This window comes from Sphaeramia orbicularis, chromosome 4 (assembly GCF_902148855.1).
Source record: "Sphaeramia orbicularis chromosome 4, fSphaOr1.1, whole genome shotgun sequence".
NCBI classification, from domain to species: Eukaryota; Metazoa; Chordata; class Actinopteri; order Kurtiformes; family Apogonidae; genus Sphaeramia; species Sphaeramia orbicularis.
Window position 1 is genome coordinate 57,195,100 of NC_043960.1, and position 72,089 is coordinate 57,267,188.

Below are 72,089 nucleotides of genomic sequence, written 5' to 3' on the forward strand. Positions count from 1 at the left end.
AAGACCCAAACATCCACCTCTAACCCTTGAAGACCCTTAAAGATCCAAATGTCCACCTTTAACCCTTAAAGACCCAAACATCCACCTTTAATCCTTGAAGACCCTTAAAGACCCAAACGTCCACCTTTAACCCTTGAAGACCCTTAAAGATCCAAATGTCCACCTTTAACCCTTAAAGACCCAAACATCCACCTTTAATCCTTGAAGACCCTTAAAGACCCAAACGTCCACCTTTAACCCTTAAAGACCCAAACGTCCACCTTTAACCCTTAAAGACCCAAACATCCACCTTTAACCCTTAAAGACCCAAACATCCACCTCTAACCCTTAAAACAGAGGGGACATATGTGTTTTCCACGTGACTATCTGTAAACAGGTGTTCTCTCGTGTCCTCACCTTTCTATGATCTGTGGTCAGATTTTTCATCTTAGACTGAACATCAGTTTATAAGTGACACCATAAACATCACAGTGGTGTTCTCTTTTTTCCTTACAGTGGATCATTTTTTGGGCTGTTGCACCTCTGGGCCACTGCAATAAATGAAGGAGATGTCAAAGAGTTTTCACCTGATTCTAAAATACATGTTAGATGGAGATTATATTACAGGACAGGGCAGCACATCACGGGAAAGTTGTAATGAGGACAAAGATGAAAATGTGCCACGTGTTCCTGATACAACTCAGGCTCAAGTCAGGAACTGTCAGGGACGTCAACAAGCCTTCATGTAAAAATGTGCAAACCTTTCACAGTTTAATGATACAATGAAGAATGTTTGCAGAAATATACAAACACACACTGGATGGAGAAAAACAGACCCCAAACTATCATCACTCAGTAGTTTTTAAGGCCCATTATCTAATCGTCCTGCATAACTGATGCCAATCCCACTTATGACATGAATGACCTGTTTTTGTGCCGCGTGTTTATCTTGTGACAAAAGCAGTGTCAAAAACCACTGATGGCCTTTACTGATGCAATAACCTCTGGACAGTTGAGCAATAATGTGAAATAATGACGGTATGAAGTCATCAGTGCAGTGTGATTTGAGTTAAAGTGTCAGATTACTGCTGAAAACCTCTGTGTGAGTGACAACAGGACTGTCTTTACAGATTTGTGGTCATTAGTACGAGGCCCATACGTTGTGTGTATTTCTGTTAGTGTTCAGCACAGGAGTACAGTGTAAGCATACATGACATTTTTGACATTGTTTTGAAATAGGATTACCAATAGTATAAGGAAGAATTACACCTTAAAAGCTACAGATGTAACTGAGTGAATTTAGATAAGCTTTAAGAGCAGGTCTCAGAAATGAAACAACAGAGATACAGTTCCTTAGTTTGGACATGTGTTCTGTCCTGACGTCCAAACTGTCTGTACTGGCTGAACCTTGAACTGAGAGTGGCAGCTGGACAACACAGTATAAAGCTTAACAAGGGAAATGATGAACTATGAAGGAAATCAAACAAGAACAAAGAAAAATCACAGCTTTTCCTGGTTGAATTTAATGATGATCCAGATATATTTAGTGTTGATTTATTAATTAAGGTATTTTATCACTTAGACTGCAGTTGCTCTTTATTTTTATTTATTTATTTATTTATTTGCATGTAATAAAAACAGCAAAAGAAAAACAACAACATTCAAACAAGTAACAAGATTCTACAGGAGAGGTTAGAAGCCAAAAAAAAAAGGCTTATATGAATACCTCCCCCAAAATGAACAATACACAACAAATAATTAAAAATACAATATAACTGAATTAATAAACTAAAGTAAAAACAATAAAAATGCAATCCACATTACAAATCATCAAGTACAAATCAGATGATATACAGCCTTACATTTTTTCATGAATTAAAGTCCTTTTCAGATGCTTTTTAAACAGTGATAAAGTAGATGTTGATTGAAGTTCAGGCCTTAGATTATTCCACAGATTTGGTCCACGATATTTCAGAGAATACTGACAGACAGAAATTTGGCAGTACGGAAGAGAAATTTGCTTGAATATCGTGTAGAATAGTTGTGAATAACAGAAGACAACATAAAGAAATGAGAATTTTTTTTATTCAGATTCTAATTTTGCTGGCAAATTTGCAGAGATTATTTGTTTTTAGTATCACAAGATGAAAACATAGAAGGAGGTTTAGTTTTAAACAGCAAAGGGTTTGGACTAATATGAAGCAAATGTGTGTTTGTGTTGTGGGTGTCAGGGTGTGGAATTCTTTGGCAGTGGAAGAGAAGAGCTGGACAAATATTTTTCAGTTTAAGAGGTTGTATAAGGACAGAATAGAGAAGCTTTATAAAAGCATGTAATGGAATAATTTGATTTATGGATTTTGGATTTGTTTTATTTTCACTGACTATTATGTAAACTGTTTTTTCTGTAATAGCTGTAACAGTAACGTATCTGATGGAAGCAGATGTTTGAAGAAAGGGGCAGGTATTAGAAGTGTTCTTCATCCTGCTATTTCCAATCTTTTAGATTAGAATGAATAATAAATAAAATGAAATAATTATAAAAAATATAAAAAATAATATAGATATAAAAATCTATCTATCTATCTATCTATCTATCTATCTATCTATCTATCTATCTATCTATCTATCTATCTATCTATCTATCTATCTATCTATCTATCTATCTAAATTTTACCCACATACCCAGGATGCACTGCGCTCTTGCCATCTTGTCAGTGGTTTAGTTGCTGGTTGAGGTAGAAGAGCGGCAGGCAGGAGTGAGCTCTGTTAGCTCACAGTTAGCCCATTGCCGCTGTGGTAAAGTATTATCTGTCAGCTAGCTGCTAGTAGCAGCTGCCAAAAGTGAGCTGTTCACAAAGCAGGAGACGAAACTTCAGTGACTTTGAGACTTTTTCCTGTGCCTACTGCTGGATTATACATTTATTGTGGAACTCTCAGGGGTTTGTTTACATCATGAAGTCGCAGATGCTGGTACCAAGGTAGGGGAAGTGGCTAACGTTAGCTACACAGCTACTGGTTGAGAACCACATCCATAGCTGAGTGTGTTGAGACCGGCTCTGCCTCAGACTAAAGTACCGGTGGAAGCTGCTCTACACGGACTGGAACCGGGGCCTGTTTCCGACAGGCCGACCAGTGGTGGAGGAGGCCGGTGGAGGGGAGCGCTTTTCGTCTGGTGTGGGTTGTGACTACACCACGGAACATTTGTGGAGTTTCGGAGGGTCTGGCCTCGGTGGGGACTCTTTAGTCCGCTAAGATGAACAGGAACTGTGTGGAAATGACCTCTGACGGGACGTGTCTGTGTCACATCCGTCAGTTGTGAATTACTGTGAAGTTTCATAGTTTCACCAGGACATAGACAGACCCTACTTTCATGCTGTGAACATGTCGAAAATGCCTGCGAAGAAGAAAAGTTGTTTCCAGATCACGAGTGTGACCCAAGCTCAGGTGGCGGCCAGTAGCATCACAGACGACACCGAGAGTCTGGAGGACCCGGATGAGTCCCGGACGGAGGACGTGTCTTCAGAAATATTTGACGTTTCCCGAGCCGACCAGGGTGTGTGTGAGCGGAGTTCATCTGAGGAGACTTTAAACACCGGGGTAGAGCAGCAGGAGGTCCAGGCGGCCCCCACAGGTCCCACCAACGGGGGACCTGCATCTAAAAGTACAGGCACTGGTCGGACCACCCCACATAGTTTAGGAGGAAATGTGCCTGTCCCAGGTCCAGCCTTTGTCCCCAGTCCAGTCCCCACTCTGTCCAGTAGTGTCTGTCCCACAGCTCCAGTCAGCAGCAGTTGTAGTTCCCGTTTCAGGGTGATTAAGCTTGACCATGGCACTGGAGAACCCTTCAGACGGGGCCGATGGACATGTACTGATTTTTACGAGAGAGATTCAGATTCAAGTAGAACTGTGGACAGCATTAAACCAAATGTAAGTCATGATCCCACTGTGGATGGGGACAGTGGGCTGGGGACCACCTGTAACTCTGTGGTTACTTCTAGTGCTTTTTCTGCACAGGCTGTGGACAACACTGTAGAAAGTGGACACTTAGTCACACAGCCCAACCCTTCAGAGCCTCTGCAACAAAGCTACAGGTTGATTCCTCAAATAGGGAGTGTAACAAGTGCCTTCCAGCCAACAGGGTATGCAACGACAGCATCACAGAAACCACAGGCCAACATAAAGCAGCCTGTTGCTCCTCAGACTTTTATGTCCAACAGTCTCAATGGTGTCCAACAAGGTGCCGTGCAGCAGAAGTCTCCTGTTGTGCCTCCTGCCACACAGGCTCAGGAGTATGCCTACTCTACTCATACTATTGGTTTGTCATCTGGCCAGCATTTTGGTTCAAGCACTCAGAACTTTCCTGTGACATCTGTTTCTGTGGGGCCCCCGACCAGCCAGGGACCCTCCCCTCTAGTCACCTCTGCTGGTCCTGGAGGCCAAGGACGGGGCATTTCTGCTCAGGTCGGGGATGGAGCCTTAGCACCAGGTCTCCACTTGCAAGTGACCAATCCCCCAGTTTTAGCCCCCATCCTACCAGGAAGTGGCCAACAGCAGCCTGCCAGCCAGACCCAACCCTTAGGAGGCTTAAGTGTTGCTCCTGTACCTTGTGTCACCACCACCCACAGCAGTGTCCAGAATGTGCCTGCCACAGTGCCCAGTACCAACAACATCCCCATGGGTTTGCCAAGTCTGATGCCTGGTACGGTAGGACTTGTCCGGCCCCAGGGGGCCCACAGTGGGGCCACAACAGGTCATCCCAGCGTCAGTAACCAGACAGAAGATAGAGGGCAGAAGTCTGATCTCCTACCTCAGTCCAGTGCTGGTGTGGTGCCAGGGAAAGACAGTGTAAAGCCTTTCATCACTGAGCGTCTCACTCTGCCTGCTCCTGCTGTCAACACCCTGTTTGGCATTCCCATTAGCATGGATGGAGATGACGACAGGTAAGAGAGCAGATACATGGGATGAGTCAGTAGTAATAGTAATTAAATATTTGTCACCACTTCTTATTTCACTGTGGGCTTTTTGTCTGCATGAATCCTGGATGAAAAGAAACTGTAGTACACTGAAGAATTTACTTGGTGTGTTTTTGTGGAGTTTGCCCTCATTCTACAGCAGTGCAGCCAGATGATTTGTATTAAACGAACAATAAAACACAAATAGTAGCTACCGTTTTGGAGCCCTGTTTGACCAAAGTTGTACACTCTGATGTTTTAAGGATAAGTAGAATAAGGAAACAGCAAAAACTTTGCCCTTTCTTGACCATAAATAAGCAGCCTACAGAAGAGTGAATTTCAGGAGGTCCCTTTAAACATCTGAAGCTCTGTGTGTTAAGCCTCCTTTAAACCACCGAGCCTTTTTGGGTTGGGGGGGGGTATTAGGCACTAGGTTAAGTTCCACAGCAGCAGTAGCTCTGTATTGCAGCCGAGAAGGGAGTAAGTTCCCAAACAGAGGTGTCAGTTTTTCTTCTCATGTCCAGAATGCACCCCTGGGCAGTGGTCTGAACCCACAGTATGAACTGGTATATGAATATAAGTGTTCAGAGTTCAAACTCTTTACTGACCTGCAGTAGCCTTGTCATGTTCACACTAGCTGCACTGCTGTAGGACTGTTGGATGGCCTGTGAACAGCTGAGCCCCCACTCTACTGTTCTAAGCAGGACCGATAGAGAGGTGATCTTTACAGAGGATGATGCAGAGGATGAGTTCACATACACATGCATGGGCCTCGTCTTCGCCTAATCCTCATTGTTTATTAGTGTCAACCATTCTACAGTTTTTATTATGAGTGTTACAGCCAGAGGTGGAGGGAGAGCTGTGTAGTGACCAGACTTTTATCAGCAGATAATTTTGGAGTTAAATCACTGTTTACTATGAGAGAGAGCGAGAGAGAGAGAATGAGAAAGAGAGAGAGAATGAGAAAGACAGAGACACACAGAATGAGAAAGACAGAGAGAGAGAGAGAGAGACAGACAGAGAGACACAGAGACAGACAGAATGAGAGACAGACAGAGAGACAGAGAGAGAGAGAGACAGAATGAGAGAGAGAGAAAGACAGAGACAGAATGAGAGACACAGAGAGATACACACACAGAATGAGAGAGAGAGAGAGAGACACACACACACACACACACAAAATGACAGAATAGACGAGGTGACATCATTCTGTGTATCTGTGGTGATTGTGCCAGTGATGGAGGACAGACACACCTTTGGTTATGACAGTGTGGACAGAAGCCTGTGTCTGTGATGTCCCTTACATGTCCACACTATATCACCACTACTGTGTGTGCCGTCTGTTTGTTCATATAGGTACAACCTGCCTTTTGACCTGTCCACATCCATGTTGACTCTACAACTGGACTGAGTGTTTTATGTTGACCTGTTAGGAACACTGTTGGGCAAATTACTCTAAAAAAAAAAAGTAATTAGTTATAATTACTAGTTACTTTCCCAAAAACGTAGTTGAATTAGTAACTGAATTACTCCTTCATAAATGTAATTAGTTGCATTACTTTTTTGAAAACCCTTCAAATATGTAAAAGAAAACTGATTTTTGAGTGTGTTTCAGGGGTCAGTTACACAGAGTAGAACAGTGTAGACGGTACTTCATTTAACTACATATTTATTAGAGTGTGAACAAAATTAAAGACATTATCCCTGAAATAATGAAGCAGTGTCATCCTTGGTGGGGTCTAGTGCCTCTCCTTCTGATCCTTTGGCAAATTTGAGTTAATGACAACAAGTGATCGAACTTTTGTGTCTTGAGGGGACTTCTGTCTGATAATATTAGTCCTGTCTCAGAGGAAATACTCATTCAGATGGAACTCATGTTCCCACTAAACGGAACTTCTTAACCATGACTTTGGTAAGGCTGGGGTCCACCAGGGCCCAGCTTTTCCACCCCATAAGGGGATCTGCATTTATGGAAGAAGATGCTCCTTCAGTTAATCCAGCATCTGCACTTTTTTCAGTCATTCCTCCCTGATACAGCGGTAAATGTCTTCAGTCCAGTCAGTCAGACTCACTGATAACTCCTCACCTAAATTAGCTGACAACCCCTCCCCATAAGTTAGCTGATAACCCCTCCCCATAAATTAGCTGATAACCCCCTCCCCTCCCCCCCCCCCCCCCCCAAGTTAGCTGCATTCAGGTGAATGTGGTGTGCTGTTGACAACTCAAACTCGTAGATGTCATTAGTCGTTCAGGTGAAGGCAGCGTGGACAACTCAGACTCATGGGCACACAGGTGACACATGAAGGCAGTGTGGGCAATTTGAATATAAGAACAACTCACTAACGAACCAGTTCTTATCATTCACTGAAAAGAGCTGTGCCTAAGACTCGACTCATTTGAGAATGTCAGACCTCTAGTGCCTGGCTGAGCCAGGACAGATAACAGCTTATAGATATGAGTGCAAAGTAACACACCACATTTCAGTAATGGTAACAGTGTTGTAACGTTTCAAATAGTAATTAATTAGATTACCTGTTACTGGAAAACAATAACGGCATTAGTAACGCTGTTATTTTTAATCCTGTTATTCCCAACACTGGTTTGGAATGTTGGAAACTCCTCCTTCATCATTGTTAGAACAGGGATATAGAAGGGATACAGCTCATACTAGGGCTATGGGATTAATCAATTTAAAATCAAAGTTGGATTTTTTAATTAGGATGATTTTTGAAAAAGGGAAATCTGTTTGACTCTGGGCTACCGTAGGCTCCTCCTCCTAACTGTGAGAGCGGTCTTTCATGGAAGTCCGTGTAATGACCACAGACCTTAAATGGGCCTTTGAGTGCTATATCATACACTGTATTTTTAAATGACAGGGTCAGATCAAAGTCAACATCAGTGTCCAAAATTAAAGTTTCTCTTATCATTTCTCAAAGAGGTTCATTTTTTAGCTCAAGAGCTCTATTTTATGGAACTGTTTACAAATTTCAGTATCAGTTGTATTGTACATGGGCCCATGTCCTGTTCAATAGTGTCTGTTTAAACTAAACTTCTGTCCATGTTTAATACATGTATGAACAGGTCTCAGTCAGGGATGTGACAGTACTCAGGAAAACTGTTACATATTTGAGTCCTTTTTAGATTTCATTTTATAATGATTATATCTTTGTCTTTCTTTCTACAAGTGATACTAAAATTTTGTAAACAGTTCCTTAAAATACAGTTCTTAAGTCAAGTCTGCCCCAGGACAACTGTGGTTACAGATGTATTTTACCACCACCAGAGGGGGAATGTGAGAGCAAATGAATAATGGGTCAAGAATGTAAAGCGCTTTGGGTGCCTAGAAAAGCACTGTAGAAACCTAATCCATTATTATTATTATTATTAATATTTTTATTATTATTATTATTATTATTATTATTATTATTATAATAATAATAATAATAATAATAATAATAATAATAAATGAGTCTCTTTGATAAATGATAGGTGGAACTTTAATGTATGACACTGATGTTGACTTTGGTTGGATCTGGTCCTCACAGTTTCATAAAAGTATTGCTCCTGTCAGAGGTATATTGTTCCATACACATGCTAAGCTTTTCAGTAGAATCTTTTCTAACTATCATTGTTACCTCCGCCAAGGAGGTTATGTTTTTGCCAGGGTTTGTTTGTTTGTTTGTTTGTTTGTTTGTTTGTCTGTCCGTTAGTGTGTAACATAACTCAAAAAGTTATGGACAGATTTGGATGAAATTTTCAGGGTTTGTTGGAAATGGGATAAGGAAGAAATGATTAAATTTTGGTAGTGATTGGGGGTGGGGGGGCCCACGTTTGTCTGTCCGTTAGTGTGCAACATAACTCAAAAAGTTACGGACAGATTTGGATGAAATTTTCAGGGTTTGTTGGAAATGGGATAAGGAAGAAATGATTAAATTTTGGTGGTGATCGGGGGTGGGGGGGCCCACGGGGGGGCCCACTGATCAGCCTTGGCGGAGGTCTGCGCTCTCCGAGTGCTTCTAGTTTGGTTCTGTTTTGAATGCATTGTGGGGGTGGGGTTTGAAGATGAGAATGATTTTCTCTCAGCTTGGAATGGTTAACATCTCTGCTCAGCATGTAGCATCTCCGCCAAAGTGAAGATGCCCTTGGGTCAAATAGCTTTCCTTCAATAGAAGCACTTAATCATTCACTCAGTTCCTTTTCCCAGGACACACTAACCTCCTCTTGCACTGTCAACTCTACATTTGGAATATTAATCATAAGCAATCAATACAACTTTGTCAAGCAGCAGCAGTGAACATACTGTATGTGTGTGTATATATATATATATATATATATATATTAATAACATTAATATGATTAATGTAAATGCATAAAGGTGATTCATGCCAGAAGTCATATGAACACTGCTATATCTTCTGCTGTATATGTTGAGTCAAACTGCCCTTTTGATTTGAGGGAAATTTTTGATGTTTAGTTATGCTAGAGAAAGGTGCACTCAGAGCAGAAGAGCCTTTTAGAGGAAGGGCTTATGATAGTTGATAGGCTGCACATTGGTGTATAATTTCATCACCTTTATATACATATATTTGTGTAGTATAAATGTGCCCATTTTGGTGACCTTACAGTCACCTTTTGTGGATGAACTTGTTTTTTCTCTTCCACCGTTTGGCTGCTGTTTTACTCCACACGCCTTCAGTTGTGTGTGGTTACAGTAAAGGCATTTGACTTCTGTCCTGAGCTAAAGAAAGATGCCTCCAAATAGCACTGGAGACAGATGAATTACAGTTTAGTAATAGTTATTATCAATACACATTAGTATTTGGCACCTGCATACCCCCATTAGTTACATCATGGTAGTCACAGTCATCTCTGCTGTAAAAGAATGCAAAGGTAAAGGTTATTATTCCCAGTTAGTGCAGTGATTTAAACCAAAAGCCTTCTAGTCTAAAGTATGATTTTATAAACTTTACTTTCCCATTTCCAAAACTCAGGCCAAACAAAAAATGTGTGTGTGGAAAATAATATACTAATAGAAATATGAGTACAAGTTTTCTAAGAAGGAAAGCAAACACTGTGTTTGACTGTTTTTTGTCATTTGTCAGGTTTGATAGCTCTAACTGTTGACATTTTGAAAGTTGAGAGGTTAAGTATTTTACAGGACTATCACTGTGTTTTTGAGCTTTTCACATAAACACGCGTGGAGACTTGCATGTTTTCCGAAGGAAATCTCCATCTATTCCCTCGTATTGTTAGTCATGCTTGTTTCACTACCTGCTAAAAGTATTTGCACTGTAGCTCCTCCTGTTTTACCCCTCAGCATTTTAACACATAAAGGGAGGGCGTAGGAATATGTGATGATGGGAAATTCAGTTTGGGGTTGGCTGTGTGTGTGTGTGTGTGTGTGTGTGTGTGTGGTGAGAATTGTCATTTGGTTGCTATAGTGCAGTGTTTTTTGACCTTGGGGCTGGTACCCCACATGGGGTCTCCTGAAATTTCTAGTAATAAAAAATATATGATGGGTTGAGAGAGACAATCCTAATACATAAAAAACATGACAAACTCTGAAGCTGAAACTGAAGCACTGTGGTACTGTTTATCTTTCAAATGTTCATTGTGGTCAGTTTCAGATGCTGCAGCTCTTTCATAATTCATAGTTCGAGTTACTGTTTATTCAGTATAAATTGTCAGCCTTGTAAATACAACCTGGACTGACTGTACATATCCTGACTAAGGAAAATCCAATTCTTACTTAGTGCAGTAATCTACACCTGGCTTTTCTGCCTCCGTCCATAATAACATACATTACATAGCCTAAATGTTGTCTAAAATTAACATTTATTTGCAACATAGTATACATACTAACCCTTACATGATTAAAAACACATTAATTTCAGCAAAAAAAAAAATTGTCTCCGTTTTGAAAGTCTGGGGTCGCCAGAAATTTGTGATGTTAAAATGGGGTCGTGAACCAAAAACGTTGGGAACCACTGCTGTAGTGACTGATAGCTGATCTTCCTGAACTTCAGGGGGCACACTGTGGGGTTCAGAATGGCTGTAGTTGTGGAAGGGGCTGGGTCTACCGCCCATGCACACAGGTCTACACCAGCTCTGCCTTTGGGCTGGACCACTGGCCTCTGTCCACTCTGTCCACTCTGTCTCAGTCCAAATGGCTGTCTTTGGCTTTGTCTCTCACCTTTTTAACACACCGTCTGCCTACCATTTATTGCTTGGCATTCAAACATCATCTTTTTTTGCTTATTACTGCTGCCGTCTTCTTTTTTTGTGGTTGTTGAATAGAGATGTGAATCTGAACCAGCCTCATGATTCAAATGGTTTATTTTTCACTCGTCAGTGTGACCATATATCTGTGATGCATCTTTATGGTTCCATTTGTGACACTTTCTCATGTATGATATAGACTATGATGCATTGAAACGGTCTATGTTGGTCTGCCATGGTCTTACAATGAACTAGAAATGCTGTGGAGAGCAGAGTCCTAATCATGTAGCTAACAATATAAAATCTAGAGGTGCTCTGTGTGTTTTTATCCCAATGACAGAAACTGGTCCATGATTACTATGATTCCACTCAGACTCTCACTGTAGTAGTGTAACTCTCGCCCTGATCGTTCATCTTATACGGAAAATAGTAACTTCACAGCTGAGAACTTAGTTCTAGCAAAAAGGAAGATATTGACAGAATATAATACATCCATGAGATGAAGCAGAAGGTCAAAACAGAACACGTATGAAGGTAGATTTGTTTTTTTATTATTTAATCAAAAGGAAAGTTGCCTGAACCAAAAAGAATATTTTCAATCAAAAAAAACTTCAGTTTGATCAAAAAAATCTTTTCAAAGAAAAAACGTTTGAATGCAAAAAAAATTGAAATCTGAAAAATTGCATTTGAACACGTTTTTCTTTGATTAAAAAGGGTTTTTTTTTTTGATTGAAGTGAATTTTTTTTTTAATTGAAATTTTTTTTTGGTTAAGGCAACTTTCCTTTCAATTAAATAATAAAGAAACAAATCTACGTTCATAACACGCAGACATTTGAAATAGAAGTACCACCATAACAGGGACACCTTGGCTGCCTATTACTGTGCTTTTGTAAAATTATGAATGCCTCAGTAATAAATGTTATAATATCATATAGTACTAAACTAAAATGAAATCACATGGTATTGTGGTGGTGTGCAGCTGTAAAGCTAGCTGTTTGCATAAAATGACTTTGCGATGGGAATGTCCACCGTGGCTCAACAGATGGTGAAACCCTGGTTTTCAAATGATCAAATAAATCCTTTGCTCTGAAGACGTCAACAGACACAGGCCTGAGTGTCTTAAAAGCCTTGGAGCCAGTGTATTAGGCAGAAGTGGAGGAACAGGGTGTGTCAGACAGCAGGGGGCATAGTCTGTCTGACATCCTGGATAAAACAGATGACAAGACACATCACAGGAACATCACATGACCCTTCTGAGGAAGGCTACAGGTGTTTTTTAATCTGACAGTAAAACAAACAAGAAATCATTAAGTAAGTAAGTAAATTTTATTTATAGAGCACTTTTCACAGACAGAGTCACAAAGTGCTTTATCAATTCAAATCAGAATCAAATTAATTATATTAACACATTATATTCTCAGTAGACAGTGTGAACCTGATCAGAGAGTGTTACCTTTGTGAAGACTCATTTAAAAGAACCCCTCAGACCCAAATAGAGAACCTTCTGACAGGTCCCTGTTACCAGGCTGTACTTGCTATGTGGGGGGTGTAATGTTCCAGTCTGTGTCGCATCAAGAGTTGGGAATGTAACAATAATGTGATGATTACTTTGTCACTGAGAATATGTTAGGAAGATATATCTGTCAACCCTATTAATACTTTGCCAACTAGGCATTTGTGTAAAATGATTAGTAAATGTTCTTTGTTTGTTTTTTTAATCAGTTGGCACCAACACTGTGTAACAGGCTGTGTGTGAATTAAATGTGATTAGTCATGTAAATGGACATGCACGTTGATCAATAAACACACAGGGCAGTGTATGGTGTGCTGTTTGAAGGGGTGCAAATAACAGTTACTAACTTTGTTGATTAATTTGATGGCTTTTTTTGTAATTAAGTAATTTGTTTCAGTAAATGTTTAAAAATGACCAGATGTCAAACAAAAGAGATGACATTTTTTTGAGGAAAGAAACTGATAAAAAGGAAAAATGATAATACCACTATGTTACCGGTCAAAAACCAAAGTTTTTTTTCCCTCTCCCTACTGGTGAAAATAAAAAGAATAAAGCTGAATAAGAACAAAATAAAAATAAAAAAAAGCACTAAAAATAAGCAACTGATGAGAACCTTCTGGGGTGACTTATTTTTCTCAAAATATTACTCAAATGGATTGATTGATAATCAGTATAGAGCTTCTTCATTTCCTTGCACAGATAAAGTGTGAAACTCTTTTTGTGTGGAGCTTGCAGTTCCACTAAACAGATGTCTGGTCATAGTATTAGAACCTATTTTCAACATTATTCACTACACTATTTTAGCAAACAGTTTCATTCATCATGTCTTTCTCAAACTGTTTCTATAATCAACTCCATGTTGTGTGCCTTGTATTTATAATCCCTCCTCATATTTAATGTTAGATGTTCTGATGTAAATTTCAGGAAGTTGGAAAAGTTTATAAGTGTATGTTTGAGACTTCTACTTTATGACAGTCAGATTTAACACATTTTAGATGGTGGTGTATTGTCTGACCATGGTACAAATCTGTTTTATTAATTAATAATAACTAATGCTGATTATGAAGTTACACTGATGTACAAAAAAAATCACTTCCTATAAAGCAGCACAAAGAGGTCTAAGATAAAAGAAAAGCCTAGTTGGTTGTGGGTCAAAACACTGAGCCTGTTTATGTGACCATAAAAGTCTGATATCTGGAAGTACCCGGATAATTGTAATAATCAGATTGAATGCATTTATGTGCACTTCAGAAATGCGATAATCGTAAACTCTGGTTTAGACGTTCCAGTCCATTATCAGATTTCTTTCAGAGTACATACGTATGTTGTGATGGTAGACTTACACTTCCTGTTATTGTCTTCTGCTCACATTTGACTATGTAACTTCTGTTCTTTACTGTTTTTAATAGTGTTTACACGTGCAGATGCAAAAGAACTAAATAAATCTGATTAACCTGTATATAAGAAGGAAGACATCGGAGTATTGGGGAGAAGTCAAGGTGTGTTGATCTGATTTGTTATAATCAGATAAAGCCGATCAGATGATCCTGTTTACATGATCAATAATAATCTGATAACTGCAGACATCAGATACTGATGGAAGTATATGTGAGGATGTAAACGGGCTCAGTGTTAATGTGATTCAAAAGTTCAGTAATAATGTCCTCGTGCAAAGTCGACTTTGAAGCTGAGCGCAGATCAGAGTTAAGACTGTGGTCATCAGAAAGGGTTGACTGGACATCTTTTGGACTAGAAGAACCCTCATATCAGCTGACGCTTTAGAATACTTGGAGTTGTGTGATGGCGTCATTCAGTCTGTCAGAGTGGAGGGGTTCAGTACCTGGACCCCCCCAAAGCCTGAGAGGGCTGAACAGTGACTAATGAGGAAGTGTGCAGAGCATGGCAGGCAGCTGCATGTGACTCATCCATTCTGTGTCTGTACTGGGCCTGGCCTCACTGGGGACTGCTTCAACTGTTTATGGGGTTTGGTTTTATCAGTGCAGTGGCATGAAATTATAGATTGACTGAGAAAGTTGAAGAAAAGTGAAACATGGTGAGATTTTAGGGTCGAGCTTACATTGATCTTCTTGACATGGATCCAGAATCATGGTTGATGCTCTGTTCATCCGTCTCCATCACTGTCTTGGCTCTGGCTCAGTCCAAAATCTGACAAAATAAGGCTCCGTTCACACTGTAAGTAGATGTGGCCCAATCCAATTTTTATACCCATATGTGACCTGGATCTGATCTGTTAAAGACAGTTGAAACAGCACAAAACTGACCCAGACCACTTTCATATGCGGTCCTAAATCTGACCCAGACCACTTTCATATGTGGTCTTAAATCTGATACAGATCTGATATTTTCCAGTGGGACTTCAGTCTGAACGTCCAGGTCGCATTTATCCAACCTTTACGTCATTGAAATGCGACAAACGTCTCAGTTGTTCGTCCCAGGAGGAGCGGAGGAAAACCGTATTTCCTTCTGTAAACACTGTGTGTCTGCGTGGTCGCGTATTCCGTCAGGACCTCTTTTGTGCATGTGGGTCACTTCAGGGTCACATTCAGTTCAGACTCAAAACTGATAGAAGTTGCATTTAATGTAGAATAGGAACCAACACACAAAAAAATCAGATTCACCAAAAAAAATCCCCAAACCTGCTGTGTGAACATAGCCTTAGATTTAAGATGAAGTGTGTATCTGAAGCATGTCTGACCCTTTCTCCTCAGTATCAAAGTATTATTATTCATTGAAATTAAATTTTTACTGCCGTTTTTGTTCCATATACCACAGCAGAATCCAAGAGGTGTGAATAGTGATGGTTCATTTAATATGGGTGTATATTATGAAGGTAGTGCTTTATAGTAAAACTGGAGACACTGACACTGACATTGCTCATCTTACTGTACAATGGAAGCTTGGAGTTCCTCCATATGTACTGTAATAAGTGTACTATTGAAGTCTAAAGAATGTCAGAATGTCAGTTTGGAAATGAAACCTTGTCCCCTTGTCCAGGTGGAACAGTAGATGTACTGTAGGTGAACTGAAGCACCATCCGCTCTCAACACCATCCAAGGTCACATTTACTCTGGAAGTCCATCGAACATCTGAGGCACACAAAGCTCATTCTTCTGCTTACTTTTTTCCTCGCTTGCAGTTCAGAGAGACGTAAGTTTAGTAAGAACCCTGGTTTCCTGCTTTACTTAGATGTCCGCTTTCACATTGTGTCAAACACTTGTTTTCTTCTTTTTTTTAAATGCACTTCATCTTGTATGCCTTTCATTCGACATAGAATCATTATGCCCTTCTTACCTCAACTCTGCTAAATAGCAGGTTTTTGTGAAGTAGCAGAGGTGAGTCATTGTAGCTGCATACACTGATAACACTTTAGTCAGACTAAACTGCAGCTATGAACACATGGTGCCCAACACATCACTGAATCAGGCCCAAGCTGTTCTAGGTGCTTCAACACGTTCTTTGTTTCACCCACTGAGACCATCTAGACCATACTGTCCAACTACCTTCAACTAATACTGATATACGGTAGTAATAGTGTAATATACAGTATACTAATAGGAATATCAAATACTGGTTATTTTCATTATTCAAGCCCCCATCTCTGAGCTGCATCTGAAGCCACACTTATTGATTGCTTACTTAAGTGTTTTTCAACCTTGGGGTCAAGACCCCACATGGGGTCACCTGGAATTCAAATTGGGTCGTCTGAAATTTCTAGTAATTGATTAAAGAAAACCAAAAAACGTACTAATAAAAATCTGTGTTGAGTTGACAGAGCCAATCCCAAACTGTGAGTGTGAAACTGAAGCACTGTGGTTCTGTTTATCTGTCAAATGTTCATTGTGGTCGGTTTCAGATGCCACAGCTCTTTCATAATTCATAGTTTGAGTTCTTGTTTGTTCAGTATTAATTGTCAGCCTTGTAAATCCAAGCTGGACCGACTGTACATATCCTGACCAAGGAAAATCCAATTCTCCCTTTGTGCAGTAATCTACACCTGGCTTTTCTGCCTCCGTCCAGAATAATATACATTATATAGACTAAATGTCCTCTAAAATTAACCTGGGTTTGAAACATAGTATAGAAAACTATTACAGGATCAAAAACAAATTAATTTTAGAAAAAAAAAAGTCTCTGTTTTGAATATCTGGGGTCGACAGAAATGTGTAATGTTGAAGTGGGGTCAGGAGTAAAACAGGTTGGAACCAGTGGGTTAGTTCCTCAGTAATAAAAAAAACCCATCTATAATTATCTGAATTATTCTCATACTACTGCTCAAACAGAACATCTTTCTGCCTTTTTAACAAGTGGTTATCCAGCACAAGCCAAACAGACCCTCTGGTCAGCACCTTGGAGTCATGTGATGACTGGTTCATACTGAACTTTCACACAAATGTGCAACTGAATTCTGAATTCTTCATATGAATCAGCTACTGAGTTTTAGAAGTTGTCAGGTATTGGATTTGAAAGGATTCTTTCTTTCTTTCTTTCTTTCTTTCTTAGATGACAGCTGGTACATTACATTTGACTAGTCTATTAAAAATCTATACATTATATTGCAAATTTTGGAATGTAATTTCACATTGTGATATGTTTTTTTTTTTTTTACCAACATTCTTTTTATTATTTTCACAACATGACAAGAAAACACAATTACATATGTTGAACAAACAAATCAAAGCAATCCCACTGTGTGTGTGTGTCTGTATGTGTGTGTGTGTTCTCTCCATGTAAAGTAAATAAATATATCGGATACCGGCCGATATATCAGATAACGTCTTTTTTTTTTTTAGCTCCCAATATTGGTATTGGCATTGACCCCAAAAATCCCATATTGGCCGGGCTCTAGTCCAGTAACTAATATGTCAGAGGTCACTGGGCCAGCGTCATGCTTTAGGAACCAGTTGTACACTTTATTGAAGAGGTTGGGTCATGAGCCCGGCTAAGTGAAGCCAGTACAGTGGGTTTGGAGCTTCATACTGATGCTATTAACTGCCACCACACTGAAGGAACCTCCTCATGTTCTGAATATTACTGACTCGTTACTGTTTATGGTAACAATTATGTGTAACTGGACAGAAATGAACACCTCTGTGTATGAGAATGCACATGTAGGTGTGACATAGTTCCAGGTCATCTGTCACTGACTCCATCTTTGATGTCCTAGGCTGCCTAGAACACTACTACTGCCTTAACTGTGGCCCTTCACTGTGGAGGGTTTTCAACTTCAGTCAGTTATCCCATCACATACATCCTGTAGCTTTGTCTCCTGGGTGGGAACGGTTGTCTGTGGTGGTTAGCTGCATAACTGGTGGAGCCTTCCCTATGATGGTCGTGTCCCCGCGCAGAGGGTCATGTCTAGGGATGGGAATCGTTAAGAATTTAACGATTCCGATTCCATTATCGATATTGCTTATCGATCCAATTCCTTAGCGATTCTCATTGGGTAAGGGAATAAAAGAGTACAAACGGATGTGTTTGCATTAACTGTCTTTTATATTTCCATCTGCACAGAAAATATAACATATACAGTATGTACAAATAATAACAGATGACACTGGCCCAGTCCGGGGTTGTGTGTGTGTATGTGTGTGTGCAGTGAAAGTGAAAGTGAAACTAAAGATGCTTTACTAATTCCTCTATTGCCGCATTTCTACTTCGTGGAACCGGTTCGACTCGGCTTGGCTTGTCTCCCGTTGCTGTGCGCCTCATTTCCTTTCCCTTCTTACCTTCGGAAACTTGTATTTGAGGAGTTACAGCATTTGTTGCCCGCACCGGAACCGGCCCGGCGTTCACTCTTCCGCTACATTCACAAGCGTTGCTAAGTATCGAATACGTGACATTCCTGTAAATGATTCACATGCTGTGGACAAATGTTTGAGGATATTGGAGGGATTCCACCCTTTTGAAGATATGGAAGCTTTGACAGTATTCCAAGTAAGTGGACCTGGTGTCGTCTTTTTAGACTGTTTCTGCCTCAACGCCATGTTGGCTACGTTCTGACCAAAACAATGCAGCGTACGTTTGACGTCATCGCGCATGCACAACGAAGGCGGAATCGATAAGCGGAATCGATAAGCAGAATCGTTAAGCAGGCAGGCAAACAATTCCAAGGAATCGAGCTACTGGGAACCGGTTCTCAAAAAAGAACTGGTTCTCGATTCCCATCCCTAGTCGTGTCCCCGCGCAGAAGGTTGTGTCCCCATGCATTGGGTCGTGTCCCGTGGCACTCACTCCTGTCACCATGAAGTGCATTGAGAGGCTGGTGATGAGGCACTTGAGGCAGACCATGGAAGTGGCTGAGGACTCTGAGCATACAGGCAGAACCGGTCCACAGCTGAGCCCATCTCTGCTGTGACCCACCAGACCATCTGTCACCTGGGGAATAAGGACTCCTATGTGTAGTTGTTGTGTCTGGACTTCAGTTCTGCATTTAACGCCATCATCCCACAGAAACTGGTGTCCAAGCAACACTAGGAGCTAGGGATGTCACCATACCAAAAATTCAGTAGTCGATACCAATACCACTAAAATCACACAATGCTTGATACCAAAGTCAATACCACAGCAAAAAAAACAAAAAACAAAAAAAAAAAACAAAAGAATCCTAAGAACCTATAAACTTAAACAGAACTCCTTCCAGTATTTCCATCTAAATGAATCTTGCTGTTTCCTCTAACTCTCATCTGTTCCACTGTCAGTCACAGTTTACTGCTTTGAATGCACACACCTGATTGGCTGAGTGGGATCATGTGGGATGGTTCTACATACATGTAACTGGTCTGTGTGTTTCCTCACCTACTCCACCTTAAGCTTCACCTGTTCAAATAGATGCACGCTTTTATTTAATATATTTCAGGGTTATCATGCATATCTAACGTGTGAGTGGCCTGTGTGTGCTGGCAGGATGTCGGACAGTGTCCTTTCCCCAGGGTTTGAGGTCACTGGCTCCTCATGTGGGGTTACGGGTTAGTTCCACCTGTGACCCTGCAACAACTCTTCCTTTTACATCAACTATAATGTTGGACCATTATGTTTCTTTAGTTCGGCTGTGGTGCGACGTTCTAATCCTGCTGCATTTACACCCTTAGTCACTGTCTCCCACTCCATATTTTTCCACTCATTATTTATACCAGAGGAAAGACAGTCACACAGATGACCTCAGCTCACCTCCACCTCCAATACAAGAAAATCAGTTCCACAGGTGGTGAAATTCTTCCTCTTTGATATTGTTGGTATATTCCCCATTGTTATTTGGACAAATGTGAAAACATACCATGTATTTCTACTAGGGCTGCACGATTAATTGATTTTAAATCCAAACTGGATTATTTAATGAGGACAATGTTTAAAAAAGAGTAATAGTCAAATCGAATTTTATCTCTCGGGTCTTCAGGCCACGCGCCTCCGGGCTACCGTAGGCTTCTACTCCGGGCTTCCGTAGGCTTCTCCTCCGGGCTATCGTAGGCTCCTCCTCTGGGGTACCGTATGGTCCTCCTCCTCTGGGCTACCTTAGACACCTCCTCTGGGCAACCTTAGGCTCCTTCTCTGAGCTACCATAGGCTCCTCCTCCTGGCTACCGTAGGCTCCTCCTCCGGGATACCATAGGCTCCTCCTTGGCTCTGGATGGAGTTATATGAGACACACAGATGCATCATGGTGGTTCACGTCCACATCACATGGGTTTCACTAACGTTGTGCAGTGGAGTCACGGCTGACAGACAAACAGATGAGTTTCATCCTAAAAACAACTGGGTTTGGCTTTTTCCCAAATGACCGAGTCCAACCAGCAGTCATTTGGTAAATGACCCCCCCGTTCTGGAAGTCTGGAGGAGGATCTAAAACGGGCATTTCCTCTTGCATATTTTGTTCTAGATTTTTTTTAACCCAGTGTTTATGTTCAGTAGTGACTTAATCAGACTGTTGTTGTTCACATTTTAGTAGGTTTATGTTCTTGACACATGTTGCAAAATTGCACAAACTATTTAAATTTAAAATGTTCTGGAAGGTTCTTTGGGTAAATTGTCTGTTTTATTTCTTTTTTAGGGTTGTGTTTTACAGAGGGAAATTGTTTGGTTGCACTGTTCAGAAACTGGCGAATTAAAAAAGATCAGTGTAAAGGATTGGGATCAAATCGAGATCGTGATTTTATTTTTAAAAATTGTGATATGATATTTTTGCTGTGTCACCCTTTCCTATTTTAATTAATGTCAAGCTTGAGCCACATCTAGGCAAAATAATGAAAATGTACAAAAGAACTAAATTAGAAAAGAACTGCATTTTTTTCCATTGTTTATCTGTTAAGTCTTGTATATTTTTGTAGTGTCTTTTATGAATAATTTAAAACCAAAAATAACCCTGTTTTTTTCCCTTCAACTGTGACTGTAACAAAAATCAGCCTGTAAACATTCATTTGACATTTGCTGTGACAGCTACTGATACCATTACCATGACAGTGTTTATCAGTTTTGATTATGTTTCCCACTTCTGTATTTTGACAGAAATATTGTTAAATAAGTCTTTACATTAAGTTGTTTTTACATTGCAATGATTTTGCAAAAAAAAAAAAGCCTAAAATTGTCCATATCATTTTTATGTATTTTCTAAAACATCTACCCCTCATATAGTAAGATTGAACATGACTGTTTACAGTTGACAGTCAGGCTGAATATTTCTGAAGTCTGTGTACTGTTTCAAAGGTATTCATGAGATTATCATATTATTTTTGTTCTTTTTAATTGGAAGGATCATAAATGCCCTAGTTTCTTCTCCTTTGAGATTGCTCACTTTTTTTCAGTGTCATAACACACGTGCAAAGGCCAACAGTGGAAGTGCTGCAGGGCTTCTCTGAAGAGTCAGAGTAGGAGGTTTATGTCTAAACTGTAAATCTGATTGACATAAAACCCCTGAGGTTAAGTGTGCAGTATGTGTACACGTGGTATGTGTGTTTCCATCACGTTTGTACTGTATCCAGATAACAGGTTGTATTTGCCTTTTAGAGGTGAACTGACTCCACCTTACGCTGTAATCTTTCTACTCTTTACATTTTCAAACACGCAGGACTTCATTTGACTATAGACTCAAGTATTTGCCTGGAGCAACAATAACTAGTTCAAACTTCTCTGCACAACCAAATTTGTTGCAACATCACAAACATTAGCTGCTAAACTTGTAAATAGGACTGATTTTCAGGATAATTAGGCCCGAGCCCAGACATACATGTCGGCGAGGGCCTATTAAAATCGCATGGATCCGTTTTTTTTTTTTTTTTCTCTCGCCACTTTGCACGCAAATTTGACCTCCTGAACATTAACGAAAAGTCAATTTTATTTGATCAAAAATTCAAGCCTGGTGAAAAATTATTTTATTTGAAGTCGCCAAGAAAAAATATTGCAAAATGACTCGGTAGCGCCCTCTCAAAAATCAAAATACATTACGCGGATGGGAGCCCTCCCCAAATTTTTTTCATCATACAAACATGAAACTTCGTACAGACATAGCTCATGGTAGGACAAGTAAAAAATTACATTGTGGCCACGCCCTAAACCCAACAGGAAGTCAGCCATATTGGATGGAAGTGTGGACGTCTAAAATCCCACCCCTCATACTTTCATCATCTCCTCCAAGGGTTCACATCCAATTTGGACCAAAGTGGGTGAAGATCACCTACACACATGTGTGATCAAAAGTTACCATTTACATTTTTGATCAAATGTTGGGAGTGGCTGTGATGACCTCACAATGAAGCGGCGATGTTTAGAAGTATAAAAGTGTGTATATCTCACACATACAGTGTCAGATTGAGTTGGACCTATGTAACATTTGTGCGGAATGACAACCTGAACACGATGATATGTCACTCGTATAATTGGATCGTAAAATGGCTCTCTCACGCCCCCTACAGTTTTTGAATGGGAGTGAAAAAAATTTTTTGACGTAAGCAAAAAAAATTTGGCACACACATCCCTCATGCCAAACTGAGTCAAAAAGCCAATGAGGACACACCCCTATTTACAATCGTGTTGCCATGACAACACCAAAACTGTGCCCTTCAAATGAATGGGATTTTGGTACGACTCTATTGCTGAAAAACTCTTTGTGTTCCACTAATGGTACACAGACTGAAAATTACACTGTGGAAAAGTAGAATTTTCCAGCAAGAAGAGTTTTCAAAATATTGAAAATTGACTTGGCCACGCCCCCTCAAAACATGAACATACATTGCGCGGATGGGAACCCACCAAAAAAAAATTCCACGGTGATAGATTAAACTTGGTCCAGACATAGCCCATGGTAGGACAAGTAAAAAATTATTTTATGGCCCCACCCTAAACCCAACAGGAAGTCGGCCATATTGGGTGGAAGTGTGGACCTCTAAAATCCCAGCCCTCATACTTTCATCATCTCCTCCTAGGGTTTACATCCAATTTGGACCAAACTGGGTGAAGATCACCTACACACATGTGTGATCAAAAGTTATCACCCACATTTTTGATCAAATGTTGGGCGTGGCTTTGATGAGGTCGCAATGAAGTGATCATTTTCAAAAGTATGACACTATGCTTATCTCGCAGAATGTCGGATCCAGCCCACAATACAGTGTCCTCTCACTGTCTGTGGTCTCGGCGGTCGAATGGGGAGGCGGTCGCGTGGGAGGGCGAGGGCCTTAACACCGCTTGCAGTTTTAATTTAACTTAATTTTAATTCTGGTCATAAACATATTTACTTTATTTCTGGAAATAAAACGTGGAAGTCAGTTCAGACCTGGGTGTCCAACAGTGCCCATGGTCAACTTAAACAAAGGTGGATAAATTCCGTTTCTGGTTTCTATTGTTGATGCCTGTTAAATATAATGTATATTTATACATCTTTATGTTCTAGATTATAATGTCTGAAATTCCCCACACTTCCAGCATAGACTACATATTTCAGTAGAACAGGTGCTAAAATATCCAAAAACCACCACTACAGACCATTGAGGGTAAATCCTTACGTTCACTTTTCAATTTGGTGTCATTCTGTTGTCTTTAGACATTTATTATTTGTTTTATTTTATACCTAAGCAAAAAATATCAGCTAGCTGATATAAGTAGATGGATCAATGTACTTTATTTCTCCCAAACTGGGAAATTACAGTGTAACAGCAGCATGACACTCAACAAAAATGGAATAGAAGAGTAAAAAACACAACAGGGATAAAAGGGAAACTCGAACTGCTGCTCATTGTTACCTCCACCAGGAGGTATTGTGATCACTTTGCTTTGTGTGTTTGCGTGCATGCGTGTTTGTTAGCAAGATAACTCAAAAAGTTATGAATGGATTTTCATGAAATTTTCAGGAAATGTTTATACTGGCACAAAGAAGAAATGATTAAATTTTGGTGGTGATCGGGGGGCAGATCTGTCTTGGTGGAGGTCTGCGCTCTCCGAGTGCTTTTCTTGTCTGTATCTGTATTTGGTAAAGTTAGAACCATGTGCTGTTGCTAATTACATCCTGTGTTATGTCTGGCATAGATAACATTTAGCTGTTTGTATTTTGTAATGAACTCAATAGTGTCCTTTCTACCCAAGCTCAAATATAAAAACACAACACAGACAAGTTGCAAAGTCAGAAACCTGCTTTGGTCCGTCTAATGCAGGGGTGGCCAACCCTGGTCCTGGAGAGCCACAATCCAGCATGTTTTAGATGTATCCCTCTTCCAACACACCTGATTCAAATGATAAGCCTATCATCAAGGTCTGCAGAAGCCTGATAATGACCATCAGGTGTGCTGGAAGAGGGAAACATCTAAAACAAGAGAAGTACTTGGAGAGTGCACACCTCCACCAAGACAGATCTGTGCCCCCGTCCCCCCGATCACCACCAAAATTAATCATTTCTTCCTTGTGCCAGTATCAACATTTCCTGAAAATTTCATGAAACTGCGTCCATAACTTTTTGAGTTATCCTGCTAACAAACAAACACGCAAACACACAAAGCAAAGCCACAATACCTCCTAGCGGCGGTAACAAGATGGATTGTGGCTCTCCAGGACTAGGGGTGGCCACCCCTGGTCTAATGCATATGACAGAAGTAGTTAAGACAGATGACTGTGTGGATGTTTGATAAATCGCTGTTGACAGTTTTGCTGGGTGCCAGTGACAGCAGGTTCATCAGTCATCTTCAGAAGGTAGATCCTGTACCTGACTGCTCATCTACTGCTCTATGAGGACACCAACAGTAAAGGCTCAGTTTAGGATATACAATCTGAAATCTGGGTTGGTTGGGTTGGTTGTGTGTTTTGCACACTGGTGTGCCTTGCACATGTGAATATAGTGTGAAATGTGTGTGGTTTGTTTAATTGTCATGCTGTTTCTCCATTTTCATCCTTAAATTAATTTACATCACTAGCACCATTAATACTCAGCTTGCTACAATGTTTTCAGTTTATTATAAGACTGTTACACTGTAAAATAGACTATGGTGAGGCACAGGAGTCAGTATAGTTAGCGGGAGACACTGGACTGTATGACAGAGTTGAACCTGGTACTGGCAAAAGGGGCGGGGCTGCAGTAATGAGGGCTCAGAGCCATCTGCAAACCGTCAGGGGTGAGCTAATGCAAAATAATAGCTAGCTTACTGACTCGGTAAAATGCTGAACTTAAGCACAACCCACAGTCAAGGTCATGACACAATATTTAACTCAATAAATGGAAGCAGTGAAAGTCTGGTGGTTGTCCTGGCAGTCGCAGAGTGGGACATGAAAGCCTTATGTTCACTAGAAGGACAACAGAAGGACTCTGCTCTTTGGAGCAAGTCTGTTGGCTTCAGGTGGTCTTTACTTATACTACATTCTTTGAGAATTTGTTTCATTCCACTAGATAACCAACCATCTAGCCACAAAGGAATATTTGAATATTCAGTCCATCATGAGATCAGAAAAGCAGGAACAAGTGTGTTCAGACACTACTTAAATGAAGTTGTTGAAGGTCACGTGGCCGTGGCGTTGACCTCTACAGTATGCTAGGCTCTTTTATTTTCTTTAAAACTCTGTCAACATGCTTTCTCTGTGTTCTACTCATGCTTCTGCTATCTCTCCTTCCTCCCCCTATAAAATGCAGGAACCCCTCCACTGCTTTCTTCCAGGCTTTTTGGCCCTGCAGATTACCAGGGTCAAAGCCTGTCAACACTAGGTATGAGCCTGAGTGTGTTTGGGTTTTGTGTGTGTGGCCTGGGTTGGCTGCTTAAACCACATGTTGCACCCCTTAACTCTCACGCACCATTCAGCAAAACGTCAACTGGACCTGGTTATTCAGCTATGTCTGGAGTCCTTTAGTTTCATTTTTATTACAGCATGGAATCAACTGTTGTCCACAAAGTCATTCAGCCTCAAGACTTACTAACCTTTATTGCATGTTTAAAGTTTTCAGTTTTAAACCAGCTTAATGAGGTTTTGTTTATTTTGTTATAAAAACATTTCCTTTCCCTTTCTATAACGTTGTGGTTGGGAGGTGCTTTAAATAGACAGTATTATGTTTTAAAAGACGTCTTATTTGTGGTTTTACAAGAACATAACGCCAGCATCCTAACTAAACCTTTTGCTCTGTTGATCAAACAATAAGAATTCAATCTTTTTCTTTTTTTTTAAATGCACATATAAATATTTGTGAAATAAATACAAATGTAATATATTTTATATGCATCTTTTCATTTCTGTTCATATGTTCCTTTGCCTGTCTGTCAAATGCTACCAGGCCCGTTGGCATGAAACTTGGAATTAGCTCAGAATGAACCCATTACATTCTTGGCAAATCCAGAAAAAAGGGCTGATGTATGAAACTTTTTCACCCCACTTTTTATTACCTTGGTGTCCGTGGTGGAGGAACGTGTGAGTCACATGTAAAAACTGAGTTGATGGACTTGCTGCATGTTTGTCTGTTTGTTATGAATGGGAGAACAGCATGGCACTAGAGGAAGTCTCTGGGTTCATTTTGTAACAACAACATATGAAGGTTCAGTGGAACCTCGTTCCAGTCACACAGATGCAGTAGTCTACTCAGGTCTGTTATAGAGCCACAAGGATTTAGCAGCACAAATAACAGATCACACAGAGATCCCGTAACCGAGACTGTGCTCAAGAACATGCTCTCCAGAGGCTCTGCTTGAACTAGCTTATGGTCGGAGTTTATTCAGATCTGTGGAGGGCTCCTTAGTGGGCCTTCTGTCATTTTGGCATTCTCAATTGTACAGATATTTAGCAGGTTAAGTCCATAAAGGTCTATATTTAGAAAAATGGTGTGAAAGTGTACATTCTCAGAGGAATATCTGTTTTCGTGTCTTATGTAATCCAAACAAACGGTGCACTTGTGGTTGTAATCATTCATTAATTGTTTGTTTTTCTGTTAAGGCTGAAATTGTATAATTAGCGGTTTGATAATTATTCTATAACATGTCAATACCTGTGCTGGATTTCAATATCTCAGCTTTGGAAGCCTTCAAAGTCAGTTTGTGGTTCGTATCAGTCACCGCCTACTTTTCCATGTGCTCTTTAATTCATGCTATTGACTGTCTGCCATGTTTATTCAACCAGCTGCCAGCAAAATCTACTTTGGAATTAAGGGAGCAAATATTTAATTCAAATCATGTCTAAAGAACAAGCAGCTGACTTGTCATGTCATGAAATGTGAGAAAATCATCTTATCCCCCCCCCCCCCAACACACACACACAGTATCTACTAACTGGCCATTGGTAAGGTGCATCATGTCCTACCTGGAACACTCCTGAATCTGTGTCTTCCATGTTTTGTTTTTTTTAAGGTTCCCTACAAATCCTGTATTTGTCCCCAGATCTAGAGCCATTTGTATCTATGCTGTTGTGACTTCTCAAAGTGTCAAACATACAGCACACAATCAAACATCTACAGCAGCAGAGAGATGATCCAAATTGGTTTTAGTTCCTCACAGACTGTGGTTCAATAAAACATGCAAGAGACAAACTCCTGCTGGTTCATGACAGAACCAAGGTCCGTTAGAGCAGACAGAGACTCAGATTCACACCCAGTGCACTTAGGTATATATTTGTAGGTTAGGCTTTGTGTGTGTGTGTGTGTGTGTGTGTGTGTGTGTGTGTGTGTGTGTATATGTATATACACACACACACATACACACACCCATTTTGGACCATTTTTATATATTTGTGCAAATTAAAAAAAAAAAAAAAAAAAACATCCCAAATGTCCAATAGGCACAGAAGCAGAACCTGCTTCAGTCCAACTGGATCACAGACATCTAATACTGATTTACAGTCTTGTCTCTTGCACTCAGACATTTCACTGAATCTTAAACATATGATTTTTATCTACCTTCTATTGTGAATAAAACATGAATTTGTGAGATTTTCAAAGCATTGGATTGTTTTATGTACCTTTCACCACACAGCATCCCAACTTTTTTTTGGAATAGATGTTATTTCTTTTTGTTCTAGTATTGCATATTTGGCATGACTGTATCTGGCGTTCTGGTTCCTTTCAGGAGGAGGTGCATGTGAGGTTCCTTATTTATCTACATGTGAGAGCAGTTATGTCAGTAGTCTTAATTAATGACTACAGTGAGCTAGGGCTGCACGACTTTGGCCAAAAATAAAATCCTGATTTTTTTTTTTCCTCTAAAACTTCATTTTCAATTTTGATTTTTGGGTAAAACTACAAAAGACAACAGAAGTCAGCATGTCGTTTTCATGTGCAGCCCACAATACACTGCTCCTATCTCAGATCTGTGATGGTATCACATGATACCAGTGTAAGTCAGTGACATGCATTAGTCTTGTGTGTGTGTGTGGACCACATGAGATGAGTGATCTCCATGCAGTTCTGTTTGAATCTGTGTGTGGACCACGGCTCATATTGGTGTCACTACTGCAGACCCACCACAGAATTAAGGTCCTTGGTCATTACATGGACTTCTGTGAAAGAGTGCTGTCACAGATAGGATTAGGAGCCTACGGTAGCCCGGAGGCACGACCTGGAGCCACAAGAGATGAAATTGATTTGATGATTACCCCTTTTTTAAAAATCATCCTAATTAAAATGTCCGATTTAAAATGGATTAATTGCACAGCCCTACAATGAGCACACATGTATCATGTGTCTATAGAGTCATGTTCTTCAAAGGAGTAACTCCAGATGAGCTGTTATATAAAGGTATTTACATAAAGAAACGGTAGCAGCTGAGCAAGTGTGGAGTCGCAGCTGGCAAAAGCCTGAGCCCTTGTGTTTGTTCACCATCCAGCTGATGTTTGCCTGCAGCCATTCTGACTAACACTTCAGCTTTATCCAGATCCATTCAACTAACTGCAGGTAAACTGGAGGGAGGCACCTCATCCCTCCTCCCTATGTCCTCAGTCGACTCCAACAAAGTTGGACTTGTTGAAAGTACAGACAGGATTACTCACAAACAGTCTGAGGGCAAGAAGCATTCCTAAAAAAAAGAACTTTGTGAAAAATGTAACACCTTAAGTGTCCAGAGTAGGTCATCTTTTGTTTATTTTGTAAAAGTAGTAATTGGTTTAGTTTGTGTTTTTTTTCCACCTTTCCATCCAGTTTCATGTATGCCTGTTTATCTGGACACATCCACTCTACTCTGATCAAATCTGTTCCCATTAGCACTAACATGTCTTTCATGCAACAAGTACGACACACATTTATTTTAGTTTAACTACATTACAAGTTCCAGTTTGTATTTGTCAACGTTCTGGTAAAGTGATGTGTTGATTTGCTGAAAGGAGTCACTGTGAAGCTGGGGTTGGTCTGCAGTGAAGCAGCATCAGCCCCTTCACTGGCCTCAGTCAACTGTGATCAACCATATGATTACACACAAGAAAGGAAAGACAGATTTATGGGGACTACAGTCACTGGATTTTAGCCACAGCAGTAGTTTGTCCAGACTAGGTATGTATGTGGACACAATTTATGATACAGAAACCAAACCTGGGTCTGTAAATTTGGACAAATATCCACCAATCCCCTACCTACCGACTTCCAGAAAAGAAAATTCCAAAGATTATCAAATGCAGAACTGGGGGTAATTTTTCAAAATGTATATATTTTTTTGATACACCCTGTAGATGATAACTGAGTAAGGAATTCACAGATGTCATCCTGAACCAACCATATTTCCATGAACATCCACAGACATCTGTTTTTAGGATTCTGCTATAGTAATGACATAAAATAATATTTAGAAAAAGACAAATCATTTGCATTTGGGACGATAAAGTGGCAGCTAAACCTTAGTGAATGACCTACTAATGTGCTGCGTAGATGATAACGAAGGGCAGAAAGTTATACATCACTTATTCTATTCAACATTCCAAGTTTTCAAACTTTTTTTCAAGATGAATCACTTATAATCCATATTTCTGATTCAAGGTTAGAAGCCTCAAACCCAGTGGAAGCCCAAATGAGACAAAGTCCTTGATCCTGTGATAAATACTGAGTTGAATACAGAGGCATGTGAACACTGAGGTGCCTGGATCCAACTGTTATGAACCCACTAGCAACGAGGGCTGGGTTCCAAACCCTGGTAGTTCATGGGCCCCGGGGCCAAATGGTTGAGGACTGGACTTTCAAGCTCCAAAGTAAATGGTTTCATTAAAGGTGCTGGATCAAGACACATCCATCTGTTACAGCAACATAGAAGTTGTTTGGCTAATTGTAAGACTTTTGTCTGTGATGCATCTGTGTGATTTTTGATCCAGATGAGAGTAGAGCTGTAACGAGTACTCAAGTAATTCAAGTAAAAAAAAAATCCTTAAATCATTGTTTTTTTGTCTCGAGTATTCATTTAATTATTAATTTAATTTCAGTAGTCACTTGTGTTCTACACAGACTATAAACAGTGATGCACACAACTCCGAGTCCAAAAGTTGGTTCAGTGGAAGAGAGTGAGGAGACCGTCTGCAAAAGGCAAAAGATGTGCAAGGTTTCGATCACTGCAAAATGAAAAAAAAAGACAGAATGTGGTTCAGTGTGTGTAAGTCTACATCCTGAACCACCACCTGGTACGTGTCCGTCTGCCACTCAACAGTAGGCCAACATTAGCCAATTTAACGTAATCGCTAACTGAGAAACACAGCAGCGCTGGTTAGATTGTAGGCTATGGATTTGTTGTTGTCCATAATAATTTAAGTTTCCATGATGGTGTGATGATGAAATCTGATTACTTGATTATTTGCTGAAATATTTGGTAGAATACTCGACTTCAAAAAGAATCGTTAGCTACAGCCCTAGATGAGAGGCCTAGGTTTAGGTCTGTGAGGGTCAGCTCTGAACTGTTTGGAGCTTCAGTCTGTGACACTCATGTAGACTGGGTATCCAGGAACAGACATGTTATAACCCCATAGACCTGCTATATTACCCACCATGGGCCTGTCTATGTCATTTGGATAAGGCTCATCCATCACATTCAGATCTTCTTCTTGTATGTGTTGAGCTCCTGAGGGCCTTGATTTCGTCTCATGATCCCTGTTGTCTGGGTCGTTGACTAAGAAATGACTCCAAATGTCTCATGGGGACATGCAGGGTGCAGTGTTGTTTGTGCAGAAGTCTGAAGGTTATGTAACAGCTGAAGGTTCCATTCTGTTCATGAGGAGCATGGTGGCAGCACACACACCTACCTGTGACCTGCTGAGGAACAGTCAGACTTTCACCTCCCAACAAGTGTTCTCAGAGCTCTGTCTAAGCTTTAGGCCCAACCCCAATTCACCCCTTGCCGCCCCCCCCCCCCCCCCGCCATCCTCCTCCATTTTTGCACATTCATGTGAAGGGGTAGGGGTTTCCCAGTTCTCCATGAGTGGGAGGGGAGGGGCTAAGGGGGAGGACTGTTTGACCCTCCAAATGTAGATTTTCCAGGACCACACTGCAAACACAAGGGTCTGATAAATTTCCCATAATTCAGTTCCAATCATTGGTCGGATGGAGGTAAACACAACAAAAAAGAGCAACAGTGAGCAAAGAAACACACTGATGGACAGATTTACTTCAGAAACAACTGAATCATGTGATCGTCCGTTTAATGTCATTTCAATGTTATAGATCTCATTTCTGCGGTTTGTGGTTGATAGTCGTAAACAGATGACCAAAACCCATAGAACAGAGACAGTTCTAGCTGCTGACGACATGGAGAATTATGTCTCAAACAAAAGTTAGAACATGATGACAGAACAGGCCTCAGGGGAGGGTAAGGGGGAGGGCCCAGGGGTGAATTGGGATTGGGTCTAGGTCTCCGTTGCGTCGACAGTAACCAGTCCTTATATAAACAATGCATCCCAACACTGCCCCCCCCCCCCCCAAGTATCCACCAAGTTCACAAGCACAGATGAATGTGTCCACTGAGTGTCAAACAGACAAACTTCAGCTTTAATGGACAATAAGGACTGATACTTTAGTCAGTGTTCTGAGATTTCTAACTATGTAATTCATATCTGAGTCTATTGTGTCAGTTGGTTCCATCTAGTACAACTCAGATTTCTAATGTTGACTATGACAGCCATGTTCCCCTGCATAAGTTTATAAACTTATATATGTGCAATAGAAATGATCAGTTTACTCTCAACTCAAACTGAAAGACTTTACATGGAAGATTACTGTGACAAAATCTAAACACCTTTCAATATAAAACTGTAAAAACTAAAATTTTCCAAATGATGTAATTTGTCTGAAAACTGGCTGTGGAATAGGTCATTTTACCTGAACATCACAATACAAACCACTATACAGGGTGTCCCATAAGTCTCCATACATAGGAAAAATAAACGTTTTTTGACATAAACCATTTTTATTTATATAATATGCTCTATATGACTGCCATTTTGTCGGGAACACATTTCAATGCGTGTCCTCCACTGCTGAAGAACTATAAAGAAGAAATATAAAGAAATACATGTTAGAACCATATGTATTATGTCTCCTATGTATGGAGACTTATGGGACACCCTGTAGAACACATTTATGGACTCTCGCTCTGTCTCTCTCTCTTTCTCTCTCTCTCACGCTCTCTCTCTCTCTCTCTCTCTCTCTCTCTCTCTCTCTCTCTCTCTCTCTCTCTCTTTCTCTTTCTGGGTGTCATCAGATAACTATTGTTAAGATGTGACACTATATAAATACAATTTGATTGATTGAGGTCATTGGATGTGATGCCCCCATCTGGTTTATATATGAAAGTGCACCTTTCCAGGTCTACTTCAGGTCTAGTCCAGGTCTACTTCAGGTCTAGTCCAGGTCTACTCCAGGTCTAATCCAGGTCTACTTTAAGTCTAGTCCAGGTCTACTCCAGGTCTAGCCCAGTTCTAGTCCAGGTCAGGCCCAGGTCTAGTCCAGGACTACTCCAGGTCTAGTCCAGGACTACTCCAGGTCTACTCCAGGTCTAGTCCAGGTCTACTTCAGGTCTAGTCCAGGTCTAATCCAGGTCTGCTTCAGGTCTAGTCCAGGTCTACTCCAGGTCTAGTCCAGGTCTACTTCAGGTCTAGTCCAGGTCTAATCCAGGTCTACTTCAGGTCTAGTCCAGGTCTACTCCAGGTCTAATCCAGGTCTACTTCAGGTCTAGTACAGGTCTAGCCCAGTTCTAGTCCAGGTCAGGCCCAGGTCTAGTCCAGGACTACTCCAGGTCTAGTCCAGGTCTAGCCCCCCTCCCTCCAGCTGTAGTTTGTGAATCCACTCCTCAGATGACAGGGCTGAGGTCTGATTTGTTCAGCTGTGCCCCCCCACAGTGACTGTTTGTATGCTCAGAGACCAGGACGTGTGCCAGTGCATCTGTGTTATAGTGGAAATAATCGGACTTTTCTGACACTGTGGAAGTGTTATGTGATGGACCAGACGTTTCTTCAACACGTCTGTGATGTGGAGCAGTAAATAAAAAACATGACAATAAATCATACATAAATCACGCATATATTACGGAAATATTTGCATGAAATATTTGCATAAAATATATTTGTCAGCTGACACAGTGGACCTGGAAGGCGTATGCTGTGTGTGCATGTGGGATTGAAGAATGTAGTAGTCCATGTTGGCAGTAGTGTTCTGGTTCATTCCATGGAGAACATGATGGTTGGGTTGGAAGGACGTGTGTTCATGTGACGGTGGCTCTGACACACATGTCTGTCCACGGCCTCAGGCCCGGAGGAGACCAGAGCTGGAATGCACCACAGGGGGTGTGTGTGTGTGTGTGTGTGTGTGTGGGGGGGGGGGGTAACGCAGTAAGTGGCCTTTATATAAACTGCCTCATGCGTTCCTCTTTCAATAAAATGTACTGTTTCTTTGTTGTTCTTGGCTGCAGAATGACAACACATCAGTTTGTGCACTTTAACCACTGTAGCACTTGAACGTGTTCTAAATAAAAACAGAATCCATTCTATGTTAGTGAGCAGTCCTGTTTTCACTGTCCTGGATTTTTAAATATGCATTTCAAAGGCAGGAATGTTTCTCTGTGTTTTTTTTTTATCAGCCTTCAGATCACAAAAGAATCACCACCTGCTTATTAGTGAATGTAATTCATATACCGTCATCCCATCATAGATGGTGTCATTCATCATCAGTGACAGTTTAACAGTGTGTGGCTCAACAGTCATCTGTAAAGAATCCACATCAGTTAAGGGATACGCTGGCATGTCAGCGTCAACCTGTGACTCACTTGTTTGGTTTTCTGCCTGAGGAGAGAAAGGCAGGAAGAAGATGGTAAAATGTGGAACACTGTAGATCAGTAGTAGAACACTGGAGTCCACCCCCCAGTGGCCTCAGTGGACTGGACTCGGGGGGGGGGGGGGGGTTGATTTCACCTCATGACCAGGTCTGACTGACCTTTAGAGTGTTTGTGGTGACTATACAGATGCTCAGGTAAGTTACAGACTTTTCATATAGACATTTAACATGTGGAAATGATAAGATCAGCCCGGGTTAATTCAATGTCATTATTGAAACGTTTAGGAAAAGCAGAGCAAGTTCATGACAGAACGTCTCAGAACCAGGTCATTAGATTAAACCTGGAATATGTCTGAACTGGAGTTGTGTAATTCTCTGGCAGTAAACAGTGAGTCAATTCAGAGGCGGAGTTAGAGACCATGCTCCGCCCCCTGTTTTCATCCCCATGTGATGAGCCAAGGCTTTAAGAAGCACTCGCCTCCTGAGTCTGCCACAAGCACACGCACACGGCTGGAAACGTACACACAAGACCTAAACATACACACACACACACACATATACACACACACACAGGACCGAAACATACACACACACACACAGAGGACCTAAACATACACACAGAGGACTTAAACACACAGAGGACGTCCGCAGCCTTCAGCACCGTCAGGATGCGCTGCAGGATGAGCTCCAGTCTGTCCTGTTCACCAGGGACTTCACCCACCTACCCTGGACCCTTGGTGTCCTACAGGCCCAGATGCTTCAGGTACTGGACTGACTGGTGTGTTCTGTTTGGGGTTGGACTCAGGTCTGGCTGGTTCTGTTTGGGGTTGGACTCAGGTCTGGCTGGTTCTGTTTGGGGTTGGACTCAGGTCTGGCTGGTTCTGTTTGGGGTTGGACTCAGGTCTGGCTGGTTCTGTCTGGGGTTGGACTCAGGTCTGGCTGGTTCTGTTTGGGGTTGGACTCAGGTCTGGCTGGGTTCTGTTTGCGGTTTGGTTCTAGACTTTTTAAAGGTGTTTGCTTTTGGTTGTAGTCATCCATCGTCGGCTGATTCTTTGGACTCCAGAACTTTGGTTCCTGTGTGAATGTGCAGAAGTCAGTGAAGGTCCAAGCTGGTCCTTATTAGGGGTTTTTACGGGTTCACAGGGTCTTTGTCCCCATGGGCCGGGACACTCAGTACATGGTGGTCTGCACATGTCTACTGCTCTGTAAGGTCTGTTTGTTCACATGAGGAGATGAACCTGATTCAATGTCTGGGTCAGACTTTCATGCACTTTCATAAACGGTGGAGCTCTAGTGCTTTGCTCATTTTTCACCTGATTTCCTTATTTTTTCCTTAACTTTGTGAAGTAACTTTGCCGTTTGTAGTTTGATATCAGCTCTGTGGGCTGGACTTCCATCTAGTTTTCCTCCGTATGTCTCAGTACCATTAGATCATCCAGTTCCAGGAACCTGGGTCACATCTGCACGTCCTGTTCCCACTTGTGTTTGTGTCAGAGCTTCTCCACACATGGCCCCGCCCACCTCCAGTGTGGATCAAAAACACGAGTGTTTCTGGACAAAAGCCTTTACTGCCTTTAAAAACTGCCCCCCCTCCCATGTTGTGTTTAAGGAGCTGCATGGCTCTGTACATAGATCTGTGACTGTGACTCACGCGGGTGGGAGTGTGTGTGTGTGTGTGTGTGGGTGGGGTGGGGGGACGACACACACATCTATATGTTTATAGTTGACATGGAACACTCCTAGTCCCAGTCCTAGTTCCAGTCCTAGTCCCAGTCCTAGTTCCAGTCCTAGTCCCAGTCCTAGTCCCAGTTCTAGTTCTAGTCCCAGTTCTAGTTCTGTTCCAGTCTGAGTGCAGGTGTGTCTCTAGTATCTGTGTTCAGTCCATGGTCATGATGTGCTGACTCTACTGTTTGTGTCCACAGTTCATCTGGTGCCAGTGTTGTTGCCATCGATAACAAGATCGAACAGGCTATGGTGAGTTTTCCACACATGAAAGAAGGACCACAAGTTCTGTTTTGTGTCAGTCTGGATGATGATGATGATGATGATGATGATGATGATGATGATGATGCATTTCTGAATGGGTTTTCCACTGCCACCAATAAGTGAAAAAACAGTCCTTGAGATGAGTAACATCAACATAACATGGACAGAAACTGAATGTGCATCATGAAAGCTCATGTCATTTGATCACACACACACACACACAGACACACAGACACACACACCCCTATACCAAGTGTTTATAAGTCCTTAGTGCTGCGGTGAAGGTCTGACCCTCTGGAGCTCTTTTTTTTCTGAAATAGAAAAGCATGTCTTTACTGTGTAAAAACAGTTAAATGTTAACTTGTTTATTTTGTCCATCTGTATTTGACCCATCCAGTCAAATGACCTACGTAGCATTAGCATTAGCACATCCATTAGAAGCACTGAGCTGCTGTTGGAGGTGCTCAGGGACGTCTGCCTGAATGCACCTGATGGTAAATGTGATGGAAACCACAGAAAACCTGCGTGGTACAGACAGAAGACAGACCAGAAGCATCCAACCTTTGATACTTTTGGACATTTGTCTTTACTAATGTCTTCTTCTCTTCTTCTGTGTCCTCATACAGGACTTAGTGAAGAGTCATCTGATGTACGCTGTCCGCGAGGAGGTGGAGGTTCTGAAGGAGCAGATCAAGGAGCTGTATGAGAGAAACTCTGTTTTAGAGCGTGAGAACGCCGTTCTGAAATCACTCGCCAACTCAGAGCAGCTGGGTCAGCTGTCCAATCAGCTGAGTCAGAGCAGCAGCACGCCGTCACTGCTACAACAGCAGCAGCAACAACATCCGGCTTCAACGAACAACAACAGCACCAGCCATGCCCACTATGAGGGTGTCCAGAGTGTCCCACACCAGCCCAACATCACCTCAGCATGAGGCCACACCCCCCAGACACATGCAGACACGCCTCCCACAGACGGAGCAGAGGATCTGATTAGGACAGACACAGGAGGTCCTCTCCATGGTGAAGGTCTTCTCAGCTCTTTGTTTCCTCTGCTCCATTTAAAGACTGATCGTCCTCAGAGCCCTGCTTCAGTGTGTGTGTGTGTGTGTGTGTGTGTGTGTGTGTGTGTGTGTGTGTGTGTGCGTGTGCGCGCGCGCTCCATCCCCTGGCCTATGCATCAGGAGGACATCTACCGCTGGACAGTCTTCTTCTGCTCCTGTGCCCCAGTAGAGGAGCGAACAGTGACCCATAGCACAATTTGCTGCTGTTGTGTAGGAGATGGGGTCAAAGGTCACAGACAACTGGTTTTGTTGGGGCAAGTGCTGAACAGGGGGCAACACAGCTTTGCTAGGGGCCCGTGTAGCCCCACCCCCCACATCGGTGAGGGCCGGAAAGCCCAGGGGGAGGGGAGGTGGGGCCTAAACCCCCATGAATGGAGGAGGCGGAGCAGGAGGTGGAGCAGGAGTCCATCATCCTCAGGCCCTGTGTTGTTTTCTGCATCAGAAGAGTGTCGTTTAGTCGGAGCCTCCGTCCTTTAATGAGTTTTTGTTTTCATTAGTTCAGTTGTAGTATTTGCATTTATTTATTTCAGGGCTGCTATTTTCAGAATCTAAAAATGAACAATGTAAAAACAGATACTTATTAAAAACCAGACAAAAACACATCTGTTGATGTTTTGTCAGGTATTCCATGGGTCGTAGATGTTAGTAAAAGGCAATAAGTGCAGAAGCCACAGTAAAGCCTGGCCTCTGATTGGTGGAGAGCAGGTCCAATGTAGAGTTTGGAAAGTGTAAAGTATTAAACATTTGGAGGTTTTGTACAGCAGAATGTCTGTTCAGATATGAGATGTGTGTGATGGGGATGTTTATGGAAAAAGAAAACTATTCATCTACTTTTTCTAGACTTTGTCAAAAATGAAATGTAATGGGGGGGGGGGGGGGTGAAAAGCTGTGAACATTGTTGTGAGCGACTTAATAACCAAAGATACAGAGCTGTGTCATTGTCTGCAGCCGTTCCATGAACTCAGTCTGTTTACATCTGTTCATCTGTTCTCAAACCTCCTGTTTTTATCAGAACTGGTTCCAGAAAGAAAGAAAGAAATGAAACAATAGGAGAGGATGAGGGGAGTGGAATAGATGAAGGGTTTTCACTGAAGGAGCCATTTTCAGTTTTCCATCTTAAAGCTGTTTGAATTCCATCTGCAGAGGAACGGGTTCTACAGGTTTGAATGTTTGGAATAAACGCTGCGTTCACATGTGGACTGAACCAATGCTAACCCACAGAACCAACCGTGGACTGGTCACCTGGACCCAGGACCCTGGACTGTTGTGGACTGTTGAGGACTCTGTTGGAGGTCTGGGTCAGGTCTTTTGTGCCTCTGGTGCCGTTGCCTGCTGTGGTCAGCTGGTCTGGGTTCAGAACCAAACCCAAAGGCTCGGTTCACTGTACAATCAGATTGTGGACAGGGTGGAGGTTTTCCTTTCCTCCTGTTTCACCAACGGACTCATTTCTCTGTAGTTTTTCTGTCATCTGAAGGTGATGCTGTGGATGTAGGTGGACTGGATCTGACAGACCACTGAGCCTTGGACCAGGTCCGGACCAGGTCCAAACCACGCCCTTGGAATGTGCTCGTCACAGTTTTAGTTTTCAGTTTCAAATAAATTACATTTATTAAAAACTGGTTTTGGGTTTTTATTCCTTCTGTGAGTCAGTGTCTGAACAACAGTATTAACATCAGTTTTCAAAAACATTTATTTTTCATCTCATCATATATTTAATCCTGACCTTTACACATACACACGTCAGGTTTAGTGAAGTTAAAGTTGGTCGCGTTCTCAATTATTCCCAACATTATTTCAGTGAGTAGAAAACTGGTTAAGTTTGATGTTAGATTTGAACACAATGACTGAAATGTTCACCAGTGGTTTTTCAGACACATCACAGCGTTTTGACCAATAAGAGTTCAGTTTAACCCTTAAAGACCCAAACGTCCACCTTTAACCCAGTGTTTTTCAACCTTGGGGTCAGGACCCAACGTGGGGTTGCTTGGAATTCATTTGGGGTCACCTGAAATTTCTAGTAATTGATAAAAATACAAAACTTACTAATAAAAAAAATTTATGGTGAGTTGACAGGGACAATCCCAATCCATAACAGACAAACCGAGTCTGAAACTGCAGCACTGTGGTTCTGTTTGTGTCAGATGTTCATTGTGGTCAGTTTCAGATGCTGCAGCTCTTTCATAATTCATAGTTTGAGTTCTTGTTTGTTCAGTATTAATTGTCAGCCTTGTAAATCACAGCTGGACTGACTGTACATATCCTGACCAAGGAAAATAAAGTTCTCACTTTTTGCAGTAATCTACACCTGGATTTTCTGCCTCCGTCCAGAATAATATACATTATATAGACTAAATGTCCTCTAAAATTAATGTTTATGTGAAACACAGTATAGCGAACTATTACATGGTCAAAAACAAATTGATTTTAGCAAAAAAAAAAAAAAAAGTCTCAGTTTTGAATATCTGGGGTCGCCAGAAATTTGTGATGTTAAATGGGGTCACGAGCCAAAAAAGGTTGGAAACCACTGCTTTAACCATTAAAGACCCAAACACCCTTCACCTTTAACCTATAAAGACCCAAATGTCCGCCTTTAACCCTTAAAGACACAAACGTCCACCTTTAACCCTTAAAGACCCCAACGTCCCTACCCATAAAGACCCAAACATCCACCTTTAACCTAAACCCTCTCCTGATGGGTCTGTCTAATCCCTGGTGATCCACTAGTCTTATCAGTTCATGTCAATCATACATGTCATGTTTCCTTTTCAAAGCTAAAACACGACCAACTTTAACTCTTCATGTGAGGATCCATAGGCTGGTTCCTTAAACTCCATCTTCTGCATATTGATGTTTTAAGGCGGTATTCTCAGTTGTCTTGGTTTCTGCGTGTCAATCTGCAGTAATAAAGACAACAGCGGTTCATCTAAAAGGGATGTGTCCAATATTTCATCCTACTCACCAGACCGTCCAAGTCCAGTACGTGTTCCTATGAGTTCACCTGTTCCATCCCTGGAGGGAAGGGGGTTCTCTGCATTCCCTTGAACCCCACCTAGTCCACCAGACATGGTCTAGTGGTGCCTCCCAAAGTGTTGGGAGGTGGAAGTTTCCGACGTCCAACTGGATAAACTGCATGAACTCCTGTTGAAGCTGGAGGTCCTAGTTACAAAGTGGGACCACATCCAAGTACCCCAACCTCACCACGAACTACGACATGACGTCAACACAATGACGGCGGCACAGTTTGCAAAGGAAAAAAACTGTTCAGTGTATAATGATCTGATTTCCATCTGGTTTGTGTATGTGAGAACTCTGGACTGTCCATGGTCCAACAGCCAATAGGAGCTTGGATCTGCGCTCCTACGGTTTATGTTCAACATGGACAGTCTGGAATGCTCTGAGGTGGGTCACTCCAGGCGGGACATACAGACCTGATCAAAATCTTAAGACCAGTTGAAAAATAGCTAGAATTTACCTTTTGCACATTTGGATCTTAATGAGGTTTTAAGTAGAGCTACAATATACAAAAGTAAGAAGGGGGAGTGAGACAAAAAGCACTTTGAAAAAGTCATTTATTGAAAACAACAAGTAAACTGAAATAGGCTGTTTATCAGCTGATCAAAAGTTTAAGACCGCAGGCTATAAAAGCCAAAATCTGCTCAAAATTCTCATTTTCTGTCGGGCATTCACACGGTCATGCCCTCTTGATGGCTAAAGCTCAGAAGCTTTCTCTTCTTGAACGTGGTCGGATCGTCCAGCTGCATAAGCGAGGCCTCTGGCAGCGTGCCATTGCTGCTGAGGTTGGACGCAGTAAGACAGTCATTCTACATTTTTGGACAGATCCTGAGCATTATGGAACAAAAAAGTCAAGTGGTAGACCCAAAAAAATGACACCTGCGCTGAGCCGGAGGATCCGACTGACTGTCCGTCAAGACACAGGGCGGTCCTCCACCCAAATGAAGGCCCTTACTGGTGCCGACTGCAGCGCAATAACCATCAGACGGCATCTGCGGGAAAAGGGTTTCAAAAACAAAAACCAATTCAAAGACCTCGTCTCCTCCAACGCCACAAAACTGCCCGTTTAGACTTTGCCAGGGAGCATCAAACATGGGACACTGAAAGGTGGAAAAAAGTTTTATTCTCTGATGAGAAAAAATGGAACCTTGACGGTCCAGATGGCTTCCAACGTTACTGGCATGACAAGGAGATCCCACCTGAGATGTTTCCTACCCGGCACAGTGGAGGGGGGTCCATCATGATCTGGGGTGCTTTTTCATTCAGTGGAACACTGGAGCTTCAGGTGGGGCAGGGTGGTCAAACGGCGGCTGGTGATGTGCAGATGTTGCAGCGGGCGTCCCTCATGACTGAGGGCCCTGGTCTGTGTGGGAACAGCTGGGTTTAAAAACAGGACAACGCTGCAGTTCACAATGCTCGCTTGATGAAGGACTTCTTCAGGGAGAAGAACATCACTCTTTTGGACCATCCCGCATGTTCCCCTGATTTAAATCCCATAGAGAACATTTGGGGATGGATGGCAAGGGAAGTTTATAAAAATGGCCATCAGTTCCACACAGTTGATGCCCTTGGTGAAGCCATCTTCACCACTTGGAGCAATGTTCCCACCAGCCTCCTGGAAACACTCGCATCAAACATGCCCAAACGAATTTTTGAAGTGATTAACAAGAACGGTGGAGCTACTCATTACTGAGTCCTACTGAGAACATTTTTTGTTCTGGTTTGGAGAGTTTTTTGTAATTTTTTGAGCGATGGTCTTAAACTTTTGATCAGCTGATAAACAGCCTATTTCAGTTTACCTGTTGTTTTCAATAAATGACTTTTTCAAAGTGCTTTTTGTCTCACTCCCCCTTCTTGCTTTTGTATATTGTAGCTCTACTTAAAACCTCATTAAGATCCAAATGTGAAAAAGGTAAATTCTAGCTATTTTTCAACTGGTCTTAAGATTTTGATCAGGTCTGTATTCGACCTCCCAGCACTTTGGAACGCAGCATCAACCCTCGTCACACCTACAGGAGCTTAGGGTCTCCACCAGGGTTCTCCACCAGTGTTCTCCACCAGGGTTCTCCACCAGGGTTCTCCAGTGAACTGTTCTCAGCTGCCTGCTCTAACTGGTCCCACCACACATCTATCTCCTGATGTTCCTCTGTGACAGTTGTTCTTGGATGTCTTGGTCACCCCCTCTTCCTTCTCCATCCATGTCCTTTTCCTACATCTGGTAGTGGTGTGGATCCTCTCCTGTTCTGTGCAGTGCCACAGATGGTTGTTGGTTCTTCTATTTGGACAGAATATTCCAAGGATGTATCGGAGTCTTCGACTGACAAATGCCTGTAACTGCTTGAAGATGTTTGAGGTCAGTTGTCACGTTCTGAACCGTTAGGAGAACAGATTTTACATTTGAGTTGAAGATTGTCAGCTTCGTTCACAAGGAGATGGACTTTGATTTGACCATCAGATGTGGACCAGATCTAAATGATCAGCCTTAACCCACTACGGTCACACACTGAAACCATGGCCCACATTCAGCTTTGGAAATGAATCAATGGTTCAACTCGACTGACCTCAGGATTCAACTCAATTTATTTAAAAAAAAATCTACTTTTCTGTTGTTACTTCAGAGTAAAAGGAACAGAAGACCTGAGGGATTCAAACACAAAGGCACTGGTCAGAGTCATGTGGACCATGGACTGAAGGTCTGCCCAGCCCTTGGACTGGACCCTTGGACTGGACCTTTGGACCGGACCCTTGGACTGGACCCTTGGACCGGACCCTTGGACTGGACCCTTGGACCGGACCCTTGGACTGGACCCTGGGACTGGACCCTTGGACTGGACCTTTGGACTGGACCATTGGAATGGACCCTAGGACTGGACCTGTGGACTGGACCCTAGGACTGGATCTTTGGACTGGACCCATAGACGGTTCCCACTCTGGTTCATGTCCTCCGTCCACTGTCACCCAGTGGTGCAGTGGGAGATGAGTCCAACTAACACTCAGGTTCGGATGTGAACTGAACTGAACTTTAGACCCCAGAACCTCCTCCTGGACCTCCTCCATCATTCACCCTGGTTTGAACATATGTTTGGTTTTTGTGTCTGTGTTCAACAAACTGAACCAAACACTGTTTCAGGGTCTGAAAGTCTAGATGCCATCCTTCCTCTAAATCACAGGAGTTAAACATACGGCCCATGGGCCAAAACCGGCCCACTAAAGGGTCCAGTCCGGCCCCTGGGATCAGTTTGTGAAATGCAAAAATTATAATGAAGATATTAATCATTTAGTTCAGGTTTTACATTCAGACCAAATAAAACTCAAGTGGATCAGAACAGTGAAATACCATCAAAACCTATAAATAATGACAACTATACATGTTTTTCTTTGTTGTAGTGAAGAAAAAAAGTAACATTATATCAAAATGTTTATATTTACAAACTATCATTTCACAAAAAATATGAACAACCTGAAAAAATGAACCTGAAAAAATATGAACACTCTGAAATGTCTGAAGAAAATTCAGTGTAATTGTATTAATATTGTGCCTGTTATTAAATGTTCTGTGTATTTACAGATCCACTGTATCTGTACGAACATGTGTAAAGGAGAAGGTGAGGCGCAATATTATTACATTTACACTTATTTTTCTTAACAAATTTCAAATCCTATATAATAAAAGGGAAATGGACTCTGTGTGTGTGTGTGTGTGTGTGTGTGTATGTGTGTGTGTGTGTGTGTGTGTGTGTGTGTGCGTGTGTGTGTGTGTGTGTGTGTGTATTTTTGGTCAATGAACAGACTCGTGAAAACTGTAAGTTGATCGGACCAATATTGTGGAACATATCATTCATTTTGAATCCAGTGTCCTCCCTCCCAATGACCAATCACGTTCCTATGTCCAGAATCATAGAATCATCACAGCAGTGGGTTACCTAGCAACAGAAAAACAACAGGGCCATGTCGCCATGTCAACAGACATGTCAGCTGAGAGGTTATTCAACTGAAAATAACCAAGAAAGGAAAGGACTGAATTGGGTCAGAGGATCTTGAACCTACAGTTCCTCTCAGGTCAGCGCCATAGTTGTTCATAGTTCTTCAAGTTCTTCACATTTTTAAAGGATAATTTGTAGATACAATATTTTCATAGGTAATTTTACGCTTTTCAGTATAAAACATATAGGATAGTTTGGAGTTGACATTATTTGTGTTTTAATCTATTCTTATTGGGCTGGTTCTGATCCACTTCAGATCATGTTGGGCTGAATGTAGAACCTGACAGCCCTCCTCTAAACGGCTCAGAACGGAGGAGCTGCACTTCTTTGATCCACAAACATATGTTTGTTTTTGCTTTTGCAGACGCCTCCATGTGAATCCAATTCCCTTAGTTTGACAAAGTTACATGTAATTGAATCAGCCTTCAGTTCCTTCAGGGACATGAAGGAGCTGTTTTAGACGACCTTCAGTCAGCTGTTCTGAGCCACAACATTATATCAGACAATGGTATAGTTTTATAGAATATCTGTTCTAGAATATTTGAGAAAGCTTCAAAATGAAGAGTTCCATATCTATCTATCTATCTATCTATCTATCTATCTATCTATCTATCTATCTATCTATCTATCTATCTATCTATCTATCTATCTATCTATCTATCTATCTATCTATCTATCTATCTATCTATCTATCTATCCATCCATCCATCCATCCATCCATCCATCCATCCATCCATCCATCCATCCATCCATCCATCCATCCATCCATCACTCTGTTAGATGTAGTTTACATAAAGAACAGTATTTCCATTGCTTTTTGTTTGTTCGTTTGTTTGAATTACCCATGGTTCTGATCAGGTAGATGTTCCACATGTACGTCGTAGGTGTGTCCCAGTCTGACCTCATTGATGTCTTCACTTCCACCTGTATGTCCCAGCTGTATCTAATCATCTGGCCCATTTATCAGCGGCTCTGCTCCACTCACTCGGTGCCAGTTTGTCTTTGTACTATGCCTGACTTTCCAGCATTCTGCTCTTACCTGATTTCCTGGTTATGACCTCACCTGTTCCTGACCACGCCTCCTCGTCTCTGCCCCGGTAAACCCACTAGCCTTCTGCCTTGGACCACAACATCTGCCTCTGTCAGTCCTGCTTCTCATCTGTCTGTGACGGTGTTTACCAGTCCAAACCAGAGTCCAGTTCCAGTCCAAACCAGAGTCCAGTTCCAGTCCAAACAATAATATGAGGACAGCACAATGAGAAAAATGAACCAATTATAAACTTGTTAAAGCTGTAAGATGATGTAGTATATGGAAAGGGGCGTGGTCAGCAGGCTCATTTGCATTTAAAGTAAATATTAGTATCATGATCCAGAGCATGTCTTTAGGTATTGATCTGAAAGTCCCTGATGGGGTTTGTGTACAAACCAGTGGCTCCTCCTGCTGATGGCTCAGATGACTCTTCAGTGGGTGTGATTAGAACACAGAGAAGACCCAGAGGTCACTTACACTGTTACTGTTTATTGTGTGTTCCTGTTCAACCACTAGATGGACCCACCACACATGAACAGGACTGGACAGTAGTTCTGTGGAACCATATTCAATACATTTGACTGCTGTTGAAGTGTTGAGCACTATATATATATATATATATATATATATATATATATATATATATATATATATATATATATATATATATATATATGTGTGTGTGTGTGTGTGTGGTGTGTGTGTGTGTGTGTGTACATATATATATATATATATATATATATATATATATATTATATATATATATATATATACAATGTGTGTGTGTGGTGTTGTGTGTGTGTGTGTATACGAGGGCTGTTCAATAAGTTCATGGCCTCACCCAGAAATACTGGTCGTTATAATACAGGATGTTACATTCTTTCGTGATGGGATAGTGATGCGTGAACATCGATGGACCAAGTGCATTGTTGTAAATGAAGATTATGTTGAAAAATAAAATATAACTTATCAGTCTGTGTTGTTCTGTTCTGGGTGAGGCCATGAACTTATGAACGGCCCTCGTATATATATATATATATATACATATATATATATATATATATATATATTATATATATATATATATATATATATGTACTGAACAAAAATATAAAATGCACGACTTTTGTTTTTGCTCCCATTTTTCATGAGCTGAACTGAAGATCTCAAACTTTTTCTGTGAACACACAAGGTTTATTTCTCTCAAATATTGTTCACAAATCTGTCTAAATTTTTGTTAGTGAACACTTCTTCATTGCTGAGATAATCCATCCACCTCACAGGTGTGGCATATCAAGATGCTGATTCGACAGCATGATTTTTGCACAGGTGTGCCTTAGGCTGGCCACAATAGAAAGCCACTCTAAAATGTGCAGTTTTATCACACAGCACAATACCACAGATGTCACAAGTTTTGAGGGAATATGCACTGGTCATGCTGACTTCAGGAATCTCCACCAGAGCTTTTGCCTTGTGAACTGAATGTCATTTCTCTGCCATAAGCCATCTCCAAAGCTGTTTTCAGGAGAATTCATGAAGAAGACTGTTCGAGGAAGAAATGGTGGTCACACCCAAATACTGACTGGTTTTCTGACCCCCTGGACCACCCAATACAGTAAAAGTGCACATTTTAGGAGTGGCCTTTTATTGTGGCCAGCCTAAGTCACACCTGTTCAATAATCCTGCTGTCTAATCAGCATCTGGATCTGCCACACCTGTGAGGTGGATGGATTATCTCAGCAAAGGACCAAAGGAGAAGTGCTCACTATCACAGATTTAGACAAATTTATGAACAATATTTGAGGAGAAATAGGCCTTTTGTGTACATAGAAAAGTTTTAGATCTTTGCGTTCAGCTCATGAAAAATGGGAGCAAAAACAAAAGTCGTGCATTTATATTTTTGTTCAGTGTATATACACACACACACACACACACACATATATATATATATATATATATATATATATATATATATATATATATACATACATACATACATACACACACACACGCACACACACATATATATATATATATATGTGTGTGTATATATATATATATATATATGCATTAACATACATTTTAAAGGATACTTTGTAGATGTAATTAGTTTTGTAATATAATTACTTTTTTCACAGTTATTATTTTCCTAGTCCTAGTGTGTGTGTGTGTGTGTGTGTGGTGTGTGTGTGTGTGTGGGGGGGGGGGGGGGGGGGGGGGGGGCAGGTCACATGACAATACCGCCCCCCAGTGGCTGAGGACAGCAGCGCACTGCGCCCTCGGTGTGTGGATGCACCGGGGACCCGCTGACGAAGCGGAGATGGCGGAAGACCGGAGGTCCGATAAGTCTTTCAGCGAACGCTAACTACTGTTCTGAAGGAAATCACCGTCGTATTAAAACAAGAACCTGGCAGTTGTCGTTGTTGTTGGATCGGGCGGACATGGAGGTGACGGCGGAGGGAGAGGCGGATGAACGCAGGTGACTGACAGCCTGGGCAGCCGACACAAAATAACCCGGCTAACGTTAGGTAGCCGGGTCTGACCCACAACAGTCCTGTCCTGAGTATAACCAGGCCTGCTAACAACCAATCATGTAAACTGTTGTCGGAATACTGACCCCCCCCCCAATATGAACCCTTGCAAAGCTATTAGTAGCTTAGCGAAGTAAGCTAGCTAGTTGTATCAGTACCTGCTAGCTTCAAAGTTACGCTAGTAATTCAGTCATAACAGTGTTTGTCAGTTGTGTGTTTGGAAATGACAATGCCTCAACTATTGTTAGTCTTTCACATCTATCAGGGCTGACTGGACTTTAACATTTTGGTGCCTTTAAAACATGAAATATGTTTTGGCGGAGGTTGCTAGCTGTTGTTATCTAGTGTTATGTTAGCTGGGTTGTGCTGGAGCTAAGCTAGCTGTCAAAGCTGTCAGAAGTAGCATTAGCAGCAGTTTATACTTCAGTTGCACATTCAACTCACATTTCAACTGGGGGAACTGGGCAACTGCTGACAGACTCTGCTCACAGTGCCTTGAATCAATGGAAGAAGACTTTATTCAAGTGTTTCTGTTGGTAATATTCTGCAACTCTTGTCTGGCTAAGAGAGTAAGAAAACTATCCCTCACACTGATACTAGGAGCAGAGACCCTCTGAGGAAGGGACACTGGGAAGTAATAGTAAAATAGAAAGCTGTAAAGTTCATCCTTCATCTCAGTAACCTCTGTGAGCCGTGTAGGGTTTACCTGGAGCACATGAACACATGTTACTCCACACACACCTGTCCTGGTGTGTAAATGCATGTCTGGACGATGTTCTGAAATATACATGATATGATACAGTTAGAACTGTGGGTTTGAAAGACCCCCAGGATGGGAAGGAGGGGGCAGTTGTGTACCCCACAGACCACTGTGATCTGTGTGGAAGGTTTATGTGGATATTTTAAAACCTCAGCTGAAGACAGCAGCCAGGAAGCAAAAGCTTGGACGTGAATTAGCTTGGTAGTTAAACTTATGCTGCTCAGCAATTCAACTATACATAGAAAGAGTTTTGTTGTATTTATTAATGTCCCTTTTATTTACTGTAGAATGTTTCTCACCCAGATTGTCAAGATAAGGTCTTTGAGTGTCAAAGAAACATTCTGTTTATGTCCATGCCTTGTCTTGGTGGTTGTGTGTATCATTGTGGACGCATTTACATTTGGATTGCAGTTTGTATCTGTTTAAATTATATCTGATGACTTTCATCTATCATCAGCTATTATTTGATGTGGTTTTGTTTTAGATTAAAAGACACTTCGCCTTATAAAGTTCCACAAAACCCATTCAAGGTCAGGTGTTGTGACCCATTTGCTGCATTATTGTCCCTTCTTTACAATTACTGTATGTGACCTCCTGCATAAACATGTCTTTTGTCTGCTGACTCAAGGGTAAAAACAGGAACTACTGTGTGTGAGCAAGCACTTTATGAGGAAATGTAACTTGTATATGTTTTGAATTCAAAGCTTTGGGAGAAAAGCTGTGACCAAAGATAAAGCTTAACTTCCTTAACATGGTGGTGTTGTGGTCAAGCCTGTTAAACAGGTGAGTCTCAGACAGAAACTTAACTGAGTGTGACCTCCTCCACATACAGGATTCAGTCTGGGTTTGGGTTTGTGAAGCAGTCCTAGATGGTAGTGGATTTGAAATGTACCTCCACTTCTGCTCACATGAGAAATGACTCAGTACTAAGTGCAAACTCCAGCATTTCCTTGCATCCTTCCTCATTTCTGACCTTTCTCTCTCTCTCTCTCTCTCTCTCGTGTGTGTGTGTGTGTGTGTGTGTGTGGGTGTGTGTGTGTGTGTGTGTCATGTCGTCCTATCAGGAGGGAACACTGGAAGCTGTTGTTCAGTTGAAGACCACAGTGGAAGGTCTTGTGTCCCCAACAATCCCATAGTGTGTGGTCTCGGTACGGTGGCCTTCAGCGGTCTGCATAAAGACCATGAACAAGAGCCTCGACCATGGACTGAGAATGAACAGGTTCAGGAGACATCACGAGGGCTGGATGCACACATCTGGTCCTTCACTCATTCTTTCTCAATATATATAGTGTTATATAGAGGGGTGGGTGTGTGTGCAGTTTTTAAGTATATGGTAGTATAGATATACATGGTATTAACACCTCACTGGTATATCTAGTGAGATATTCATATACATGGAAACAATTTTTACTTGTATTGGAAATAAATATAGATCACTTTAAATGATTATTCTTAAATCACAAAATGGTTTCACCAGTACAACTATTAAGACATTCCTCTTTTTACATACTGATATCTGAGTATTCCCAATAATGCACTAACTGAATATATGTTTTTAAATGACACTGTCATAGTAGTTGTTACACATTATTTGTAAATGCAGTCATCAAACCTCAAAGCCCACAACCACTTAATATTAGACCGTCCATAGCAGCTCCTTTGGTTGAATCTGAGGTTCTGTTGTGTGTTCTTGGACGTCCTCCGTCCTCCTAACAGCTGCTGGTGTCTTTCAGGTGTATTTATAAGCACAGAGACTACTGGCCCTTTGTGTGGTTGTGTTCGCTACATCAGTCCTCACCTGGCCTCGCATGTTGAACAGGTATAGATGATCCACATCCACATGCATCAGCTGTTCCATTACTATTTCAGCAGGGATTCTTTCAGGTTTTTATTTACTGGGAAAATAGCTACAAAGAATTAATGATATTAAACTAAGTAATTAAGCAGCTCAATGTCAAACTCATTTAAAAAGTATAGAATCCATTTCATAAATGTACAACACACACACAGACAAGTGGTCCTCAGTCAGATTTTTATGCCCCACCCCCCCAGAGGGGTAAGTATACCAGGAATTCTGTACATCTGTCCCAGATTTTGTCCAACCAATTTTCTGGACAATATTCAGCTGATTTTTTTCAAATTGACACACGTTATGACATGTGCCTTTCTTTTAATTTTTTTATACAATTTTGAAAAGGTTGAAAGTTAAGACTTAAAATTCACCCTGGGTGTCCAGGGTATTAGTGAGTAGGAGGGGCAAAGTGTTCATGTGATTGGGTGGGGTATTAGTAAGCCTCCGCCTTACTTTTTCCACTTGTTTTGAATTATCTTAACCAGGTTTTTTTTTTTTTCATGAGCACAAATCACAAGGGAAATTGTTTTTTTTCCTTCCAAAGTGGAGAACATGCTGTTCCTGTTCCACTCTTGTTCTAATGGATATTGGTATTTTACAGAACATGTTTATATACAAGACTGGCCATTTCTGTAGCAAATATTGATTAACCGTATGAATTAGAGTGAAAACACTCAGTTCTGTAGTCACAGGTCTAATAACCAACATTTAATGGACTTAAATGCTGAATGAAAACACTCAAGCCCTTGATCACTTTTATTTATTATCTATAAAAAGTAAATCTAACAAATATACTTTGGTGATAATTTTGATCAAATAATGAACAGTATACAGTAAAAAGCATCAGTCTTCTAACTCTGCTTCATGTTTCAAGGTTTCTCTGACAGCATTACTGATCATTCAAATGTTTCTCATCCAGCATGTGATTGGCTCACACTGTTTTTATAATACTTGATGTTCAGTCTCGTGGTTTGAACCTTTTAAACATGTGAATTTGTGCAGCCCACGTTGAACTCAGCCCTGGTTCACTTCCAGTGGTTCTGGTTCTGGTTGAGGAGGATGGTTCTGGGTCTCCAGCTTCAATCAACACAGACTAATGTGAAGTGTTTCAGTGTCTTTGGCAGGAGGGAAAACCACTAGCATTAGCAGTAACACATGCTCACTTCCCCTTCATCTGACCCAATAATAACAGTTGCTTGCTGGTGGTTCTGTCCCCTCTCAGTTCAGTCGTCTGGAACCAGTCCTGAGCTCTGGGATGCAGAGTACCGGTGAAAGCTACAAGGCTGAGCGCTGGCTGCTCCACAGTTTACAGGTTCATATGCTGTCGTCTCAGCTTCGACCTCTGCTCAGGCATCTGGGACATACACGTAAATACTATAATGGTACGTGTCAACTCTCACAGTTGTGTGTGTTGAATTTTACCCCTCTATCCCTGAACTCTACACTGGTGCACAATTGTTAGGGAAAGGAGTATTTGGACCATATCATCAGATTTATCCAAGTTTTCCAACTCCAAACAATATAAATTGCATTTCTTGTTGGACTGCGTTATTGTCAGTTGATATATATTTGTATAATAGGAGAGAGTATGGCCTAAAATGTTAACTACCTATATTAAGGTGTGCAGAATTATTAGGCAGCTTCTTTACTTCAGGTAAAATGGATCCAAAAAAGGGTTTTAACTAGGGATGTAACAGTACTCTGGAAAATACCAACCATTCAGTCCGCACTGCATGGGACAGTCCGCAGTTGATTTTGCATAGTGCTTTATTTACTGCTTTACAGACCCACTGAGTGTGTGTGTGTGTGTGGTGTGTGTGGTGTCAGGCAGGTGAAAGCCCGCCCACCACTAGTTTATGTCCAATCACTGTTGTGCCTTCACAACAGTCTCTCTTTCTCTCTCTCTCTCTCTCTCTCTCTCTCTCTTTCTCTCCCCCTCCCCCCCTCTCTCTCTGAACATGCATGTGAGCGTGCAGCGCGGGGAAGTCCTGCCCCTCAGTGACAGACAGCAGACAGAGAAGCGTCTTTAGACTCAACACACATATGTACACCACAACACTCTTATTACATGGAAATGCGTACGGTAGATAACTGGTGTGTTTATACCCCCCATTTCTTTTTACATCCTTATGCAGAACAGGAATTGATTATTTAAAAAAATTTCAAAGGGCACTTTTTTAAAGAGGCAAAAAGGGCAGGGTCCAGCCCCTTTGGGCCTTATGTATGCATGTGCCTGTTTTATATGACTGTATACAAGTAAAGGAGTAAGAAAGGGTTCTATGGTTCAGGACAGAAAAGGTTCTTTTATTCAGTACAGTCATAGAATTTGTTCCTACTGTGAAATTCAGTTTTTACTGACAAGCAAAATAAAACTATAATTTTGGGAGGAAAAAAGTTCTCTGTACGCATAACACACATACAAAACTTGTGGCCCAAAAACTGAGGTACGGACCAAACTGTGGGCTTCCTGTACAGTTGGACCCTTAGCTTTAACTAACAGTGAAAAGTCAAAAATTTTAATATTCCAATGAAATGATCTGGAAGCAGTTAAACTGTTGAATCATGACCAGAAGATTATCATATGTTTTATAGCAACATGTGATAATCTTGGAACAGGGTTAAAAACAAAAGCCCTGTTCCTAACCCTGTTCCTAGCCCTGTCCCTAACCCTAACCCTGTTCCTAACCCTAACCCTGTTCCTAGACTCAGTGAATGGAAGGTTTATGACTGTTTTTGAAAAGAAGGCTGGATATATTGGTCAGAGATTGATTTTTCTTTGTCAAATTTTGAGTTATTTGTTTTTCACTTTAACAGATGAAAAGTGAGATGGAAATTTTTAAATTTTTCCTTCAGTTGCATAATAATTCTGCACACTAATACTTGCCAAATAATTGTGTGCCCATACATCTTTTTTTAAAGACAAAGCCTCACTTTTACCCTGTATTCAAAGTGGAAGTCTCATGAACATTTTGAATGGGCCTGTTAGTGCTGGAGCTGAACAATAACAGAACTCATTCTCAAAAATACAACCTGCCTAATAATTGTGCACACAGTGTACATTCATGGCATCTAAGGTTCTGTTCAGATGGAGGTAAATGTGGTCCAATCGGATGTTTTCACCCATATGTGACCTGTATCTGATCTGTTATAGACAGTTTGAACAGCACTAATCTGACCCGGACCACTTTCATATGTGGTCCTTAAATCTGACCCAGACCACTTTCATATGTGGTCCTAAATCTGACCCGAACCGCTTTCATATGTGGTCCTAAATCTGACCAGACCAACTCACATGTGGTCCTAAATCTAACCCGGACCACTTTCATATGTGGTCCTGAATCTGACCCAGACCGCTTCATATGTGGTCCTAAATCTGATATTTTCCAGTGTGACTTCAGTCAGAACATCCACTGCCACATTTATCCAACCTTTACGTCATCGAAATGAGACTAAGCATCCCAGTTGTTTGTTCCAGGAGGAGGAAAACCGTATTTCCTTCTGTGAACACAGTGTGTGTCTACATGGTCACGTATTCCATCAGGACCACTTTAGTGCATGTGGGTCACTTCAGGGTCACATTCAGTTCAGACTCAAAACTGATAGAAGTCGCATTTAATGTGGAATACGAACCAACACAAAAAAAAATCAGATTTAACCCAAAAATGTTAGTTGAGCCCTGCAGTCTGAGTGTATCTTTGTCCCTGTGTATGGACCTGCTCTGTAACTGTACCTGAATCCTCTTTGTCTTGACTGTGTGTTGTCCAGATGATGCCTTTCTGCTCAGTGAGCCTCATGTAACCGCCATGTTCCAGTGCCTAGAGGCTGTGGAGCAGAATAACCCTAAACTCCTGGCTCAAGTCGACACTGTTGGCGTGAGTGTGTCACACATCATCAACAGAACCTCAGTGCACAGACTGAACCCTGTCAGAACACCTGCACAGTTGATCCAGTCCTAATAACTGAGTCAGCCCTCTGTGATGAGAGTTTATCACAGTTTAACACCACGGACACAGTGGGACAAACATACAGAGTGAAAGTCTCTACATTTTTGAGGTTTTGTTTGTTTGGATGAGAGGAAAAATGCATTTTCAAAAGGATAACCTAGCTGTGTATTTTAGCTGATTGTGAACAAATACAGATTGAATGTATGGATTTTCCACCGAATTGAGCTGTTCTGCTTTTCAGATACTTTCTTTTGTGCATAAGTTTTTTGACGCTCTTGTATCATCAGCATTGGAACTTTATGGACAAATGCCCATTTACTTTTTCTGTTTTTTTGACATTGTATTTTTATATTGTGTATTTTTTTTTTTTTTTTGTTACATATTTATTTTTCATTTTTTGATGCAGATTTAAGTTCTATGGAACATCTGAACATTCCGTTTCAAAGCACCCACTGTGGCCCGTTCTTCCCACCCCCTCATTCCTCCCCTGGTCCTACATGACAGACTGTCTCTGTCCATGGCACAACAATGATAATAACAACAGTATTATTATTGTCACATCATAAGTCTTGATATTACCACCATAATTCACAATGACATGAATAGTAATAAAAATAGCAAAACACTCATAAAACAAAAAAGGTTATAATATAATGAAAGAAAAAAAAGCAAAAACAAAATAATAGTTGACAAATCTGCTTATTCACAATTACATCCTACATGTAAAATGTGGACATGTGGTGTTATTGATAGTATTAGAGAGTACACAAGTATATACAGCATATTGTGTTTTAATACATTCCTTCATATTTTCTGATGTGCAAATCTACCAACATTGACCAGTTTTGCTCAAGTATCCAAACTTAACCTCCTAAGACCCACTGTCCACATTTATGGACAAGAGTTTCACAACTTTATACAAAAAAAAAAAGAAAAGAAAACTGTCTACCACAAAGGACATTCCATAAAATTTTAAAAAGTCCATCTGAAAAAACTGTGCATCATGATGTTTCCAATATAGGCACTTATTTAATAAAAACAAAAAAAGCTTGTACTTTGCTTAGATCTCCTGGGTCGTAAGAGGTTAAGGGAAGCGGATGCCTGTGTGCCTTTAGAGTACTGAGGTTTGAAGGAGAACACAGACAGAGAACTTCACAGTTGTCTTTTCTCTCCCCTCCATCCTTAGCTTTCTCCTCTGAAGGGCCCTCCATGTCTGGGCCTGTTGAAGAGCCAGAGCCTGTGTGTTTTACCAGGAGCCCACAGTGCTTGGAGAAACGCTGATGTGACTCCCAGGGGCGTGTCTCTGAACCGGCGCCTTACCACGTCCAACTGCTCCCTCCGTAACACTGACGCCAGCGCCCACCACTACAGCAACGCCAGCTCCCAAAACAGCACCAACATGGGTGAGGGAAATCTGGAATCCAGTCAGCTGATTGTGCTGTGGTGACTCAGAAGAGGGACAGGCACCTCCTGTCTTCAGGGTTTTACATCACTGTTTGTGTCCGGAAAATTACGAGACTTTTGACTTGCAGTTTTTCACTGTTGTTGGACCGTTGTATCATACCCACTTCTATTCTGTGATTAGCACACTGAAGCACTGGGCTTCAGGAACGGGATGGGTTAAAAAACATTGATTTGATCGATTTTTGGATCAATTTTATTTTAATTTTGCATTATTGAGTAATAGTGGATGAGATCGATTTTTGTGTTGGGGGGAGGCTCTCTGAGGCGGGTCACCAAAGCTGGTCTTTCTAGGAATATTAACTTGGATCCACACTCAACCATAGGTGAGTGTGGAGTTGGAGGAATAGTAAAGCATCTTCAGTTTCACTTTAATGTGCACCGGTCTGGCAATCACAACCCCCACTCCCCCACTCTGACTCCAACAGGTTGTTTCCAGTGAGTTTCTTGTACCAAGGGCCCAACATGATTATGTTTCAGGGAGCCCAAAGTTGGTAGCGGTGCCCCAGGGTGACAGTAATGTGCCTTAAGTCTAGAAACCACCAGCTATGACACAGCATAAAGATGATGCAGAAGTCTGTTTTGAGCCACTGGAGAAACATGGGAATGTTTCTGTTCCTTATTTCAGAGCAGATTCATCTATTACTGATGAAATGTCAAGTTATACTTTGGATCGAATTGATATCAGATCGAACTAGAAGCACTCGGAGAGCGCAGACCTCCGCCAGGCTGATCAGTGGCCCCCCGTGGGCCCCCCCCCCACCAAGGAGGTTATGTTTTTGCCAGGGTTTGTTTGTCTGTCTGTTTGTCTGTCTGTTAGTGTGCAACATAACTCAAAAAGTTATGGACAGATTTTGATTAAATTTTCTGGTCTGTGCCCCCCCGTGGGCCCCCCCACCCCCGATCCCCACCAAAATTTAATCATTTCTTCCTTAACCCATTTCCAACAAACCCTGAAAATTTCATCAAATCTGTCCATAACTTTTGAGTTATGTTGCACACTAACAAACAACAAACAAACAAACAAACAAACCCTGGCATAAACATAACCTCCTTGGCAGAGGTAATCAAAAAGAATCGTGATTAATCAATTCAGAACTTTATGAATCAAAATCGAATCAGTTAAGGAAATTGGCCGTGATACCCAGCTCTATACAGGAATACACAGAGATGTGGATAGAGGATCGGAGGTAATTATATGTTAGAGTAGTAATTATAATCCGAATAATAATCATATGGAAGCCTGATAGTCGCTGGAGGAGTCTGGTTATACCTAGAGGAATGTGTTCGTATAACTTGTGTTCACAGAAATGGGTTCATCCTTACTTTCCAGTATATTATTTATTATTTTAGCCTTGGGCAGATTTTAAGCGTACTTTTGTCCCATTTTGAGTCTCCACCCTCCACATGATTATGGAAACTACTACGAAGTGGCAAAGACACTGAGAGGCAGATGAGGAAGCACTGGATGTTCAGGTGTGGATGTCCGGGTGTGGATGTTGGTGACAGCACTAGTTCATGGACAGAATCAGAAGACACGATCACAGATCCATAGGAGCCTCTGAAGGGTTAGAGTTAGTTTAGGTTCTGTCACGTCCCCATTACACCAGCCAGACTCACTGAAAAGGACAAGCGCCCACCCAACCTGGACTGTGTGTTTTGACCTGTCTGTTCAGTGTGTCCCATGCAGGGTTCAGTCCAGTCTGTCTGTCTGTCTGCTTGGTTCTGTAATGTCTGTGTTCAGCTTCAGTCAGTGTCTTCAGTGCTGAACTGAAGCTTTTCTTTATTTGTATTCTGGCATCCGACAGAATCCCAAGACATTATAACCCCCCCACACACACACATACACACCCGTTTTGGTTCGGTTTGTTTGTTTGTTTTACACTTAAGCAGTAAATTTATTGGTTGAATTCATACGTAACTGGGTTTATAGATTACCAGTGACCCACAATAGATGCGATCACATTTTGGGAAAAGTAGGTCAAAGTTCACATTTTTAATGAATTTTTTAAATCTTTTTTTCCCCCCCATTTACTCATAATGGATGAAATGTGTCTATGCTGTCTGTCTGTGAAGACATCAGCATACGCATAGACATGATGACATCAGCACACGCATAGACATGATGACATCAGCTGGATAGATGCAAAAATAAGCTACAAAAACTTGCGAGGGGTGGGGCTTGTTGTACCTGGACCCACTTGTTATCCTGATTTCGGTACCTTGGCCATTGGTTTTCACTTGTTCTTTTTTCTGCCACCAGTTCATTTGCTACTTTAGCTACAGGTGATGTAACCTTGACAACCACTCAAAATGATCACTAGTGATGACTGCTTGTCAGTGTTGGTCATAGTGCTTCAGCTCACCACACTGTGTCTGTTTGTGTTGCAGATGCTCTGTGCTCAGGCAGCAGCGTGGGTCCATGGATGTGTGTGTCCGGTCCAGGGAGCAGTGACCTGTTGGCGGTCCCTGTGGTGGGCCTGGGTCAGTGCCTTCCATTTCTCTGACAGAGTCCCCGTCGTCCTCGTCCCTCCAACCTGAGGCTGTGGACTCTGCTGACGCTGACTATGATGATGGTCCAGAGTACTTGGCTATTGGGAACCTGGGCCAGCGCAGTCGCCAGGACTCCAGGAGTTCCATCCACAGCAGTGAGCAGGAGGACAGCGGGAACATTCCCTCAAACCACCTCTACTGGCACCACCTCCACCCAAGACGCTCTTCTTTCTCAGAAGGCCAGAGAGCGCCAGGACGAGGGTCCCGAGGACACACTCGCTCCTTTTCTGACACAGGGAATCAATCAGAAACTTAGGAATGGTAAGTGTAGTACTCTGTAGGGAGCTCATATGGATAGCATTCAATTATTAACATTTGTGTTTAGGTTCTTTTGTTTTATGCATGAAGTTCAACTTGGTTTTAAAAAGTACTGTAATTTATAACGTAATGATGCATTGAAATGTGGAATTCATGACATTTCATAGCTTCTGTCTGTCTGGTTTTGTCATGAATCAGACATAATGAAGCAACATCAGTGTCCCCATATTCTTGTGAAGTATGAAAATATGTTGGGATAAAAATGTAAGTACTAAGTTTAATCCAGGGCAGCTTTAATGTTCAGCATCCAGGAGCTTTTCCATGGGTTTTGTGTATTGTGCTCCTCTGACTAGTTTTTAGAGGTAGCTGTAGTTCGGTTTGTTTGGCTCTGTAGTCCATGCATGAATGTCTACTTCACTTTTCCTGCTTTTGGAAAATATTTAGTTGCACCACTTTCTGTCTCAGGATCTGAAAAGTTTTGACATGAATCCTTTTACTCTCTTTGCTCTTGGTTGAGATAACTGTCTCCTTTTCTGCTCTATCTTCTGTCTTCTTACTTTGTGCAAAGGAGGGAGTCACCGGAAAATCACCATAATAATTGAAGATCCTGTAGCAGGTTGGCAGTACAGTCCACTGTGCTCCATCAATGACCCTCACACCTCTGTGACTTTTCCCTCTGCATGCTGATCAACTTTGATTTTCCCGTTCATTTACAGTTTCGCTGTCAACAAATCATTTGTGCTTTTGGATGTTGACAGCCATTTTTAATAAACATTTCTGTGCAGATTTTTTATGAGTTGTTGAATGTAAACTGTACTACTGTATGTGTTCACTTTAGTTATGCTTTTGTCCTCATAAGAGAATTACCATTACCATTATCCACTGTCATTGTTGAAATGCGATCTACACCCATGTGTAATTGAGCCCGTTACATCCACACCATACTCCCATCATTATCCCATTTCTGCAGTTATCAGATTATTATTGATCATGTAAATAGGATAATCTGATCGGCGTTATCCAATAACAGCAGTTATCTGATTATAATAAATCAGATTAACACACCTAGATTTGTCCCCAATACTCCGATGTCTCCCTGCATGTATACAGGTTAATTTGATTTATTTAGTTCTTTTATGTCTGCACATCTGTAAGCACTATTAAAAATAGTAGAAAATAGAAGTTACATATTCAAACATGAGCAGAAAACAATAACAGGAAGTGTAAGTCTACCATCACTACGTACGTCTAAACCAGGGTTTACGATTATCACATTTCTTAAGTGCTCATAAATGCATTAAATCTGAATATTATAATTATCCGATTACTCTCAGATGTGGGACTTAATGGTCATGTAAACAGGCTCAGTTCCAAGATGAAGCAAAGTAGTTGATCTCATGTACTGTTACTTGTACTATTTGTAGAGTTGAATCTAATTGGACTTTGTTCCCTTTTATTTAGTATATTTAGTAGTGTTTAGTATATCAGCTGATACACAGTGGTGTATCACTTTTCTCATGAGCTATGAGTTCAGATATAATGTAGTCTTGGTATCTTAAAGGGCTGAAGCTCACAGGTATGTGCATTGGTTTGCATTAAAGTAATCAAGCTCCATAAACTTTCTGAGGAAAATATTGTAGGTGATTAAAATGTCCCTGATTAATGTAAGAATGATGAAAGCATGTTTCCCAACAAAAAACACTAGAAAAGAGTTGTAGATTGTGTTGTGTGTAGCCTTTATGTGAAGTGATTGAACCCAGTGTGTTTGTCTGTCAGAGTCGACGGGCACTGAGCACTCCATGCCCACTACAGCTCCTTCGCACCTCAGCTCAGTGATGGCAGCTCCTCCAGTACGCTCTACATGGAGGCCCGTAAGTCGTCCACAGTCACCTTTATAGAAACTCTGCTTTTCACAGTCCAGTCACAACACTGCACAGACCTGTCATATTCACTGTATGCCAGGGGTCTCAAACATGCAGCCCGGGGGCCAAATGGGGCCTGCCAAAGGTTCCAATCTGGCCCGTGGGATGAATTTGCAAAGTGCAAAATTCCACAGATTCATTTAGTTCAGGTTCCACATACAGACCAATATGATCTGAAGTAAAATATCCTTCAAAAATAATGACTCCATATTTTCTTCTGGGTTTGATGTGAAAAAAATATTACATTATGTCTATAAATAATGGACAACTTCAAATTTTTTGTCTTTGTTTTAGTGCAAAAAACTAACAAATTATGAAAATACTTAGATTTACAAACTATCCTGTAACAGTAAAATTTGTATAACCTGAACAAATGTGAACCTGAAATGTGCTAAAGAAAATTAAGTACAATTTTAACTATTTTCTGCCTGTCACTAAGTGTTTAGTGCCATTGTAGATCCGATCCATAATGCACATGTATAAATGATAAGTTGTGGCATAATATTGTTAATATTGCACTTATTTTTCTGAAGAAATTTCAGTTATTTCAGGTTATTCACATCTTTTTTTCTTTGGATAGTTTATAAAAGTAAGTATTTTCATAATTTAATGGAGTTTTTTTGCACTTAAGCAAAGACAAAAAATTTGGAGTTGTCATTATTTATCAGTTATGATGCTATTATTTTACTGGTCCAGCCCACTGCAGATCAAATCGGGCTGAATGTGGCCCCTGAAAGAAAATGAGTTTGAGACCCCTGCTGTACGCTCATGTCAAGGTCTATTTCCCCTCTGATAAGGGGTTTTAAAGCAGGGACAGCTGCAGTTTGTAATAAATCCCAAACATGTAAAGAAAATACATTTCTATCCAAATTTAAACAACATTAAGGAGGAGGCAGCAGGGTAAAAGGAGACACATAAGAGAACATCCATCTGAATCTGTTCTTAATTGGTGTCATGTTTGTGTTTGCAGATGGTTCCCAGTACAACGGTGTTCCAGATGGGATGTTCCGGAAGCCATCGGAAGGCCAGAGCCTCATCAGCTACCTGTCAGAGCAGGACTTTGGCAGCTGTGCTGACCTGGAGAAGGTTAGGTCTTTGTCCTCTGATCACTAATACTGACTGTCATCCACCATCATTTAGTGGAACGGTGTGTGTGATTACCTTTATGGGGTAGTGTAGTGGAGAGGTGGGCTTCACAGAGGATGCGCACTTCCATGGCTGACTTTACATTCTCTGTGTGTTCTGTAGGAGAACGCCCATTTCAGCATTTCAGAGTCCCTTATCGCAGCCATCGAACTGATGAAGTATAACCTGCGGCGTCAGGAAGAGGAGGGAGAAGAGGAGGGAGACAGCGACTGTGAGATTCAGCAACTCAAACAGAAGATCCGTCTGCGGAGGCAACAGATCCGCCGCAGCCGCCTGCTCACATGCTCCGCCTCCCAACACAGTAAGTCAACAGTGGAGCCAAAGAACGGTTTGATAAGAGGCCCAACACCTGGACTCCAAACCTCACCCCGACCACCACTCATTTAATATTAGAGCACATGACCCCAGTTCCAAAAAGGATAGGGTGACATGTCATTAAAAACAGAATGTAGGGACCATAACTATTAAAGGTCAAGAGAAGAAAACTCGTCCAGCCTTTTATTCATACAGTAGATGTACACAACAGCAACACAACTCTATGTAACTTTGTACCTTCTCTAATTTGTAGAGAGAATTTAGCTATTTTCCATTTGTGTTTTGTTTCTATTTTCTTTGATTGATCTCAATCTTGATCAAAGGCTGTGTCCTTCCTTTCCCTACCTGTCCTTCCTGTCCTCTCTGTCCCTACCTGTCCCACTGTCCGAGACTTCCTCAAACACAGCTGACTGTTTGATTCCTAGTTGGATCCATCTTCTGATTCCATATATTGATCTTGTCCAACTCTCTAAACCTCCAGATGTTGAACTCAGCTCCATTTGACATCACCTTCAACCACCAATATTTCCTCCAAATCCCATCAAAGCTCTGATGCAGTTGGATTCACTTCTATATCATTCATACATATAATAGTGAAATAGTGCCTTTAATCCGTATCCAGCTCCACAGAATGACCAAACATGACCTTTGACCTGAACTCATTTGAATATCATGGTGGAAAATCCAGTCCAATCATTAGGTTGGACTTTTCAAATCTAAAAGAACGTTCTTGTCCACCTTGGAGATTCTGTTGGTGTAAATCTTTTCAACACACTATATTTATCCACCAAATATATCAGCTGTAGAATCTACGATGAGGGACAGATGTTCAATTTGAAGGACAACTAAGAAGGTTGAACACTGATCCATTCCATGTAGAAGTGAATGGACCATCCAACTGATCACCTAAACATGCCTGATTTACTCATGTTTTTTGTTCTTCTGATCTGAAGGATTAGTTGTTTTAATGGAACTCCTTTCCAGTTGAGTCAGTCATGTCCCTATGAATCCAACAGAGTTCAGACTTGGTTTTACAGACATGATCAGGATAAAGGATCCATTTGGAGATGATGGATCTGACTGTTTTACTGCAGGAACTGAGTCATGCAGCAGTGAACATGGACCAAAAGGATTTAGAAACACAATTATGGATTTGACTGCGACACACACACCTATTTAGAAAAGACATACAAACACAGAGGAGACCAGGACATGTCCTTATTGATCTCGAGTAATCAGTCAGTAATCAAGATGGAGACAAACAGCTTTATTTGCCCTGAAGGAAACTGGTCTTCGAGACTAAAGTTTCCACCTAAGTTTGAAATAAATGAGTACCTTACTAGTTTGTGTCTGATATTTGTGGCCCACGTCCCTGTGTTTTGTGTGTCAGTGTTTCAGTCCACGGACAGTGGCGGCTCCAGGAGAAGCTCCCAGGGCTCGGACCAGGGCCTGTCAGACTCCGGCTCAGCTGAGGAGGTTGACGAGTGCGAACTACGAGGTACAGTGAGAGTCACAGACAATCAGACACTGAAAAGTCCATGTTGTAGTTGTGACATGTTGTCAGTCAGAGTCAGGTAGTAGTGTAGTTACTGCTGGGGTTGGACTTTGTGTTGGTCTGAATGTGTTCATTTCTGTTTTGGATCATGATTCAAAAACTCATCTAACATTTACCATCAACCAAACAGATGTGTCAGCACAAAGAGAGTGGGATTTATTGGAAACCCACAGTGTGTATGACTGTAAATGTACTTTTTTAATAATAGTGTCACGATCTATTTATTTAGTGTTACTATTTATCTATTCATTAGTCACTTCATCATCATTTTCACTGAATCCTTTTTCTGACAGTGAACTAAACTCATGTCCTCTGCTGTTTTCTACTGAGACAAAAGAACCAACCCAATGCACTAACAAACAATGAAAGTGCTGAACACGGAATGTCTTGGATTCACATGGTTGGTGGGATTTCATGTGTGTGTGTTGATATTTGTTGGACTTGTGTGAAAGTGTGTGTTTTTTGTGCACTTGTGAGCGTATACAGGTGTGTAGAACTGCATGACTCCACTCAGCTGATGCCAGTGTGTGTGTGAGGACTTCACGCCGCCTGCCCCCCCCGTCCTGTGGAGTCAGTCTAATGTGTGTCCTTATGCTGACGGCTGTGCTGAGTGTTAGTTTCTGTCTCTCAGATGGCTGTGAGGCTCAGTCCCTGCTGGCGGTGTCACAGAGCGGCCTGTCCCTGTCACTGGCCTCCCTCTTCTCAGGTATCTCAGGTCGTTGTCCCTTTAGACCAGGGGTGGGCAATCCTGGTCCTCAAGGGCCGGTATCCTGCATGTTTTAGATGTTTCCCTCTTCCAACACACCTGAAGGTCATTATCAGGCTTCTGCAGAGCTTGATGATAGGCTTATCATGTGAACCAGGTGTGTTGGAAGAGGGAAACATCTAAAACATGCAGGATACCGGCCCTCGAGGACCGGGATTACCCACCCCTGTGTTAGACTGTGTCCCTCTGAAGGGAGGCTGACGGCTCACCTTCAGAGGGACTGTCCCTCCTGCTGAACTGCACCGCACTGGCATTACTCATTTTTACATCATCTTTTTATCAGAAAAAGTTGCTGTCATAGCAGTTGTTTTCTCTTTATTTTTACTGATAAGTGTCATTCAAATCTCCCAATCACATTCCTCTCATTACAGTTGAAGCTACATGCACATAGTGTGAGTATGCACACTCACAGTTTCAACATTCAACAATATAGAACATCCAAACAACAAAAACAAGGTTTTTTTTTTCATGTTTCAAATAATCATGTTAAAATGTTGAAAGTCCGCAAACAACCATTGAAAGTGGTGGCAAAGTTATTCAATTGGAATTCCATTCCCAGTTTGTTTGTGTCTTTGGTTTGGTGGTAGTCTTCCAAAGCTGGACAGACATTCCTGCCTGTGTTCATTTGGAGTTCAGCCATGGCCTCCTCACCTCAGCTGCAGGGTTGGGTTGGTGCTGGAGGGCTCCAGGGATTTGGAGGTGGACAAAGACAAACGGGCTTCAAAGATTTAACCAGTACTTATGGCTATAACTAGTGAGTTTGTAAGATGAACTGGTGAGTGTGACAGGGATTTACTTTGATGTCTACAGTCCATCCATCCATCTATCATCTCTCTCCATCAGTCTGTCCATCAGTTCATCTGTCCATCATGTAGGTGTGAATGAGGTGTGATTAGTCTGGGGAACAGACAGCAGGGGTTATATCCATATGAATTTAAGCTCAGACAGGTGTCAAATATTAGTACTGACTCAAATGAATCATAATGTCACTTTACTGAAATGAGGATACGATTAAAAAACAATCCATTTGATTTTGTCAACATTTTGGTTCTAAATAGGAGATTACCACAGTGAAATCTGCTGAAGTTTCCTTTGGAAACAAAGTTAATGACCGTTTGATGACAAACCATTTTCTTAATCCCCCTTTTCAAAAGTGTTGCAACATTAACAAAACGTTGTCTTGTATTTGCTCATGTATGATTTCTGCTTTCGACACTTGGTGAAAATCACTTTGTGGCTCTAGTTTTACTTTGCAATCATCACTTTGTCCAACGGCATGATGGGAATGATGCGTTTTCTGGAATAGCAGCAAATGGGATCAGCTTCTGTCAAACTCTTGCACTTTGGCGCAGAAAATGGTCTTTATTTGTATGCCAAGATAAAAAATGAACAAACTGATGCATTTACTGCAGTATATGGAGATGTCAACCATGTGTTCAAAGCTACCCAGCACTGTGAAGCTCTGCAGAAGATGGTCTACAGTCTGCTCTGTAGAAACCATCATACATTAGACCAGGTTCAAACATAGGCATCCAGCTGAGCTAAACACCTACAGACATCACACATCATGAAAACCCTGGAGCAGCTGCTTCTGCATCTACTCAGAGCCCATGTCGAACTATTCCCCTGCAGTTTGAGTACAGAGAACAGGTCGGACTGGATGACGCTGTTCTACTCTCATCTGGATGAGTCTGGTGGTTGTGTGAGGCTTATGTTCTTTGATTTTTCAAGTGTGTTCAACACAACCCAGTCCTCCATACATATAGATGTCCACCGATGGGTTCACATCCCTCCTTTGTCTCCTGGACCACAGAGTACCTGACAGGAAGACTACCATACATCGGGCTGGGGAACTGTGTCTGTGGGATGGTAAGGAGCAACGCTGGGGCTCCACAAGGCACTGTTTTGGCTCCTTGTATGTTCACGTTGTACACAGTGGATTTACTGTATATCTCTTAGTTTTGTCATATCTACAAATATACTGATAACACACCTATCGTGGCATGTGTCATGAATGGAAACATTCCACAGGGACCAGACCAAAGCCTTCTGGGACTGGAGTCACAAAAATGGCCTCCAACTGAACACCTCCAAGACCAAATGTTGGTGGATTTCAGAAGGTCTAAACTCCCTCATCAGCTAGTCTGTGTATGTGGAGTGGACGTTGAGGTGGTGCTGATGGCCAAATATCTTGGTGTGCATCTGAACAGGATGGACTTGTGCCTGAACACAGAAGCACTTTCAGAGGGACAGTGGGCGGTGTTTCCTGATAAGGCACAGGTCTTTGACATCTGTCCTCAGATCCTGGACCTGCTGCCAGTGCTCTCTTCTATGCTACTATCTGCTGGGGAGGCACTATTGGACAAAACCATACTGGTTCTGTTTTTGGAGAGAAGCTGGACACACTTGGGTCAGATGGAGGACAAACTGGAAAATGCAGATCATCCTTTTCATCCCATTCTGACAAACCAGAGGAGCAGCTGCAGTGGGCGTCGAACCTCCTTCAGATACAGGACGGAGGTGTACAAGGTCTTCATTCAGACTCTACAACACTTCAGCCCGATCACTCACGGTTTACTCATTTTTTGTGTAGTTTTCTTTCTTTGTTTTTATTGAGTTGATGGGGAAAAAGTTAATTTCCTCCAGGGATCAATAAAGTTAATCTGTATCATTAGATAAGAAGGCAGGCAAATTTAGATTTTCACAGCATAAAGCTCAATTTGATTAATATCTACTGTTTGTCAGTTTTGTTGAACCATTTTTGTGGAAAATCCCTGTTTTATCGCCTCTTTAAACATATAATTGCCAGCAGTATTTTAGAGCAACAAACCAAATGAATACTGTTTTCTGAAAAGAATGAGCTGTACTGCGCACTGTGTTAGTGGACATACTTTTTGTGTATTATTAAAATATAGTGTAATATTCACTAAGTCTCTGTGGCTGTCCTGCATGGGACCTGCTAACATGACTCTAAAACTCACTTCAGGTGAATCAGATGTGATTTGTTTGTCTGGGACTAAGTCCTGAAATATCTGATCTGCAGTGTTTAGTTCTGTCTCAAATGTGTCTTAAACCAAGCTCATCTACAGCCTGTTGTCCTTTCAGTTGGAACAGGCTCTGTACGCCCTAATATGACCACCAGGTCCATGTGGTTTTACTGACACATTCTTACATGCTTGAATTTAATCTGCTTACAGAGCTTAAAACATGTTTTTTAGTTTCTACCCAATTATGTGAACTTTAGATGTTGTATATCCTCATGAAGTGTTAGAGCATTGTTGACTTGTATCTGGTACTTTAATACATACAAAGGACTCCATACTAGTGCTGGTGTGATGAGGTCACGTGAATGTGTCCAATCTTTGTGGCCAAATGTTTCACCCAAAGCCTGATCAGACAAAGCCCCGTTGAACAGCTCCTTCAGTAATACTGACATCTGCTGGTAGTTCACATGTGGACTAGTGGATCTCGGTATAATTAGTCAAGTATTATGTCCAGATCTCCATTAGAGGTCTTGTAAAGCCAGATGGAATAAATCTGTCCAGATCATGGTTTATCAGTGAAGTAATATTGGTGGAATATGAAAGTGTCAATAGATCAGCTGTGGTATGTCTGTAAAGTATTCTGTATGTGTACAGTATGTGGCTGGATTTGTGGATAAACAGTTACAGAAAGGGCTTGTGTGGTTGAGGTATGTTTGAGATTGGGTGGTGGGAGGGTGCTTTATTGATTTGTATTCAGGAATCAAATCAATATCTAATCAACTAACAACCTTCCACACCTGGACTCACCTGACACCAAACAACCCCCCCCCCCCAAAGGATTTGGACAGTGACCCACCCCTCTGGTCAATGACACTGAAACTCACACACAATACTCACCAGTGACCCTCCTCCCAGTGACACACCCCCTCTACGACCCTCCCCCCAGGGACACACCCCCTCTACGACCCTACCCCCAGGGACACACCCCCTCTACAACTCTACCCCAGGGACACACTCCCTCTACAACCCTACTCCCGGGGACACACCCCCTCTACGACTCTACCCTAGGGACACACCCGCTCTACGACTCTACACCAGGGACACACCCTTCCTACGACCCTACCCCCAGGGACATACCCCCTCTTTGAACCTACCCCACGGACACACCCCCTCTACGACCCTACCCCCAGGGACGACCCCCCCCCTACTGTCAGTCCACCACTACATGTGTCCTGTTTCGACTGCAGTGGGACACAGACCGGGTCCAAATGGATCCTGAGTGTCTTGGTTTGAATGCATCCAACCCTAACCCTGACATTAAAGCTGAACATACCTTTGCATCAGTCATGACAGATGTTAATGTCTGACGCCTGGGGAAATGAACCCCACACACTGACTGCCAGGACTTTATGTATTTGAGTTTGTTCAGGCAGTTAGTCGTACAACTCTAGAATATCTAATCAATCAAATAAGAGTTGAATCCAGTACATGTTTGTGTCTGGTGGATAAGGGGGACCTCTGTCCTATTTTCTGCCCTTTAGTGTTGACGTTTCTGCTGTTTTCCTCTGACTTCCAGATGCAGATATTAAACGCAGCGTCAGTTCCAGCAGTAAATCTTTCCTCAGCTCAGACTCCATGTAAGTAACACTTGGGTCACCTCATCATTTCTGCTGCAATCCCTTAATAACCCCATATTCCGTTATTATTATTATTTTACTCTTTTTTTTTTTTTTAAATTTCTTATAAAAGAAAACCTCAATAAAGATCAAGTCATTAAAAAAAAAAAGCCCATATTCCTGGTAGTACTTTTAGACCAATAGAATGTCATTTAGTGATGATAGCAGAGTGAAACAAATATTAAGAATTATTTATTGCAAAGAAAACAGTGTTCCACTCATAGTTCAGTATAAGGTTGAATCAGTATTTGGACAGTGTGGTGGAAAACAAAGGATGGTGTGGGGTCACTTTGTATTTGGGTTTCAGGCTGCTGACATACATACATATATATAAATGAACTATGAGCTAAACATCCAATGGAGCGTTCCTCCACCTGTCCTCGTAAGACTTTCATTAGGTCTTGTGACAGATCACTCACGTTTCCACCTGAATGTGTCAAACACTGGTGTCCACAGGTACAGTGTGTAGTCTGCTGTCGGTTCTTTGGTGAACACTGGCTGTGTGTGATCAGTGGTTTGGCCTGGTGCTCTGTTTAGTACCAGTGTAACAGGCCAAAGTAAACCTCTGTTCAGACCAGCCCTGGGGTTCAAGCAGCCCAGGTCAGACTAGAGCCCACGATCTGGAGTAAGTGTGACCTTGAGGCGTCCTCAGGTGTTTAACATTTATACTGGATGGAGGACTGGTTAGTCTTAGAACCTGCAGTTTCAGGACGTTATGACTTTTATTATATAATAAACAGTCAAATTAAATGAACGTTCTGTTCCAATTCCATTATAATGTTTAGTTTTAACGTGCTGTTATTCGTATGTGTAAACACTACTGACAAGTGTGGTTGGAATCTTTGATCTTTGTGCAAGTCTAATATTTTTACTAAGTGAAGTTTTTCTGGTTGAATTAATAAAAGTAATTGTTTAGAGTTTTCAGAGCCCCACCCCTAGACATTGATGTAAAAGAGAACCACATTTTAATTAACCTTAACCCTAACTCCCCCCTGTATATATAGTATATCTAATTAATCCATCCCTCCCCCCGCGGTCCAGCTCCCCTTCCTTCCTCCAGTCCAACTCTGCTGAGTCAGTCGCCATGGGTTTGCTCCGGCAGTTTGAAGGGATGCAGCTTCCTGCTGCCTCTGAGCTGGACTGGCTGGTCCCAGAACATGACGCTCCACAGAAGGTACGTTTACTCACTTAACAATCTAGTCTTTGATGCAACATCCAACATTGTAATAAACAAATCCATTTTCCAAATCTGGAAAAACTGACTGAAATGCATCCTCTTCCCACCAGCTCCTGCCCATTCCTGACTCTCTGCCAATCTCTCCCGACGATGGCGAACATGCAGACATTTACAAACTAAGAATTCGTGTTCGAGGCAACCTGGAATGGGCGCCGCCACGGCCACAGATCATCTTCAACATCCACCCTGCCCCCAAGTGAGTCTAAGGCTGTGTCTGCACTTACTGCTGTTTCAGGTTCAATCTGAATGTCAACTGTCAGTAACTGTAAAATATCTACTCCACATACAGAAGACAAGGGCCAAAAGGTGAAAAAAAGTGTCATTAAATAAAGTGGCATCAGTGTGACATGTTATTACTCAAATAGAGTTATTCCATCTGCTGTCCCAGATGTATGTCCAACACAAACAACCCACTGTTCACCAGATTCTGCACAGGGTTAGGGTTAGAGTTAGGGTCAGGGTTAGGGTTAGGGTTAGGGTGTACATTGGACACCTGTTTTCTTGACCACTAGATGCAGTGTGCAGTTTAACAGCTGAGGTTCTGGTTTTGTGTTTTGTAGGAATTTTTAACAATAATTTGTCCAACCAATTTCACCTAATTCAGTCCACAAAGTGTGATCAGATTGAAAGATCAGATTTGGGCAGAATAATGTTTGTGTTGGTTTGAACCACCCTAAAAGGACAGTCATTTAATTCAATCGAATTTACAATTATCTTTCATTTAAAATTCTAAATGAATCTCTGATTTGGTCGGGAATCAGTGAGCAAGGGGGGGGGGGTCGGGGGGGGGGGGTCGATAAGCTCCGCCTACTTTTTCATTTGTTTGTTTCTAAATTAATGTCAGATTTCAGGTGTGTTCCTTTTGCTTTTACTAATTATTACCCCGCCCCCTGAAGGGGGGGCAAGGGCTATTGTTTTTGGTTTGTTTAACACTTAAGCAGCAAAACAATTGGTTGAATTCAGACCTAATTGGGTTTATAAATTACCAGTGACCCTGAATAGATGTGATTACATTTTGGGAAAAGTGGCTCAAAGTTTAAATTTTTATGAATTTTTAAAGTCTTTTATTTTTTTTTCCATTTACTTATAATGGATGAAATGTGTCTATGCTGTCTATGTTTATGATGACATAAGAAACACGCATAGACAGGATGACATCAGCACACGCATAGACATGATGACATCAGCACACGCATAAACATGATGACATCAGCACACGCATAGACATGATGACATCAGCTGGATCCACAGCAAAATAAGCTACAATACGAGCGAGGGGCGGGGTTTACTGTGCCTGGAACCACTTGTTATTTATTACTTTCATCAACTTTGCTTTGTTTGTCAGGAGAAAGGTTGTTGTGGCTAAACAGAACTACCGCTGCGCTGGCTGTGGAACCCGCATCGATCCAGGTAAGAAAAACAGAAGCAGAAAATGGCCTTTCAAACATTTCCCACAAATAAATGTGATTGTGGATTTCCATGTTCAGCACAAACTGTAAACATCCACCATAATGCTGTGGCAAATGTACCAAACACTCCTTCCCCTCTCCTCTGTGTGTGTGCTGCTGTCTCACCTCAGATTACATTAAGCGACTGCGTTACTGCGAGTACCTCGGACGCTATTTCTGCCAGTGCTGCCATGAGAACGCCCAGGTGGTGGTTCCCGGCCGTGTACTCAGGAAGTGGGATTTCAGCAAGTA

General features: G+C 41.6%; 2 protein-coding genes across 2 annotated transcripts in view; both read left to right on the forward strand.

The window, feature by feature from the left end:
* The first annotated feature begins 2,710 nt into the window (after positions 1-2,710).
* On the forward strand, positions 2,711-37,969 carry LOC115418532 (TSC22 domain family protein 2-like). Its single transcript, XM_030133036.1, has 3 exons — positions 2,711-4,919; positions 36,280-36,331; positions 36,970-37,969. Exons 1-3 carry the CDS (start codon positions 3,361-3,363, stop codon positions 37,273-37,275), a joined length of 1,917 nt encoding a protein of 638 aa, XP_029988896.1. The 5' UTR covers positions 2,711-3,360; the 3' UTR covers positions 37,276-37,969.
* A 9,901-nt stretch (positions 37,970-47,870) lies between these two features.
* The window catches only part of LOC115417623 (run domain Beclin-1-interacting and cysteine-rich domain-containing protein-like), a 34,243-nt gene continuing 10,024 nt past the window's right edge, over positions 47,871-72,089 (forward strand). Inside the window, 22 exon segments of the mRNA XM_030131635.1 lie at positions 47,871-47,908; positions 49,785-49,893; positions 49,896-49,939; positions 50,454-50,493; positions 50,495-50,539; positions 51,795-51,954; positions 54,338-54,444; positions 55,703-55,919; positions 58,369-58,448; positions 58,451-58,765; positions 58,767-58,791; positions 59,357-59,473; positions 60,582-60,659; positions 61,681-61,796; positions 61,959-62,157; positions 63,562-63,669; positions 64,358-64,432; positions 69,053-69,113; positions 70,194-70,326; positions 70,440-70,585; positions 71,735-71,799; positions 71,969-72,089. The exon segment at positions 71,969-72,089 is cut by the window's right edge and continues 118 nt beyond it. Coding sequence (XP_029987495.1) covers positions 47,871-47,908; positions 49,785-49,893; positions 49,896-49,939; positions 50,454-50,493; positions 50,495-50,539; positions 51,795-51,954; positions 54,338-54,444; positions 55,703-55,919; positions 58,369-58,448; positions 58,451-58,765; positions 58,767-58,791; positions 59,357-59,473; positions 60,582-60,659; positions 61,681-61,796; positions 61,959-62,157; positions 63,562-63,669; positions 64,358-64,432; positions 69,053-69,113; positions 70,194-70,326; positions 70,440-70,585; positions 71,735-71,799; positions 71,969-72,089 — 2,399 coding nt within the window.

Excerpts from the sequence above, each read along its gene's own strand:
- LOC115418532 (XM_030133036.1), top strand. The coding sequence starts at position 3,361 with ATGTCGAAAATGCCTGCGAAGAAGAAAAGTTGTTTCCAGATCACGAGT. Across the intron at positions 4,920-36,279 it reads ATGGATGGAGATGACGACAG|TTCATCTGGTGCCAGTGTTG; the intron begins GTAAGAGAGCAG and ends TTGTGTCCACAG. Across the intron at positions 36,332-36,969 it reads ACAAGATCGAACAGGCTATG|GACTTAGTGAAGAGTCATCT; the intron begins GTGAGTTTTCCA and ends GTCCTCATACAG.